This window comes from Ambystoma mexicanum, chromosome 8 (genome assembly GCF_040938575.1).
Source record: "Ambystoma mexicanum isolate Mex_15411 chromosome 8, UKY_AmexF1_1, whole genome shotgun sequence".
In the NCBI taxonomy this organism is placed as follows: domain Eukaryota; kingdom Metazoa; phylum Chordata; class Amphibia; order Caudata; family Ambystomatidae; genus Ambystoma; species Ambystoma mexicanum.
In genome coordinates this window covers 1,336,003,059-1,336,075,147 of record NC_090929.1, presented here as the reverse complement: position 1 = coordinate 1,336,075,147, position 72,089 = coordinate 1,336,003,059, and positions in this window count along the sequence as shown.

The following is a 72,089-nucleotide window of genomic DNA, read 5'->3' as shown; positions in this document are numbered from 1 at the left end:
TGGTCTCCTCTAACTCCAAAATATCTCTGTAGTGCTCTTGAACACAACTCCATGTGTTCATCTATACTAAGCATACACACAGACAGCACAATCAAGCGCCCATCAACTAGCATACACAAATCCCCTATGGATCATTGCAATAACAGAGTTCCATTAGATGCATATTCTGTAGAAATCATTTTTACATCTAAAATGTTCAGCAAACAAATAAGCATGTCCTACATTCCACATATTCTACTTCATAGCATAACCATGAATCAACATTGTAATGAACTATCAGCCATTAAATCATCCCAGCACCGCCAACCTGAAATAAACTGCTTCAAAGAAATGCTGGAGTGTTCGTCACTAGTTACCCAGCAATTGCGCCCTGGACCTCACGTGCTGTCCATAAACTCCAGACACATGGCTTCTAAATGTGTGTCACACATATCCTTAAAACCCTGCAGTCAGAAAAATTAAAATCACCAAATCATTATATATATATTTTTTTAGATCGCTTTCATAAACGTCACCTCATGTCCAAGTAACTTCTGTGCAAAACCTGGCCACTTGATATGATAGTCTTCCTGAGCTTTAATTTATTCGCCCACACATTCCAAAACTTCTGCTTAGCCATTGTCAGGGTAATTCATAGAATTTTGCACAAAAGTGGCGCACGCGGCTGGCGCACAGTGTGCGCGTGCGAATGTCTGCGCCAGCCACGTGCGCTAAAATCGATTTCCGCGCACAGCGTATTCATGGATTTTAGCCTCCAAAACCAGCCATGGCGCAGAGTGGCACAGCGACCCTGCAGCAGCGCCAGTGTCAGAATGTTCACCCTCACCACCCTTCTCCTCACCTGATGCTTCCTCTTGCTTGTCCTTGGAGTGTTTGGAGGATCTTCGGGGGGGTTCTAGTATCTTCCTTGGTAGACTTGTCTCTGGACCTCCTGTCATGCAAGTAGGGTCTGGCTCCCTCGGCGGCCACCTCGACAGGAGGTGGAACCTGTCTTGGGGGGCCCCGAGGAGCCAAAGCCCCACGACAGGGAAAAAACCGATGGGTGGTAAAAAAAAACCCTGTGTAGTCTTCCGGAGATGGTATGAAATGGGAGACTCCAATGGTGGATGTGGTAGCAAGAGATCCGGAGCGAAATCAGAGGATCCAGCGAGTTCGTTTGGTCCACCAATGTGATGATGACTCAGGGAAAAGAAGGCGGAGACCGATCCGAAGAGGCTTGGCCGAATAAAGGTAGCAGCTACGAGAAGCAATGAAGGAGGAAAGAAAAGAAGGAAACGGGGAAAACGGACCGAGCAGAGTGGAAAAGGAAGGGAAAGAGGAAGAAGCAGTAAAGTCCCTACTTACCAGAAACGGTTGGATCCACGAAAGGCACAGAGAGGAACACGAAGATACGTGAGGATGGCGGCGGACCGCTAGCGCGAGTGGCAAGATGCCTAAAGCAAAAGGAAAGTCTGAAAAGGAGTGATGGGCAAAGTGCCGAGAACGGACAAGGGAGCACGGAGAGGCAGAAGAAAAGACAGAGGTAAGACAAGCGGGAAGGAATAAGCACTACTGGAGGGGCACTGGAGGGGCACGGAAGGAGCTGAACAGAGTATAAAGCTGAGCGCTGGTATCAACTAGGAGTAACAACACAGATACAATGCGCCGGGAGGTGGGCGGGGCTTGCTTAAATAACAAAGGCCGCCATGTTGGATGAGGACTGGACTGCTAAGTGAAGGTTCTCCGCGGCGAAAACTTCCACTTCTGCCATAGTCTCCAAGGATGGATCCTGACAGTATAACCCTTCTCCCTCCAAAAGCCCCCTGGTTTTCCCGGGTATCTCTGGTGAAACTCTCTCAGCAATCTTGGAGTATGCAGATGTTGTCTGGGTTCCCAGGTCCTTTCTTCAGTGGAGAAACCCTTCCAATGGACAAGATATTGGAGACTGCCTCGATAATACCGAGAATCCACTAGGTATTCCACTTCATATTCTTGTGGTTCTACTGTGGACGGAGTCTTGGTTTTCTGAAACATTCGTGAGAAAGGATCCATCTTATATTCTTTAAGCAGTGATGTGTGGAAGACAGGATGTACTCTCTGGAGGTTCTTAGGCAGGCGGATTTCGTATGCAACTGGGTTTATTCGTTTCACTATAGGATAAGGACCCAGATATCGTGGAGCAAATTTGCCGGTGTGTATCCACTTGGGTAGATATCTTGTGGATAACCAGACCCTTTGTCCGGACTTCCAATCTGGGTTGGGTCTTCTGCTTCTATCGGCCCACTTCTTTTGTGCTAGTTGGCTGTCCTCTAATGCTTCTTTTGCCAACTTATGTACCTCTTTTAGTTCTGATAACCGGTCATCTATGGCAGGAGATTTAGTGGGTTGCATTCCGGACCAAGGCATCTGCTGAGGATGGTAACCATAAGTGCAATAGAAAGGACTCATCTTAGTCGAGGTGTGGTAGTTGTTGTTATAGGCGAACTCGGCCTGCGCGAGGTAGGAAGACCAGTTCTCCTGTCTGTTGCTGCAGAAACATCTTAAGTACTGCTCAAGTCCGGCATTAAGTCTCACTGTCTGACCGTTGCTCTGTGGGTGAAATCCTGACGATAGTGCTCTGTGAATACCCAACTGTTGACACAACGATGTCCAGAATCTAGAGGTAAATTGGGTACCTCTATCCGAAACTATGGTACGAGGCAGGCCATGCAAGCGTACTATATCCCGGAGGAAGACTGAAGCAGTCTTTGGGGCTGATGGAAGACCTTCCAATGCTGAGAAGTGGGCCAGTTTACTGTATGAATCAATAGTTACCATGATTGCGGTCATTCCTTCTGATTTTGGGAGATCGACAATAAAATCCGTAGACACGTGTTCCCAAGGCTGGGTGGGTAGGGTAGGTTGTTGTAGTTCGCCCAAAGGTTTGCCTGTTTGGTATTTGTTGGTAGCACAAATCGGGCAGGTCGAGACATATCTCTCTATATCCTTGTGGAGTTCTGGCCACCAAAACCTTCGGCTTATGAGATCTTGGGTCTTCTTGATACCGGGGTGTCCAGCGAGGGGGGTATCATGACACCAGGAGAGGATCTGCTCCTGAAGTTCTTTGGACGGGAGAAACAACCCAGTACCATGGTAGTACAAACCATCATCGGCCTGATTGACAGTGGTTGGTATGGTTGATAGCGAACCGTATTGGGAGGTAAGTTCTTGCAAAAAGAGAGAGACACCTGCCGTGATCTTAAGGTTGGGAAATAAGAGATCGTGATCTTGATTGAGGTCAGTTTCTTCTCCTGGACATCTGGAGAGGGCATCTGCCATCTTGTTCTCTGATCCTGGTAAATAGGTGATGTGAATATCATATTGGGAGAAGAAATATGCCCACCTAGCATGTCGGGCATTGGTACACTCCATCTGCTGTAACACTCTGAGGTTACGATGATCAGTTCGTACTAGAAACGGGTGTGCTGCTCCTTGTAATAAGTGTCTCCTCTCTTGGCATGCCAGTTTGATGGCCAGTAGTTCTCTCTCTAAAACAGAGTAATTTCGTTCGCTTTTGGTCAGGGTCTTGGAATAATACGCTACTGGATGCGTGAGACCGTCTTCTACCTCTTGCAACAGAATGGCTCCCACTGCTCCCCCCGAGGCATCAGTTTCCAATATAAATGGTCTTGTTTGATCTGGTTGCACCAGTATGGGAGCGGAGGTAAACAGCTCCTTGAGCTGTAAGAAGGCTCTTTCCTGTTCTGTTCCAAAGGCGTACTGAACCCCTTTTTTAAGGAGACCTGTAATGGGTAACATCAAGTTGGGGATAAATTGGCGATAGAAATTTGCCAAACCTAAGAAAGACTGGATCTCTTTGACACTTCTAGGCTCCTTCCAGTCCAGGATCGCCTTTATCTTCCCGGGTTCCATCCTGATCCCTTCCTTTGAGATGACATAACCTAGATAAGAGACCGAGGTTACTTCAAACTGGCACTTTTCTGGTTTGACCAGGAGGTGATTTGCTCGGAGTCGATGTAACACTCTTTTGACTTGTTCACGATGGTCCGGTAGTTCTTGAGAATAGATCAATATGTCGTCTAAATAAACGACCACCGAGACAAACAACATGTCGGAGAAAATCTTGTCGATAAACCTCTGAAAGACTGCAGGGGCATTTACCAGACCGAAGGGCATAACCCTGTATTCATACAATCCGAATGGGGTCCTAAATGCGGTCTTCCACTCGTCACCTCTCCTTACTCTGAGGAGATGGTAGGCTCCTCTGAGGTCCAATTTGGTGAAGTAAGAGGCCCCTCTCACAGCTTCAAGCATGTCCCTTATGAGTGGCATAGGGTAGCGGTCACGGATTGTGATCCGATTCAACCCTCTATAGTCTATGCAGGGACGTAGTTCGGTGTGTCCTTTTTTGGAATGAAAAACAATGAAGCCCCCCCTGAAGACCTTGATTCCTGTACTAGACCGTTCTGCAGGTTGTCATCCAGATATTTTCTTAAAGCCTGTTTTTTGGCTAGAGATAAGGGAAACATCCTGCCAAATGGGACAACAGACTCCGGGGTAAGTTCTATGGCACAATCCTCTGGCCGATGAGGTGGTAGGAGTTTGGGCGTAGTGTCTTCGAAGACCTCAGTATATTCTTGGTACTGACGGGGAACCGATGAGACCACCTTGAGTAGAGGGGATCCCTTGTTCCTGTCCTTTCCTTTGACCCAAAGGGCAGATTGACAATGCTGTTCACAGTAGGAATAATCAAAACGCACACAGTTGGTAGTCCAGTTTATTTGGGGATTATGTCTTCTTAGCCAGGGTATTCCTATCACCAAGGGAAAGTGGGCTGCTCTAATGAGATCGAATACCAGCAGTTCCTGATGCTCTCCCAAATCCAGACGTAAGGGTATTGTCTCGGATTGGTTCGGGCCTGAGGACAGGGGGGTACCATCCACTCCTTCTACTGGAATGGGCCTATCCTTCTGTTTAAAAGGGATCTGTTGTTCTCGAGCCCATCCTTCGGCCATAAAGTTCCCTGCGGCACCGCAGTCCAGCATGGCTAAGACTTCCACACATGAAGTTTTGGTTGTCCAAAGTTTAACTCGAAATACCATCAGGCTGTTATCCTCACTTAATTCTGTTGGTCTGGTAAGGTTGCAAGGACTGTATCTTGTCCCCCCGAGACCTCCCTTGCAAAGGACCGAGGGTGGAAGTTTCCCTTCCTTCTTGGAGGTACTTCTGGGCTATCCCTGAGAAAGTGCTTTGAAGAGCCGCAATACATACAGAGGCCGGAATCCCTGCGTCTCTTGCGTTCTGCAGGTGTGAGAGGGCCTCGGGCTGCTCCTATCTGCATAGGTTCCTCTCGGGTGGATGGTTCCCTCGAAGGGTGAGGAGCTGGGATGGATGAAGGCTGGCTAAGACGAGGTCTTCTCCTTTCCAGGCGGCGTTCGTTGAGAAGATACTCTAATTGGAGAGTGAGTGACATGAGATCTTGAAAGGACGGAGGTCGAGCTACTCGGGATAATTCATCCTTCAACTCATCCTTAAGTCCCCTCCGAAAGATCGTCTGTTTGGCAGATTCTGGCCAATCTGTTTTCGCCACCAGTCTCAGGAAGCGAGATATGTAGGTCTGTACATCCGTGTTTCCTTGTTCTACATCTAGTATTGCTTCGTAAGAGGTGTACAAAACCTCTGGACGATCAAATCTGGCTTTGAAAAGGTCCACAAAAGAGTCATAATTAGCCAGTGCAGGATCATTTATTGTTACCAAAGGGGTGGCCCAGGCTAAGGCATTTCCGGTGAGATTAGCTATGAGGAACCCCACTTTCGCTCTGGCTGTTTCAAAGGCGTGGGGACGAAAGGCAAAATATACGTGGCAGGCGTCTAGGTACTCCTTTAGACCACCTGGATAGCCATCATACTTTCCGAAGGATAAAGGCATGGGTGGTAGGTCTCCTTGGTCATCCCTATGTAGGACTACTTGTTGGCGTAGGGTGGCATTTTCGGTTTTCAGAGATTGGACTTCTAGGGTAAGTCCCTGCAATGCTGCCACCAGCTCCTGATATTGTTCAAGGGAAGCCATGATTCTGTCTGGGCGTTGTATTCTGTCAGAATGTTCACCCTCACCACCCTTCTCCTCACCTGATGCTTCCTCTTGCTTGTCCTTGGAGTGTTTGGAGGATCTTCGGGGGGTTCTAGTATCTTCCTTGGTAGACTTGTCTCTGGACGTCCTGTCATGCAAGTAGGGTCTGGCTCCCTCGGAGGCCACCTCGACAGGAGGTGGAACCTGTCTTGGGGGGCCCCGAGGAGCCAAAGCCCCGCGACAGGGAAAAAACCGATGGGCGGTAAAAAAAAACCCTGTGTAGTCTTCCGGAGATGGTATGAAATGGGAGACTCCAATGGTGGATGTGGTAGCAAGAGATCCGGAGTGAAATCAGGAACCCAGAGGATCCAGCGAGTTCGTTTGGTCCACCAATGTGATGATGACTCGGGGAAAAGAAGGCGGAGACCGATCCGAAGAGGCTTGGCCGAATACAAGGTAGCAGCTACGAGAAGCAATGAAGGAGGAAAGATAAGAAGGAAACGGGGAAAACGGACCGAGCAGAGTGGAAAAGGAAGGGAAAGAGCGAGAAGCAGTAAAGTCCCTACTTACCAGAAACGGTTGGATCCACGAAAGGCACAGAGAGGAACACGAAGATACGTGAGGATGGCGGCGGACCGCTAGCGCGAGTGGCAAGATGCCTAAAGCAAAAGGAAAGTCTGAAAAGGAGTGATGGGCAAAGTGCCGAGAACGGACAAGGGAGCACGGAGAGGCAGAAGAAAAGACAGAGGTAAGACAAGCGGGAAGGAATAAGCACTACTGGAGGGGCACTGGAGGGGCACAGAAGGAGCTGAACAGAGTATAAAGCTGAGCGCTGGTATCAACTAGGAGTAACAACACAGATACAACGCGCCGGGAGGTGGGCGGGGCTTGCTTAAATAACAAAGGCCGCCATGTTGGATGAGGACTGGACTGCTAAGTGAAGGTTCTCCGCGGCGAAAACTTCCACTTCTGCCATAGTCTCCAAGGATGGATCCTGACAGCCAGTTACGCCCCAGTGGAACACCCTCGTGCAAGGAAAATCCATCAAAATCCCCAATCCAGCGCAAAGGGCTGCGCTATCCCTGGACCAGTTTACAGGGCTGCCAAACAGCAAACACCAAGCGAGGAACGTGTATTACTGGGGTTTGCGTGAAGTTTAACACGCGAAAGTGCCTGTGCGAGTGGGGTACGTGTATAACTGGGGTTTGTGTGAAGTTTCACACGCGATTGGAGCAGGGTACGTGTATTACGGGGTTCACGGGAAGTTTCACACGTGAAAGGGCCTGTGCGAGTGGGGTACGTGCATCACTGGGGTTTGCGGGAAGTTTCACATGCGATTTCAGCAGGGTATGTGTATTACAGGGGTTCGCGGGAAGTCTCACATGCGATTGGATCCGGGTACGTGTATTTCGGGGGTGCGCGGGAAGTCTCACACGCAAAAGGGCCTGTGCGAGTGGGGTACGTGTATAACTGGGGTTTGCGGGAAGTTTCACACGTGATTTCAGCAGGGTACGTGTATTACGGGTGTTCGTGGGAAGTCTCACACACACGATTGGATCCGGGTACGTGTATTTCGGGGGTGCGCAGGAAGTTTCACACGCGAAAGGGCCTGTGCGAGTGGGGTACTTGTATTCCTGGGGTTCGCGTGAAGTTTTACACGCGAAAGGGCAATGCCCGTGTGCGATACGTCACAGACGCGCTTACGCGCTAAGGGCCTTTGGTCCAATGAAATCGCATATATGTGCTGACCCGCTTATGCGCTAACGGCCTTTCCTCGAATTACACGATGACATGCACATTTTCTTTCCACGTGCCAAATCACTCCGTATCAAGCTGGCCACGCATACACACACGGAAGACCACGCTCCTGCCCTGAAGGCCATTTTCCTGCCCCCCAGAGTACCGAGCACGCTCCCACCTGCCATCTGCTGCTGCCTGACTGTCTGCTGCCCACGTGCCCTGCTATTTGGTGCCTGCACATCAGCCATCTGCAGGGGTCCAGTTGCTGTGTCCACCCCTGCTGGAACAGAAGACTCCCGACTGGGATACCATCGCTCCACAGCCCAGCCCCAGGACCCGGTTGCACACCCACTCCTTCCTCTGGGGTTGCCATGTCAGGCACATCTCCATCTGGCACCACTGGCATCCCCCAGCCAGAGAGGCAGAGGGCCACCAGCTTCACTGCCACCAAAATTGGTGTCCTGGTGGAGCATGTCCTGGGGCATTATGATGCCCTCTTCGGAACATCACGTGCCAACAAGGAAGGACGGGAGAGGATCTGGGACGACATAGTGGTTGCCATCAACGCGGAGGGGGTGGCAACCCGCGACATCAAGCACGTCAAGAAGCGATGGGAGGACTTCAGGTCCAGGACCCTCCACAAGGCCCGGCGCCTCGCAGAGGGGGGCCGGGCACGCATGAGTAACATCCAGATGAGGGTCCTGGAATGCGTAGGCCCAGCGCTCCACGCCCAGATCCTTCGGAGGCAGACCCGTCTGGAGTTGAGCGGTAAGTGGCCAAGCATTGCTGTGTGAGACAGGGCATGTTGCAGTGTGCTGGTAGTCTGATGCTTTCCTGTATGTGTGACATAGGCCATGTATGGATGTGTGTGTGTGCAGGGACATCATGGTCATGCATGTGAGACCAGTTATGTGTGAACCACATGGTTGGTGCATGTATTTTAATGCAACATGGGGAGCTCTATGCGGAATGCACACATGAAAGCATGGCTGTCTCTGTTCCTGGACATGAAGGGGGGGGGTGAGGAATGGGTGCTGATGTCATGTACATGTATAGTGCACGTGTGTGTGTGTGACTTTGAAACACAATGGATGCATGTGACTTTGAAGGCAACATCTTGGTTTATAGGGGCCCTTCTACATGGATGTTGATGTTGATTGCAGGCGCCAGGACTGTTTCTGCATGTGTATTGTGTGCATTCACCCATGTGTTGTGGAATGACAGGATGGAAGTGACATTTGACAGTGCCACTCATGTGTTATTGCTTCCTGCCTAGGGTATTTTGTACTGTACCCTGATGCTTGTGTTCTATGTCTCCCTCTACGCAGTGTCAAGTGAAGAAGAGGGCGGAGACGGCACTGTGGAGCCAAGCGGCGGGGATGCCTCCACTGGGCGGCGACGCAAGGCCCAGCCACCCTCCCAGGAATTACCATCATCCGGGACCGAGGGGGCTGGTGCTGCATCTGCCACAACGGCTGTGGCGGAAGGGCCGGGTGAGCCCCCACAGGGGCTTCCAATGGCAGAAGACAGTGTGGAGACATCCAGGTTGGTGGTCTCCACAGAGGAGGAGGAGCCCGCTACTGAGCCACACATGTGGCCTGGTGGGGGTAGTACCACTGGTGCAAGTGGTGCAGTCCAGGGCCAGGGTCAGGAGGCAGCACAGGTCACCGCGGAGGGGCCTGTGCATGTCGCTGTCCTTGACCCTGTGACTGCACAACCATGCACCAGCAGGGAGGCCCCGTCCCAGGCCCGTCCGCAGGTAGGGGAGAGTGCAATGTCATCTGCCTCTCCACTACCTGCGGACGATGGGTCCCACAAATGTATGGGCTCCGTCCTGGTTGGTGTCGCGTTGCGCATGCGTGCCATTCATGATGACGTGCATTCTTCCTGGCCAGAGAACGCACGCCATCACGGAGAGCAGCGTCGTGACGTGGCACTGCTGGGAGGGGCCCTGGTTGGTGGGTTCCTGCATGTGTCGCGCACTCTGGCGGACTTCTCCTCCTCTGTGGAGACTATGCGCCAGTCATTCTCCACACCGTCTTCTGGCCCACATTCCACCAGGGCCCCGTGTGGACCTGGCCCGACCAACAAAGCCAGCTTGGTGAAGCTCACACCCCTGCCACAGTCGGGAGTCAGCGGCCCAGCAGGAGTGGACACCACAACTGGAGACCAGCTGATGGAGAATGTGCAGGCACCATCAGACACGGCACATGGACAGCAGGAGCAGGCTCTAGGTGGGAGCAATGATGGCTCAGGGACATCAACATCGGAGGGGCAGGCATCGGCCAGGAGGACCCAGGAATGGGAATGTCTTCAGTGTGGCACCGGTTGGGCCAGCAGGTAGGTGCGGAGCGGCGGCGGGCGGAAGAGGCGCGGCTCACCATGGTCAGGGTGGAGTTCTCCATGCGTCGGGCTTTGAGGCGGGCAGAGTGCCTCGAGGCAACTCACAGGGAGTTGGAACAGGCCATGAGTGCCTCCGTGCAATACCTCGGGGCCAGGACAGAGGCCTGCCTCTGGCAATTAGACATGGAGTTCCCCAGGAATACACATAGCCTACTCGATCAGGGCCAATATTCCTGGGGTTCGCGTGAAGTTTCACATGCGAAAGGGCCCTGTGCGAGCGGGGTACGTGTATTACTGGGGTTTGTCGGATGTCTCACATGCGATTTCAGCAGGGTATGTGTATTTCGGTGGTGCGCAGGAAGTTTCACACGCGAAAGGGCCTGTGTGAGTTGGGTACGTGTATTCCTGGGGTTCGCGGGAAGTCTCACACGCGATTTCAGCAGGGTACGTTTATTTTGGGGGTGCAGGGGAGTCCTACATGTGAATTGGCAGTGTGTGTCCTCCCAGGTGTTCCCTCTACACCCTCCATGGCCCCTGCAGGCAGCCCACACCACAGGGGACTACCCTGCACCCCTGTTCATGTCCCACAGGCAGCCCATCCACCATGGGCATGCCCCCCAGCCAAGCCACGTCACCTTGCACTACTGATCACCAATGCATGACCCCCTGCACCCCCACCCCCCAGCAGTGCAGGGCACCTGCCAGCAGGCCCCCCACTCATGTCCCACTCATGTCCCCTTGCACCCCCAGCAGTGCAGGGCACCTGCCAGCAGGCCCCCACTCATGTCCCCCTGCACCCCCACCCCCAGCAGTACAGGGCACCTGCCAGCAGGCCCCCACTCATGTCCCACTCATGTCCCCTTGCACCCCCACCACCCACCAGTGCAGGGCACCTTCCAGCAGGCCCCCACTCATGTCCCCTTGCACCCCCACCCCCAGCAGTGCAGGGCACCTGGCAGCAGGCCCCCACCCATGTCCCATTCATGTCCCCCTGCACCCCCACCCCCCAGCAGTGCAGGGCACCTGCCAGTAGGCCCCCACTCATGTCCCCCTGCACCCCCACCCCCCAGCAGTGCACCCCACTCATGTCCCCTTGTACCCCCAACCCTCAGCAGTGCAGGGCACTTGCCAGCAGGCCCTCACTCATGTCCCACTCCTGTCCCCTTCACCCCTACCCCCCTGCAGTGAAATGCTGAACTCATGACACAAACCAAAAGTCAACTATGTACATCAACACATGTCCGTCACACACATACACTAGTTGGCATTGCTTGTGTAAACCCACATTTTCACATGCATCAACCCAATGAGCGAATCCCACACATGGAACTAAAAAATGAAAATGTATTATGTACATGAAATCAAAAATGAAATGAAAGCATACCAAAATATGAAACATGAAATGAAAAGCATGTGAAAAAGATGATTGAATGAAAATGATAACCAATCCAAAACTAAACATTTGAAAGAAAAACAGTCAAAAGTCACCCTCCAACAACGCAAATCCAAAGGAAATATAAAAAAAAATCTCCATTGCTTCATGTTCATAATAAAAAAAAGAGAAATCAATCCATAGTCCAACTATTTACAATCCATTGTCCGGAAAAAATGAATCCATTGCTCCATGTCCATAATGCAAAAAAAACAAAAATGAATACATGATGAAACTATATACAATCCATTGTCCAAGGATGTAAAGGGTCCATGATCCCAACCAAACAAATTAAACCTACCTTACTAACTACCTAAAAATATAACTATATACAAATTTGTGTGGCATTGTCCATTGACCACAATTAAAAGGAAAACGAAAAGGAAACCCAACTCTAAAAACTATTTACAAGGGCAGCGGGCTAGTCCGACGGCTCACTTTTGGATGTCCCAGGCCAGGGCATCATCGAACTCCTGCTCAATGTCCTGTAAGCGGTCCTCTTCCATGGCCACGAGGGTTCGCAGGGATGACATGTTCTCCTCCAACTCCTTGCGAATTGCCTCGAGGCACTCGGCCCGCCTCAGTGCCCTCCGCATGGAGTTCTCCGCCCTGACCATCGTGAGCCATGCCTCTTCTGCCCGCTGCTGCTCTGCATCTATAGCATGGCCTAACCTCTGCCACACGGAAGACACTTCCAGTCCTGGGTCCTCCTGCCCTCTGGCCGATGCCTGCCCCTCTGATGTCGAAGGCCCCAAGCCATGATGGCTCCCACCTTGTTGCTGCTTCTGCTGTGCCTCTGCCTGTGCCCTGGCTCTTGCTGCCTGCATATCCTCCTCCGGCTGGGGTGCAGTTGTTGAGGTGGCCACCCCTGCTGGACGTCCGACTCCCGACTGTGGCAAGGATGTGTCCTCCACCAGCCTGGCCGCAGGGTCAGAGGCAGCTCCACAGGGTACCCAGGTGATACATGGGTGGGAAGATGGCATGGCGGATGACTGGCGCATAGGGGGTTCAGTTGAGGAGGGGGTCAGAACAAGGTCCGGAAAACTGAGGAATCCGGCCCTGGTGAGCTGTCCCAGTAAGTCAACGCGGTCAACGTGCCATTCAAGAAGACGTGCAGTCTCCTCATGAAAAGACTGCAGGTCACCTCACATGGCCCGTTGACGCAACGCCACCCCACCCAGGACAGGCTCAACCCGGTCCCGGACAGCCAGGTCTGCAGGGAGTGGAAGGCCAGTTGTTGTAAGCGGATCCCCTCCCTGAAAATGGGTCTGGACGTAGGCATCCCTGCTGGTGCGGGATGATGCAGTCAAAGGATCGGGGACAGGATTACACACAGGCACCACGGTGGTGGCCTGTGCTGCCTCCTGTCCCTGCCCCTGCACTGCACCACTAGCACCAGTGGAATCCCCACCTCCAGACCCTGTGTCTGTCCCTTGAACAGCCTCCTCCTCCACCAAACCCCCCACCAACCTGGATGACTCTGTGCCAACTTCCTCCGTCGCACCCTGTGGGGTCTCAGCTGCCCCTTCTGCTGCCGAGGAGTCCAACTCCGACCTCCGCCTCTTGGACCTTTCCTCGGCAGCTGCGGCCTGGGACGCGGCACCGGACTCCTCACTCCCCGACAAGATGACAATCTGGGAGGGGAGCCGGGCCTTACGTCTCCGGCTGGCGGGATGATCCCTGCCGCTGTGCTCAACAGCACCCTCTCCGCCCTCTTCTTCAGTTGACGCTGCAGACAGGGAGAGATAAAACACAGGCATCAGGACACTGTACAATGGACTGATACACACATGACAGTTGCACATGAGTGGCATTGTTTAACTACAGACACGGCATCACACTCCACGACACACATGTCATTTTAACTCACACACATGAACATTTCAACAGCAATATTGCACCAGGCAGCACCATCCATGCACATACAACAGCATGAACAGCCAAAGGTGAGCCTGACATCACATGAAACACAAGGAGTGCACTAGACATGCACACACGCCACCACACTTACATGCATGTCTACATCTCCTCCAACTGTTGCAGTGATGAGATCGCCTTACATGTCACATCTGCCATTCTTCCTTCTACATATCAGTGTGACATTTGCATCCATGTTGCATCACAGTTGCACACTTGTCAGATACACATACATGCACATGTACACAGTGCAGATACATGCATTATGAACCACCATCCATGCCAATGTACATACACAGAAATTCAGACATGTGTGCTCCCACACCTGCATTTGCCCAGCATGCTTACCAACACATAAACCATCAATGTGTCTCACAATTGAGAGGACTCACATGTGGCAGCCTCATGCCCATTTTCATACACAACCCTACATGGCCCTACATAAACACATGTGCAACCTGCAAACTATTGGCACACCACGACATGCACAGCGTACTATCAACATGCATGTACACTTACCGCTCGACTCCAGACGGGTCTGCCTCTCAATGATCTGGATGTAGAGCGCTGGGCATATGCGTTCCAGGACCCTCATTTGATGGTTCGACAGCTGGCCCCGACGCCCCTTGGCATCGGCTGCCTTAACGAGGCGCCGGGCCTTGTTGAGGGTCCTGGACCTGAAGTCCTCCCAGCGCTTCTTGACATGATGTAAGTCGCGGACTGCCACCCCATCCGCGTTGATGGCAGTCACGATGTCCATCCAGATCCTGGTCCATCCTTCATTGTCGGCGCGCAAACTTCCAAAGAGGGCATCATACTGCCCCAGGACTTGCTTCACCAGGACACCAACTTCGGTGACAGTGAAGCTGGTGGCCCTCTGCCTCTCTGGCTGGGGGTTGCCAGTGCTGCCAGATGGTGTTGTGCCGGACATGGCAACCCCAGAGGCAGGAGTGGGTGGGCAACTGGGTCCTGGGCCTGGGCTGTGGAGTGATGGAATCCCAGTCGGGAGTCTTCGGTTCCAGCAGGGGTGGTCACAGCAACTACACCCCTGGCTGACGTGCAGGCAGCAAATGGCAGGGCACGTGGGCAGCAGGCAGTCAGGCAGCAGCAGATGGCAGGTGGGAGCGTGCTCGGGGTTCTGGGGGGCAGTAATTCGGCCTTCTGGGCAGGAGCGTGGTCTTCTGTGTGTTTTCGCGTGGCCAGCTTGATACAGAGTGATTTGGCACGTGAAAAAATTGCACGTCAGCGTGTAATTCGAGGAAAGGGCCTTAGCACGTAAGTGCCTCAGCACACCCACACGATTCCATTGGACCAAAGGCCCTTAGCGAGTAAGCTCGTAAGTTACATTATGCGGGCGGGCGTTTCCCTCATAGCATGTGATGACAGAGCACACGTCGAAAAATTGCACGTCCGATTGTCATCGAGTGTAATTTGAGGAAAGCGCCCGTGTACACACGTATCTGACGTGTACATGTGGGCCGGTTAAAAGCTACGTGTAGGATGCCATTTCCTTGTACGTGCTTTTCGTGGAGAGCGAGTGGGTGAAATCTGTACTTCTTGTCGGTTCACACGCGATTACTTCACAGCGTTTCTAGTTCGTACTCCCTGTTACCTCTGACAGCTCTTGTCTGAATTTTTGTTGGGCCTGTTTCCTCAAACAGAGTTCACTTCTCCTTTGTCCTGTCTCCTCAGACAGCATACAATTCTTCTCTTGGCGGGGGTGTTGCCAACGCGCACACGTGCATATTTTTCACATTCTTTTTCCAGGCAGAGGGTGAGTTCCGCATGTACTTAGCAACTGTGCTTAGGTCGTGTGTTGCGTTCCCCTTCAGAGGTCATTGTAGGCTGCGTGTATTATGCGTATGCTTAGTTTTGTGTTTCTGGGTGCCACAGCGTAGTGCAGGTTAATTTTTTCACTCACGTGGTCTACGAGGGGTTACCTACATGTTAATTTTTGATTTTGTGCTGCCTGTGCATTGCATGATCCGTCATCTTCCCCCAGGGGTCACAGACAGCCTTGTTAGAGCACTAGGGTACAAATTCTATCTGGTATCCTACCCCTTTGACCCCCAATTGCCCAGGACAATAGTTTACTGCAACTCCCATATGCACAACAACATCAGTGCCATGGTTGGGAGGCGACCAAGCGGTAAGGGAGGCAAAGGTGGCCGACCTTCAAAAGGTGGGCGTGGTGGCTGTGGTAGGGGACGTGGCCGGGATTTGCAGGGTGCCCCTATACCCCCATGTGTGGAGGAACAATCAGGGACACCCATGCCCCCCCCCCCATGGTTGAGGGAAACGTGGCTGACACCATCCCAGCTCAGCCCCTGTTGGACCAGCCCATTGTGGCACCTGACCTGGCACAGGATGACTCCCTGGCTGACTTCCAGGTCAGCAAGTCTAGGCCACGTGTGGCGGTGCAAGTTGTTGTCACCAAGCCACGTGGATCTGGGGCAGCCATGTCATCTGCTGCCCCAAGTATGCAGTGTGGGGAGGCTGCAGGGGCAGCTGCAGCTCCATCCGCCCCAGCTCTGACTTTCCCAGCCAGGACAGTGTCAGTACAGGTCCATCAAACTGACGTTCCCCCTGCCAACATTACCCTGCAACCAATGCCTTCATCAAGACCTATGGTCATTGTGCATTCCGACACTCTTACTACCCAGTCCACCGGTGATTCTGCCCCTACTGACCAGAACGGTGTAAACCACTCTGTCTGTCCACCTTTAAAGAAGAGGAAGAAGGGTGCTCTGGCACGACAGGCTGAGACCCCAGACAGGGCTACACACTCAGGTACCTCAAGGAAGCCTTGCTTTAATGATCTGGAACTTGATGCACTTGTGGCCTATGTGTCGGCACATCGCCACGAAATGCTGGTGACTGCAGGGTCCAAGACCACAACTGGTCAACGTAAGGCACACTGGCAGATCATCGCCGACCACATAAGTGCCCTTGGATTTGTGAGGCGCACAGCTGATTGCTACAAGCGGTGGAATTACCTGAAATGCAGAGAAAAGAACAAGCTGGCCTCAAATCGTGCCGCTACTCTGGTGACTGGCGGTGGGTCTCCACAAGAGGATAACAAACTCACTGAACATGAGTCTGTTGCTGGGGCCTTCGTCACAGAGGAACAGATCCAAGGTGTGTGAGAACTACCTGATTATGATGCATTGTCCGGTGAGTGCCCATGCATGTGTGTGTAATGCATGTGTATGTTATTTGGGTGACAGGTTCTGATTGAGTGCCAGGTGAGGGTGTGTGTGCCTGAGTGGTATGGGTCACCCATGCGCTTCATCCAAAACATTCAGCGGCCTTGGATTTGGGTGTGACAGTATCCCTTCTGCCCACAGTAGTAATTTAGCGCAACATTACAGCAGTTGCCCTTGAAGTGGCATCTTGCAACAACATTGTTTGTATTTTTCAGTGTTCGTTCAGGATGATCGTTTCAATTCTCCCACTTTTGCTACACATTCCTCAGCCCTATTGTCACATTTGTGACATGCTTCTGTCATTGATGAACCCCACATTGGGCCACACGTGTTACCTTGTTAGGTGAATGATTTGACGAGTCAGGCTGATTGAGTATTGGCCTGATCACATACATTTTTGGGGCCTGTTTGAATGTGGAACATGATATTTGTTTCCTGTCATGTTGAAGTGCACAGCCATTGATGTGTACATCGGTGTGCAATCACTGTATTTTTGTACACTGGATGTGTTGCAGTGTGTGGCACATGCCTATTTTGTCACACTATGTAGCATTTTTCATCTCATCATATCCATCTCACATGGATGGCTGACAGTATTCATTCACTGAGATATGGATGTACTTGTGGAATGTACCATGGCTATGACATACATGACACGTGTGATGGCATGTGTCATGTATGTGTATTGGACATGCCACTCACAGGCCAATGTGTGATGGCAGTGCTACCCAGCATGCAGCAAATGTGTTGCTCTTCCATCTTGGTGTCATCAGCGTCTGCCTTTTGCCTCCCCTTCCAACTCAGTGACAGTGCATGCATGGGAGGGTTATAGTCATGTGGGACATGTGTAAATCATGTACTGGTTCTGTAGCTTGTCAGGCCTATTTGTGTGCTATGGTGCTAACGCCTGTTTCCATTTTTTGTCTTTCATGTTTTTGCAGGGGATGACACACTTGATGCTGTTGAGGTTGAGGAGATGGTGCACACCAGGGGGGATCTCAGGCACAACCGTGCACCAGTGGGGGACGTGGTGTGGTGGTGGGTGAGAACCAAATCTTGCTGCAGACCATTCTGTCCAGGGGTGCCTCTGGGTGCACCTCCCCAGACCTCTATTCAGGTCCTGATTCGGATGATGATACCCATGTGGCGTCGCAGGTAAGTGTTTCTGGCAGGGATTCTGTTCTGTCCAACCCACCTGTACCAGGGGTAGAACCGTCTATGGGGATGTCAGTGTTGGTATGTCCGCCTTTGGCGGTTACGGATGCAGGGTCACACTCACAACATCTGATCCTGTTCCTGGGCCAGCAGATCAGAGGGGGAATGCAGTCCTGCAGCCTCAGGCAGTGCCGGCACAGCAAGGCCCAGATCGCCTTGCCCCAAACAGGTGTGGTGCCCGCCGACGCAGTGGCCGTACGCCACCAGGCAATACCGCATGGGAACAATCCATGTACGGTATGGCAACCCAACAGGCAGCATCAGTTGAGATGATGGCCCAAGCAATGGAGAGGGTGGCCACTTCCATTGTCCCCCATGAAAGGCAGATGGAGCAACTACAGCAGGCAATAGACTCCATTTGCCAATCACACAGGGAGGACATGTTGGCGTCCAACAGGGACAGACGGGCGGCACTGGAGACTCTACGCCAATCGATATCAATAGAGTCCCAAGGCCACAGGGAAGCCCTGTGGGTAGAACTCCATCACCTCAGGGTGACTCTTGTTGACCTTGAGGCTTCCACTAACTTGAGGACAGAACAGCAGCTGGAGCGGCTCACACGTTCTCTCTCAGCTGAGATGCAGGCAACTCGGGAGGACATCGGGCATCACGCCAGGTGGTGCATGGGGATCTCCGCACTATAATCCTCCAGAAGGAGACCTTCCACACCCGCATGCTTGCTGCCATGGAGGACCATACCAGGGCTTTGCGTGGGCTGCCTCCCATAGCACCACCACCTCCTGTGGCAGCAGCAGAGGGTGATGAGAGCGACAGCAGCAGTTCTCCCACATTGGCATAGCCGGCAGGCCATGAGCCCATGGAGGTTTTTTTTTTTTCCCAACATCCACACAGGTGGCTGTTGGTGCACACCCTGTCCTCGGATCTCCTGGGTGGCCTCCCCCCTGGCCCCCACATGGCCATTTTTGATTTTTGATTTTTTTTTACAGTGTGTTGCCTTGTGTGGCTCCCGTGGGCATCCACTGGATTCTGGCTGGGCACATGCAGGCTTGTCCTGAGTTTGGGTTAGATGCTTGGGTTCGTGAGACACACACCCCTCCTGCTTCCCGTTTCCATGGGCTTGCAAATTGTGTGCCCAAATGACAGTGACTTACACAGTGACGTTGGACTCCCATGAGCTGTGTGGGCAGTCTGTAGTCAATACTGTGTATACATTCCAAGTGAATAGTGTTGTTGTATTGTACACTGCATGGTGTATTGATATGTGCTTGTGCATCCATGTCTTCCTCCTAATTTGCAGGTTCATTCCTCATGTCTTCACAAGCCCGTCTACTTTGGAGATGGATTTCATGTTGTAAGCAGTGCACTTACACATTTGTGTGACCGATCTCAGGCTGGTATGGTTGTGACAGTTGACTGTTCCTTATGTCATCATCATTGATTGTCAGATGGTATGTGCCAGGGCTGTGTGCACTCCACATCGGTGTGATTTTAGGTGAAGTAATTAGCCACCAGCTGCGTACGGGCTGCCTCACCCCGTGCCCTTTCCCCTCCTATGCGCAGCGGGCGTGCATGTGGTTGGGGATGTGGGGGCACCACCATGTCCACGGGCAGGCCCTGGCGTGTTGCAACGTTGTGCAGGACACATGCTGCCACTATGATCCTGCACACTACTGGGGGAGTGTATAACAGCTGCCCGCCAGAATGGACAAGGGAGCGAAAGCGTGACTTGAGCACTCCGAATGTGTGCTCCACTATGCCCCGGGTTGCAATGTGGGCTGTGTTGTTTCTTACCTCAGGTGGCGTGGTGGGGTTCCGAATTGGCATCATCATGTGGGTGCTCAGAGGGTAGGCACTGTCCCCTGGGGAGGTGGTAATGGGTATCATTAGTGGGGTTGTGACATTACTCAGTATCTGACATGCATGCATGTGCTGTGGCATTTATACTCATGAACAGCCATGTATCGTCATGCCGCCCAGCTTCTAGGTCCCGGTTTAGGGTTGATATTCTGTAAATAAAACTGTCGTGGGTGGACCCTGGATAGTTGGCATATACTGAGGTGATGATTCCCTTGGCATCACATACTACCTGGATGTAATGCCAGTGCTTGCGGTTTCAATAGATGTGCTCTGATGCCCTGGGGGACGTAGAGCCACATGGGTGCAATCAATGGCACCTAGGACTTTGGGGAATTGTGCCACCCCGTAGAAATCCTGGATGGCAGCCTGCCTTTCTGCAGGTGTTCTGGGCAGGTATATGTGCCTGCGGACAGATGGGCGTGCAGTCATGATGGTCAAGACCTGGTGTAGGGAGCGTGGCCTGTGACACCCCCCCACTATAGCACTTGTCCGCTGAAATGATCCAGTGGCCAAGAAGTGCAGTACATTGAGGACCTTCTCCAGGGGGCTGAGTGCTTGGGAGCACAGGGTGGGTGATGTAAGGTCATCCTCCCACTCACTGACCAGGTCGAGTATTATGTGAGGTGGAAACCTGTACCTCCCATACACCTGGTCATCAGGCACTCCAAAAAGGCTGGTTCTGGGTGTGAAAATCCTCCTCATCCTCATCCTCCTCATCCTCATCATCCTGGCGTCTGAGCTTGTTTGTTGTTTGCGCGCACATTTATGCTGCACGGGTCCATGTATGCCTGCTTCCTGCCGGCGTACGTGTTCCCGGTTTAGCGCATCTTTTTTGGCGCACGCGTTAGCTCCGTTCGAAACCATGAATACGTGTTTTGAACGTGCGTGTGGGCATTCCGCGCATTTGCCTCCTGTACTTCCCCTGTGACGCCCACATTTTCACAAGTTGTTCCCCATTCCACGTGTCACGCCCTCTGTTCCTCCTACTTTTGTTGTGTGCGCCACGCTATGCACGATTTTGCTGTGCGCGTATCGCACGCTGTTTGGAGACGTGTGTGCCAGCATGCGCCACACAGAATTTTGGATTTTGCAGATTCTATGGACGCTTTAACAGGTTTAAAGGTCTGTTCCTCTAATGTCCTTCTCCCTACACGGAGAGGAATTACATGTCGCTAGCCCCATTTACAGCGTTCCAGTCCAACCGGCAGGCAGGAACGCAAACAATGGAGTGCCTGATGGGCGCGCGCACCACCCTCAGCCCATGGGGACCCTCTTTACGGCTCCAAGTCCGTCCACCCATGATTCTTCTGCGCTTCATACCGCACAGTACCTTTGGTAACGTGAGCTGCCATGTACAAAATTCTGCCTTTTTTCATCATTTCCAGCGCCGCCACGCGCTCAGCACTACTTCTGCCTTTCTCAGGACCACGTACAGCAGCAGATATGGGCAATCTTGGGCTGCCTGTACACCTCATGGTATAGGTCTTGTACACTTCTTGGACTCTCATTTCTCACCAACAGCAATGACGTCCACTACTTCCGCCTCACTTTCAAAGACTCTGCTCCTTCAGTTCCATGGATGGGCCTCCATGGTTATTATCTGATGCCTGGTGCTGCAACAGTCTCCCTCCTAGGCATACACTGGATTTCTCCACTGCCAGCACCTCAGGAAAACTATTCTCCATGCTGGCGCTTCCTCTCCATTGCTTCTCCTTGTCTCCTACACCCAGTTTCCTTAGGGTTCAAATATCCTCGCCACCAAATGATGCATCCTGCCTCCTGCAGGATGTACCCTGGGCCAGTAACACCTGGGTCAGGCTGGTTCCTGCTCCTTGTGTAAGTGAGAAAGGAAACCTGCTTTATTTACTGCTTAAATAGTATAGGTCGTAAGTAGGAGAGATAGTCGTAGGCCTCCACCCTGGTTCCCTGCCCAGCTCCAAGTTCTCAACCATCAGTTGTGGAATCCCCAGGTGCCCCAACACTGTAAGCTCCACTAGCATTCCAACAAAGCCCTTGCACTCAAACAGACATCACTCATACATATAGGATACCACAGAATGTCAGGAGAGGGTTACAGCAAGGTACAGCTGTGTATTTGGTCTTTTAGCACATGGAGCATTATGAACGTGGGTTCCGATTAGCAGGTCTCATTTTCAGAAACAGAATTACCCACATCATTTTATAATTAAAAATTAGATCAGACTATCCCACCCTCTCCAGATGGCATTGTCTCACAGCGGTGTACATGAAACATCCTTTGGGTATCCCTAATGTTTCCAATGTTCTCAAAATAAATAACTAACCCTGCCTTTCTCCCAATTTTTCTCAAAGTCTCAAGGTTTGTAAATTCCATTAAAAGGACCCCCAGTGCCCTCTCCTTGAAATCCAAGTGGGGTTGCTTCAGGTCATATACATATTTAACCAAGTCCTGATGTGCACAAATGCTGTTATTTGTTTTATCAATGAGCTGGGACATCCATTGTAATAGGCACAGTAAATAATCAGCTACATCTATGACTGTATTCTGAAAATTCATTTTTGAGCCCTCCTTTACCAAGATGAGAGGCCCTCAAAGGGGAGGACACCTACTCTCTTTGCGGCACCACCATCTTTGTAAACAAGAGGTATGGCACCAGGAGATCCTTATTTCTGCCCCACAGTGTTTCAAATCCCAAGTCATGCACTTTGGAGATGTGTTAAAGTGCTCCGCTAGACGGTTGTTTGGCAGGTAGTATGAGGTGGTAAATGAATAGGTTAATACACACATAATCCACATTACTTCACTGTGTGACGACATTGCATTGGAGCCCCAGTCTGAGATTAACTTCTTGAGAAAATCAGCCCATTGTGAATATCCTGATGAATGCTTTTGCTACTGCAGAGGCAGTGACAGTCCCCAAGGGCACAACCTCCATGTACAGTGATACATGGTCTATTGCCAATAAGAACCGGTTTACTGTATATCTTGGTGGGTAAACGGGACCAACAGTTTTAATCCCCACCATTTCAAATGGTACCACCATCACTAGAAAAGCTACTGAGGAGCTGTTACCTTATCACCATGCTTGCCAGGCAGCTCAGCTATTGCACATGGCTTTGCCTTGTTTCTGGACTGCCATGCAAGTCGAGCAGAAATTAGTTGATAACCGTTCCTTCATTCCTACGCACCAAAGTCCTCTGCCATAGATATCTCAGAGAGTAAATGCATCAGGGACACAATTCAAGGGGCACCACCAGCCTCCAATATCCACCAAGCTCAAACTTTATGGACTCACTGTAAAGTAACCTACCATTCCAATAGAGGTTGTGCTTCACAGGGGTTTCCCCTGTAGACTGTTTCTGTGAGGGAAGTGCACAATCTTTGGTCTTTCAAGAAGTCTTCCCTTACAAGACTTTTCTCAGCTAGCAAACCTGCACTTAAGGCAAGCATCTTATTGTGGACATTGTAGTATCTTGAGGCTCTTCATCAACTGCTCTTGCAAGAGGAGGGCAGTGTTCTGAACATACCTTGAACTGTTTGATGGCAGGCAAACCTCAACTTCTCGGCCCTCAACCGCAGAAGGCTTACCCTTTCGGGAGAGTAATCTGTGGGTCACAATGTCCACCAGTTCTAAGTCTCTGACAACCATTCCCATTGCTTCCATCTCATTTCGAAGACAAGAAAAATAAAGGGATACTTTTCTTCACATTAACTGGATTAGTGGCAATCTTGACAATCTGAAAGGTCACTATGGCTCGAGGAAAAGGTTGTGGTGGTTCACTGGTTGCCTGAGTGGTCTTCCGAGAACTATTAACAGAACCTCTGGGATGAACAATGTCTGGTCTACCACTAAGATACTTGTTGTAACTCCCTTAATACAGAAGTTCCCTAACCATTAATGAAGACACTCCTCAGATAATGCTGAATGGGTCCAGGAACCTCTTCTTAGGTTACCTGGAGCAGTTCCCAGATTCACAGGGACACTAAACCTAACTCTGGAGGGATACATTTGGATTTTTGTTCAGCATAAAAAGTTACACTGGCTGCATGTACCCAATGAGGATTCTACCCTGCGATGTGTAGTCTGCCCACAATTCCAGAACCATTTGGAATAGTGTTGATGTTCAGTCCGACAACTTCCCATTGTCTGAGGTCATCTACTATACCAAGGAGCACTCAGAATTCTTTGTGAACCTGAGGAGGAGGGTTTTTATAAGGCTGTTGTATCCATATTCCTCATATTTCTGAAGAGCTCCTTGTCAATTCTAATTGTACATGAGAGTGCAAACCCATTTGCCACCAAAGCTAGCAGTTATGAGTAAAACACTTTGGTGTTAGTGTGGAGCCGATTCAACATTGAGGAAAACGCATCTAAAATGTGAACTATCATGATGTGGTTAAAACGGCCATTCTACAAGCACAATTTGCTCCATTTAATCGATCTATTGATTCACTTAATCTCCCCATCTTAAGTTACATTTCTTCCACTAGTCTCTGAAACATACATATCAGATAAAGAATTCCCCCAATCTACATACATGCGCTTTTCTCATGTATTTACACCCCTAATGGTCACTCTAGTTCATTTCCAGAATCATGTCACTTCTACTAGCTTGAGTGAGGCGGCTTTGTTCTCATCTTTCACTCAGTGGATACTACAATACTATATGTTGAAAGAATCGCTAAACAAGACAGCATATGCGAACCAAAAATGTATATTATTACCAAATCTTTCAAGAGATGAGAATGGGAATATATATTTGCTCCATTAACTGTTTTCATGGTAGCTCTGTTGTTCATTATCTTGGTTGCTTCCAGTTTCAGATTGTTCAGCCCCATTTACTGAGTTCTGTCTTTCTCTTTCTCTACAAGATTTGAGTCCCATTTATGTATGATATGATGTGGCATTTATAATGCGCCTGTACACAAGTGTTTCAAGGCATGACACTTTACACTTCGACAACTATACACATTCCTTTCAAGCTCTTAGACTTGCCTCTGCTCAGGCAGCTGCGTTCTTTGGATATTGATGTTGAATTATCTGAGGCATATTGTGTACCTCTCTGTGTAGCTGGTCACAGACACAGATGGAGTAATCAACGACATTTTAGCTTGTGTGATGGCTTCTCAATCCTCAGTTTCCACTTTTTTGTCAGCCTCAGACAGGAGCTGCAAAGATTTCCTTTGGAATTTGAAATGTCCACCAACTTTCCCACCTTGATCGCACAGCTGACCCTAAGCTTTCCTGCTTTACTTTAGCTAATCTGACTTCAAGCCAATTTAGATGCTTACAGCAATAACCGGAACATGCTCCGTCTTCCTTTGTTTTTTGTCAGTCCAACACTGGCAAGTGTGAAGTGTGAGAAACCAGAGGGTGTCTCATCCGCTAGTCCCTGGGGATCTCTCTCAGGTGGCAAGGGCACAGCCATCACCTTTGGATCCAGACCCTGGGGGTGGACCAGTGTGGGAGGATCACCTGGGTGAGGGCTCTTCGGGGAGTTGGGATGAGGCCACGATATTGAGACGCAGTAGTCAACCCTATTTCATTTATCCAACCCATCCTATGTTTTAGTATGCTCCGAGGAACCAACTGCCCCCCCCCCCTTTTTACACAAACACTGAGCCGAGAAAGAGGGTGACTGAGAGTAACAACATTAACTTTCACACATAGTGCTCGACTTGTCCCACTAATCAGCTCAAACAAAGTCAGGCACTTGACTCTAAGTGCATACACCCGATACCAATTAGCTCTCCTCACACGAATAAAAGGCAAAACCCAAAGACACACTCTGAGCAAGGTGGAACAAGAGTACAAGCAGGCTTTACAGGAAAAAGGCAAACCTACTGGAGCAGAGCGACGGTCCAAGGGATGAGATCAGCTGGTCGAAAACCCCAAGAGTTCCCTACTGGAGGTTGTTGCTCCGACAGGCCACGAAAGACACATTCAGAAGGCCAGATCCCACAAGTGAGGACTGCATTGTGTTTCAGGGACGCCCACAACCCTCCTGGTGAATGGCAGAGTTGGGGAGGTGAGGCCAAGCTTGTGGTTCTAACCTTGACTCGTGAATTGGGAATCACAAAACCAAGAAGAGATGCACACAGCTTGTGAGTTGGCAAGAGACCTGACAGACTGTTGTGTGTTGAAGTTTGAAGTAGCAACATTTTATCACAAGAGAAGATTGCACACGTGTGAATGAGATGCAAGGAAAGGCAGACTTGGGAATGAACTTTGAAGTAAAAGACAGCTGCAAAATCAGTGATACTAAGTAACAGAGTAGTCCAATGAAAGGAAGAAGTAGTCCACTGAAAGTCTCAGTGAAGAGTAAATCGTTTGAAGCGATAAAGCAAATGAACAGAAAAAGTGAAATAAAGAAGTTTAACTCCTAGAGAAGGGGAGAGTGAAAGTTGAACTGTACACTTTGAGTCGAAGTGGTCCTGCAGTGGTCTGTAAAGAAAGCCAGGCATATACAAAAGTCTTCAACCTCCAAAAGTGGTCCGAGCCCGACAGAGGGAGACCCAGAGTGAAATAAGCTTGGGGAAAGGAGCCCCCTTGCAAGTTTGTGTTGAAGTTTATTGTGAGAGGTCTGAGTCCGACAGATGGGGACCTGTGAAAACTGTATGGTAAGAGGTCTGAGCCCGACAAAGGGGGATTTACAAGAACTGTATGGTAAGAGGTCTGAGCCCGACAAAGGGGGATTTACAAGAACTGTATGGGGAGAGGTCTGAGTCCGACAGAGGGGGACCTAAGAGAACTGAGTAGTGAGGAAAGGTTAGAGCCTGACAGAGGGGGACCTTTGTGAACTTTTTGGTTGAAACATTATTTTGGAAGTCAAGGAAAGAGACTTTAACGTGGAAGGGCAGACAGGCTTCGATCCACATTTTAGAATTGTTTATTGTATTGGAAACTGAGCCAGAGTGTGTCATCCTGCCTACAGGGACATTCTTCCTCTGTGAGGTCTAATGTGGGGGAGGAGAACTGGTTCAACCACATATATTAATTTGCACACTGATTTTCCATTTTGCATACATTTCTCCTTTTTACACTTTTTTGTACAAGAGACGGGCAGGCGTTAGGATTTGTTAGCATAGGCCATTTTGATTTGATGGACTCCACTAGGACTGCGTTATTTATTATTTGATGGTCTAGACAACTCCCATCTTACTTATAGGGAAAAGCAGGAGTTTCTACAGCCCCAAGAATTTCAATAAAGGTTTTGAAAAATGTTACCCATTGTGTCAGTGTCATACTTGTAATACCATGCCTGCCCTACAGAAGAGATTATCAGCAGTTATTGATGTTTCCTGTTAGTGACAAGTTTAATGCCCAGAGATATCGCCTGAGCATCACCATCAGATGGTTCTTGATAAGTTACATCTGGAAGGCATGCCCAGCTTCAAAAACATTATTCTTGTGATTTGGGACTTGTCCCAAGACAAGGAAATGGAGTAATCTGACCAGTCGTAAAGGAATTTTGGAAGTTGAAGGCAAAACCATCTTTGTATCGGGAGGGTGCACCTATTCAAACATTTGGCAGCCATGCAATCATGGATGGGCCTACATTCAAAATGCACAGGGCTACTTCTAGATAAACACTAAGATGTGGTTTCTTAGGCATACCGCACATTATTCATGTTTGCAGGCAGATCTGGTTTTGGCTGTTCTGCCATTTGCTTTGGAGCTGGGACACAGGCATGAAGATAAATATCTAAATCTCACAAAGGGAACATGGTTTTGCTATGCATTGCTTGCAGGACTTTTAACACAGGAGTCCCCCTCAGGTTCTCCTTTGGATTCAACAGGTAGACCTCCACTATTGGCCGTGAATCGATGTACATGTCTACCAGCCACATGAGCTTCCCATGTGAGGAGACTTGCAAAAGGGACAGAATATCATGAGACAACCGAAACCTAAAAGGCAAAGGGGCTGTGAGAGGGCACATCAGGAGTGATATTTATGAAGAGGTCTCAGATTCGGACGCATCAGGCAAACAGGGCCATTCAATCAGTTAAGAAAAAAAGAAAATGTGGTGGGCCTCTCACCAGAGGAACATACCAGGAATTTCACACACCTGACCTTAGGTCTCATTTATGAATTAAGTTGTATGAGAGAACACAGAGCAATCTATCTGTATACTGCTACAAAGATAACTCTGTATCAGATATAAGTAATGGGATTCAATCATTAATAGATGATTTTGGAATCATTACATTTAAACATTGTGAATGGTATGGATAACATATGGCAAGGCAAAAGGGTGTTACATAATGAATGACAAACATAATTTCCAGCATGTATGAATTACAGTGTATTTAAATTATAACTTTGACTTGGTAATCAGCAGTATGTACAATGCACATTTCTTCTTCCATGCTAATTGGTAGTCATTAAGATTATTGCCAAATGTATGAGAGCCCCAGGACTGAAAACAAGCAGCCCAAATAACCTATTTATGCGACTGTCTCCTTGTGCCTAGAGATATGTTGCACTTCAGCCACAACTCACTGCTGGGAAAACCTGGTGTCTGTTATTGCTGTTGGCACTTTTTTTTCAGAGGAGAAATGTCTGGCATTTTGATGCTGACTGTCCTTGTAGGCAAGACCGGACTGATGCCTTGTCCTGTGAGGGCTTTGCCGCAGAGGGTCTGTACCTTGCTTCTTATAGGCACAGAAGTGTGGATGTAGCAAATCGTGCTGCGTATAATCGGGCAGTGCCTCCTGCACACCTGCATTTCTCAACACAGCGGCCTTGTCCTGCGAGGGCTTTGCTGCAGAAGATCCATACCTCGGTTCTTATAGTGACAGAAGCATGGATGTAGCAAATCGTGCCGCGTATAATCAGGCAGTGCCTCCTGCACACCTGTGTCGCTCAACTCCGCGGTCTTATCCTGCGAGGGCTTTGCTGCAGAGGGGCTGTACCTCAGTTCTTATAGGCACAGAAGCATGGACGTAGCAAAGCGTACGATGTGTAATCAGGCAGCGTCTCCTGTGCACCTGCATTGCTCAACACTGCAGCCTTGTCCTGCGAGGGCTTTGCCACAGAGGGTCTGTACCTTGGTTCTTATAGGCATGGAAGCATGGACGTAGCGAAGTGTGCTATGTATAATCGGGCAGCGTCACCTGCGCACCTGCGTCGGTCACCCCCGTGGCCTTGTCCTGCGAGGGCTTTGCCACAGAATGTCCATACCTCTGTTCTTATAGTATGGACACGTAGACGTATCAAAACATGCAACGTATAATCAGGCAGTGTCTCCTCCGCACCTGTATCACTAAACACTGCAGCCTTGTCCTGTAAGCGTTTTAGTGGTGAAACAATGTGAGGTCTCTGTAAAGTACAACATGGCTTGGTTGGAGACTAAGATGACAGATTAAATGGTGCCATTATTAACACCAGGGCCAGATGCCTCTAAAAAGGCTTTACAAGCTGAAACGAAAGTCGCAAAACATACCAATGCACCACTGTAAAATAATTTCTGTTCTCTGCAAGGAATCTGTTTGAATAACAATAGTTCACCTCTTATCCCTAATGCAAATAATGGTATCATCAATAGCAGTGTAATTTCAATAGAGGAAACTGCTCAGTTGTTTATGAGGACTGTTATTAAAGAAATATAAGTGCACGCAGTAGTTTCGATTTGGTTATTCCCAACTTCTCAATTGCGATTATGAATTCTATTGAATCTGGCTCTGAGAAGAATAGTAGTTTTGATATAGGGTCACAAGCCTGTATTAAAGAAGGGCTGTTGAACATCCTAACACAAGTTGGCAACAACATGAAGAATGGCATCATTACATTAGACGAGCTTAACAATAATGCCACTCACGTGTAATATCACTGTGATACCTGAGATTTTTTACCCACAGTTGCAGGCATTGGAGTATTTATTAACATCTCTTGTGAAATTGTGTGACCTACCATAACAAGAAACTGTTCATTACACAAATCACTCATGTACTGTCAAAGCACTTATGGAGGCCAAATAGTGATATTCAAATGCAAGATTATAAGTATTATGAACAATTGATTTTGAATAAAATAAAGTTTTCTGGAACAATTGAGCCTATTCCACATAATGAGTAATTGTAGATGAGGAACTCTTCATGTGTTTTTTTGTTTAATAATGTTATTGTATTAGTTTTCAGGTTGTAACAATTAAATATATTAGCATATCTATACAAATACAATATATTATAACATCCCAAGTATATTGTTGCATATGAGATAATGAATATAGTAACTCATTTTCTAGTTCAGGTACAATCCTAAAACTAAGATGACATTTTAAGACAAGACAAAACAAAGACATAGATAAACATGAGCAATGCCTCAACGAAAGCTAAGGATCATGAAACTAAGCATATAAAAAATCAAACTGCAATTATGAAAATAAATAAGAAGTAAAAGGTAATCATTTAGGTAGTTACCAATTAATAATATTTGTATAAAAGTACCGGCTTTAATTATGATGTATTTGATACATCGTTATTGATGGATACAAAATCAATACATATTTAACATTGATATTTAATCAAAAGTGCTGGGGTATTGGCAGTACACTTTTCCATTCTATGGATATTACAAACATTATTCCACCATCCATTCAATGTAATTTTTTGAAAATCCTTCCAAATAGTTGTAATCATTCTGATTGCTAATAAAATAAATGAATCAAAGATCCTTTAGGAGTAATTTATTTTCAATTAACTCATTGAAAGACTACCCAATACAATATTAGGCATGTTTTGAAGGGATGCTGACCTTATATATTTGTTGAATACTGTTCCATACTTGGGACCAGGAATTGTTAATAAATGAGCATTCAAAAAACATATGCTTAAATGAGCTATTTTCTGAATGACAACATCAGAAACTCACCATTAGATAATTTTGCATTAGCCAATTTTAACAGAGTTAAAAATGCTCTAGGAGTAAAGAAGTAAAGTGTGTGAGTTAAATCAGCTGATGGTGAAATTGATTTGACTTTAGACCAAATGAAGGACCATGTAAGTTCACCAAATGTCTTTCCACAATCAATTTCCCACTGCAGCTCCGAAGACCATTTCATATTAGAGGATCCATTGTTTGTAAACAACTTGTAAAAATGTGAAGCCTTCCATACAGATGAATAATCCATAAATTGTAGTCTGGATACATCTGGAGGTAATCTGTTTGCTGCAAAGGAATCCAGTTTATCAAGAAAAACATTAATTCACTTCATATATTGATATATACATTGAATTAGATGAAGAAAGTTTTGCTATGAAAACATCAAAGGTAAGAACATTAATACCTAAGATAAGTTGTGTAATAAACTTAATATCTTTACTTAACCACGGCTTCCACAAAATAGATTTACGAATCATAGCAATATTGTTATTACACCATAAAAATGGTCAGATGCACCTTAACGGTTTATCAATATGAAAAAATAAGAATTCTTTCAGAAGATATGTTGTAATACAAACTGATTTAGGATATTGATAGTGGGGATGTTTAAAAATAGACAGTAAACCGGGAAACCAGTTCCTTCTCAACCATTAACCACATTGGTATACAAATGGATTCCTCTTGCGAGATACTACCAATATATTTGTTTAATAATAAAGACCTTATGATAACATCTGAAATTCGGAAACCTAACTCCTCCAGAATCAGTAGAATGTTTTAATGTATTGAATTTATTGAAATGAAAGATACTACTTTTCTTTTATTTCCCTACAGAATATCTAAGATAATTGTATTAGTCATTTTAAAGAAACAGAATGGCAGAGGGTTTGGAAGCATTCATAGGAAATCATTTGTATAGATTCTAGTTGTTCCCATCACATTAAATATAGAGGAGACCATGGTGCTACAGATTCACAAAGTCTTGTTATTACAGCTTCAGAATTTAGTTTAATCATAAATGCATTTGAAGCTGCTATAGAAATTCCTAAATATTTCATTGATTCTTTACACCATTTCAAACCAAATAGTTTGAATTCATGTTTATTACAAAGAACGTTAAAAGGAAGTATTTCCGATTTGTCTTTATTTCATTTATAGCCTAAAACATCAGAGATTTTCTATATTATTTAATAATCTGTGAAGATTCACTGTCAGGTCTTTCATGAGTATTAAAATGTCATCTGCATATGCTGACATTTTTATTTCATATTTACCACAAATAATTCCAGGAATATCTTGGTTATTCAAATAGGTGCTAAGAGTGGTTCTCTTGGCTTGTTCTGATAATGTTTTATTAATGTTGAAACGGAAGGATACCATTTTTCTAAAATTACTATTTTCTGATTTTTGACTATCTTTTTTCAAGATGTATTAATTGATTAAATAAATTACCTTATTCCCTTTTTGTTTCTTTTTTACCGGCTACATAATAATATGGCCCGTCAGTGCTGCTTTATAACATCTCAGTTATTTATTGGAGATGTGCCAGTATCATTAATTTTAAAATATTGCTGATGAAACCTATGGAAAGACTCTTCAAATTGTTGGTCATTTGATAGAGCATCATTGTTCTTGTAATTACTGGATCATGGTCCAATATTACAGTGCTTTCTATCTTAGATTCAACTGTCATAATAGATAAGGATTTGGACATACATATTAAATCAATACGAGAGCGACTGTCATGTGGTATTGAATGAAACATACATTCAAGATCTATAGAATGAGCAAGATGCCAGAAATCTACCAAACTAAGTTCTGAAATACAACATAAGAATTCCTTATGAATTGTATTACTTTTAAACTGACATTTTGACATTCTGCCTAGAAATGGATCTCTTATATTGTTAAAATCTGCACATATAGTTAAATTAGGTAAAGCAGCTTCTAACAATGTTTTTTAAAACGTACCAAAATTTGGCTGGTCCATGTATGTTAACAATAGAGAAGATCTGAGAATTAATTTCAAATTTGACAAGGACCCATCTCCCCAAGTCATCTGCACCTTTGTGCGGTATTTTATAATGCATCCCTTTTGTGTTAATCAAAATAGCAACTCCATTCTGCTTCCTATCTGTGTCCCCAATATTTTTTTAATTTCAAGAAGTCTTATAGAGACAAGTGAGTTTCTTTTATATAAACAGCAGAAGGCTTGAATGTATTCAAATATGCTAGTACTTTTTGAATCTTTTTTTAGTTAAATATATTTTATTGAGTTGCATACAACACTAATGCATTGAAACAATATAATTAATTGAAACAATACAAGTCTTTGGAGCATAGATTGATGCTATATATTGAGGCTAGTTAATTGAAACTATACATATACATGGTGCAAGTGTAATGCAACTATGCTACAACTGTTTTATGATAACAAAAATAAAAATAACAACAATAAGGCAGAAGACCTCACCAGTGTGTTACCCACCAGGTAGACCTCCCCCTACCACACCCTGATCCAGAAAACAAAACTCTGACGAATGTAAGGAATAGTAAGGTCTAGGAGCATAGGCACCCTTGGCCAGTATAACGACTATTGCCCATGACTACCTGGTTGAGGCGCCGCCCCGGGATAGCATAACACCCGATTACATAAGGAGGGGGATTCATGTCAAGCCTAACTGAGCACATAGAGGGCTCTGGTTTAAATAGCACTGATTCTCCAACTCAGGGGATGATTAAATGATCTACCCCAGCATACATAATTGTGGGTTCCATACTGATATGACCGATATGACTTCCCCAACTTCAACCCTTCCCCACATAATCACTCCATGACTGCGCCACTAAATTCATTTGTACTTTTACCAATTTACCAACCATAAATCATCTTCCAATACCTTACTCCAACTACTTAACAGAATTTACTGCATCACAGCAGCATACATGTTTTGTTATTGACTAGAAACTTAAAATCAATAATCCTCAACATATCGTTAATCATCTAGAATATTTAAAGAAACAAAAACAAAAAACACACATACTGACAGAGAAGGAAAGTAAAATGGGGGAAGTGAAACATAAGGGACAGGATAGACATGGGATGGGTAAAAGGGGACCGATATGAGTAGTAAATACTTCTCTGCAGCGGTGCCGTCATCTTCAACAAAGTCACCTGTGAGCTTTCCCCTTACCAGTGGCCATGATCAATAGCCTGGAGTATAAAGAAAGTGCTCGAGTTACTCTGGGTAAATCATGCCGGCCCAAGGAAGTTTCACTTCCATGCCTTCCTTTATGCATCCCAATTCCATACCCCCCTCAAGCTCTCCCCCACATGCATCATTACTATTTCTCCCCCATCACTTGATTGTGGGATCCATTATGAATTTAGATACTCCTCTAGGTGCTTCCAATATGAGGTCCCCTTGCACAGTCCAGAGACTTCCTTATCCAAGTTTCCAATCAGTGCATATTTACCACCTGGTTCCACCAGACCCTTGCTGAGAGGGGGGGGGAAACGTGGCTTCCAGTTCACTGTTATGCCTTTAATTGTTATGGCTATTAGGGGTATTACCCAAATTGACCGAACACAATTGACCTTTTGACACGGAATTACAGTGGTACTAATTGACCTTCTGTACAATTGACCATTTGGTTATTATTATATATATAGTGGGTTGGTTTAGGTTTATAATAATATAAAGGGATTGGGTGGGGGGTTGCAAGGGAGTTTGTATTGGGTGGAGGGTTGTGGCGGGTTTCCCCCCGCCTATATAGCCCAATTAACCTTTTAAATGTAGTCAATTGTGCAGAAGGTCAATTGTGATTCGGTCAATTGTAATACGATCAATTCTAATACAACACTATTAGGGCATCATACAGCTTCCCTTGAGTGGTAGTCCAACTGAACTAGGGCGATACATTTCCCATGAATACAGCCCCTGGGGAGAACGGTACAATGGAGTCACAGATGCACATTATTCGAGGCCATACGCTCCCCCAAAAAGACCTGGAGAACTTGCACCGAAAAAGCATGTTTAGTTTATTCATTTGTATTGCGCACCGGACCCGAGGGTATGAGGGCGCATGAGCAGCAAGGTTATTCAAAGCTTGGTTACAGGTTGCTTATGCTTTACATTACATAATTACGGTCTGACAATGAAGGAACATGTGTACAGTTTGGCAGGAGATAATGCAGTAAATATATTTAAAGAGTTACAAATATTTACAGATTTAATATTACAGATTTACAGATTTACTTAAAGCATGCAATGCGGAGAGCAGCCGTGTGGTGTTAGAGGTGTTAATGGTTCGTGTTCTTTAACCAGTGGATGTAGTTGCATCTAAAAAGTGAGTAAGATTGGGGAGTTCTGAGCGATGGTGGTAAGGAGTTCCAGTGTTGAGGTGCTTTCACCTGGAAGCTGTTGCCACCCATTTTGGTGCGTTTAAACCTGGGGACAGTGAGCAGATTAGCATTGGAGGTTCTGGTGGGTCTGATGGGGGTGTGTTTGCATATTCTGTCTGCCAGATAGCGTGGGGCAGCGTTATTCAGGCATTTGTGGGTAAGCGATGCTACTTTAAGCAGGATTTTGTCTGTTGTGCTGAGCCAGTTATGGGATTTCCTGATATTGGAAATGTGTTCCCTCCTGGGAATGTTGAGCGCTGCCCTAAGAGCGTTGTTTTGTAACGTCTGAATTTTGTTGGTGATTTGCTTGGTGGCTCCTATGTAGAGGGCGTTACAATAGTCCAATTTGGATAATACCAATGCTCTGCCTAGTGTAGTGCAACTCTGGGTGGAGAGGAAGGGTTTGGCTGCTCTTATAAGCTTACATGTGTAGGCCGTGGAGGATGCCATCGAGCTAACCTGTTTGTGGAAGGTTAGGGAGGAGTCGAGGTATATTCCTAGAGCTTTTACTTCTTTGGAAACCTTGATTAGGTTCCCGTCTATGATGAAGTTGGCGTAGTTGTGGTCGAGTTTGGTTAGGTTGGAAGTGGAACCAAGGATGATGAGTTCAGTTTTGTCATCATTCAGGCATAGACTGTGCGAAGCCATCCATGCCTGGATGATGAGATACACCTTGTTCACCAAGGCCAAATCCTGGTTGTAATCTCCTGTCAACGGGATGAGGATCTGTGTATCATCGGCATAGTTAGTGTAGGTGATACCCAGGCCATCTAGATCATCAAACAGGGGCTTTGTGAACACGTTGTACAGAGTGGGGGAGACGCATGAGCCCTGTGGGACTCCACACGTGATGGGGATGGGCTCGGCGGCAGAGGAGGAGAAGACACGCATGGATCTGTTGTTAATGAATGACTCAATCCAACTGATGGCATCTTGTGAAAAGTGGGCAGCTGAGTCTAAGTGATTACATAGGATTTTATGGTCAACTAGGTCAAACGCTGCAGAGAGGTCTAGCAAGAGTAGTAATGCAGTTTTCCCGTTATCTCTAAGGACGTCTATTTGGGCTTTCAGGTCTATCAGGGTGGTTTCAGTTCCATGTTGGGGTCTGAAGCCGGATTGTCTTATTCCTAGAAGGTGGTTTGTTTCAAGATATTTTTGGATTTGTTGGTATGCTGTCTTGTCTAGTATCTTGAGCAGAAATGGGACGGTGGTAATTGGTCTGTAGTTGGTTGGGATGGACGGGTCGAGGGAGGGTTTTTTGAGAAGAGGGAGGACCCAAGACTGTGGTGAAAGAGGCATTGATGAGTCTGGTGATGAATGGCGAGAGGTCTCTTGCCGCGTCTTTAATGATTTGTAGGGGGCAGAGGTCGCCTTTGCAATTGGAGGGTTTAAGGCCAAGAATGTTTTTTCTACTTCGAGAGTAGAGACTTCCCGAGCAGTGTTGGGTGTGTGGTGTGAGGGTGGAGGGCTCGAGTGGGCGTTGATGGGGTTGGCGAGTTTGGTGAGGGAGTCTTTCTTGTTTTTAATTTTAGTTTGAAGGCCAGTGACTTTGTTATTTAGTGCATTTTGGACACTGGTGCACCATAGTTTGTTTTTAACGTAGGTATCTGGGATTGTTACCGGGGTTTCCAATTCTTTCAGGATAGTAAATAATTCTTTGGTGCTGGACTTGGATTGTGAGATTCTCTGGTAATAGGATTCTTGTTTGGCCGCTATGATTTCTTTTTTATAGTTGGCCGTTATTTTGTTAAGCAGTAGTTTGTTATGGTCTGTCTGAGACTGTCTCCAGACTTGTTCCAGTTTACGCTTTTCCAATCTAAGGGTTCTAAGATGGCTGGAGAACCATTGGTTGAGGTGCTTTTTTGGTTTGGATTTTCTAAGTTTCAATGGTGCAATGGCGTCTAAGGCTATGCGCATGGTGTTGTTGTAGCCTTCTACGAGGTTATAAGGATTGGAGTCTTGGAGTTGACTAAGCGTAGGAAGAATGAGCGGGATCAATTTTTCCGCTGTGATATTTTTTTTTGCTTCTCGTGCGGATGGCTGCGGCTAGTGCCATGTCGGTTGTAGGGCTTGAGGCCTCAAGTGAGAAGGAGAGGAGATGGTGGTCAGTCCAGGATTGGGGAGTGTTATTAGTGATCGATACGGCACAGTTGTAGTCTGCTATCCAGTCAAGGGTTCTCCCTTTGTTATGGGTGGGGATGGTTACTTTTTGTGTGAAGCCTAGTTCAGACAAGGTGTTACTGATGAGAGTGGCTTGATTGTCTTTAGGGTCTTTGTAGCCTAAATTGAAGTCTCCTAAGAGGAGGCATTGTGAGGAGTTTTTTAGGTTGTCGGTAAGGATGGCTTTGAGGTCTTCCTCGAAAGATCCCAAAGGTCCAGGCGGTCTGTATAGTAAGTGAATGGATATTGTTTGGGAGTTGGCAGTGGGTAGCTTGGCTGTAAGTGATTTGCATGATGGGAGGTGTGTAGTGGAGTTAAGTCTGATGTTAAGGTGGTTCTTGGCAATGATGGCCAAACCTCCACCTTTAGCTTCAGTTCTGTCCGCTCGGATGATGGTGTAGTCAGTGGGGATGGCTAGCGAAAGGGCTGGGCCTGCGGCTGCATGAAGCCAGGACTCTGTTATGGCTAAGAAGTCTAGATCTTCAGCTAAGATGAGATCAGCGATGTCCGTGGCATGGGCAATCATGGAGCGTGCGTTGATGGGGGCACCTTTTATAGGTAGGGTATTGGTTTTGGCAGGGGTGGGGGTGGTTGCTGTGATGAGTGCTCTGTTGTTAGTGGTAGTGGAGTTGACGGGTTTAGGTTTGGTTTTTTTTAGCGTGAGGTTAGCGCAGGTGCTAATGGATGTTCGGTTTGTGAGTTTGGATTGTGTCAAGTCCCTGGCTCTAGGCTCATGTATTTTGGGAAGTCTGGATCGTAATCTGGTCAGCCTGTCCGAAAGGCATGGGGGAGAGAGTGGGGTAAGCATGATTGTGGTGCTAGGCTCTGTGAGGGTGGGTGATGTGGTGGCTAGGCTGATCAAGTAAAGGGGGTGAGCTGGGCAGGCATGCGGAATTGATGATGTGGAGAATGATTCTCAGTAGTATAGAGTAAAGACCCGGGAGGTACATTGTGTGAGGTAGGTAAGATGCAATGTGTGTCCTGTCTAGGGTCAAAATCTAGCAGTAGGCAGGTAGGTAGGTGTAGTCAGTGCCGCTTGCCTGGAATAGCACTTAATCCAAGCAGCGCATGGTTGCAGATTGGCATCTGATTCAGATATAGGCATGCAGAGTGGCCCTTAAATTTAGAATAGCGCAGATGTGCAGATTAGCAATTTGAATCAAAAATAGCAAGCGTTTGTAAATTAGCACAGCATTAGGTTTAGAATGGCACCAGCGTACCAATTAACATCTTGGATCGGAGTAGTGCATGAGTTCAGAGAGGCACGTAAAATAACACCTAGGTTTAGAGAAACACTTGGTTCAGAATAACACCTAGATTCAAGATAACACCTAGATTCAGAGTAGCACTTAGTTCAAATTAACACCTAGATTCAGCCTAACACCTGGATTCAGAATAACACTTAGATTAAACGTGACATGAGTTTGCAGCTTAATCACAGCATTGAGTTTGAGTTTAACGGCAATTGGTGAGCAGATCAGCCGAACAAAGGCAGATGGTCACAGTACAGTCAAAAATGGCAACTAGAGTTGCATTAGGGTAACAAAGCAGCAATGAGGCACAGTGCAGTTATATTAACCACTAAATTCAGAAAAGCGATTGGGCTACAAGTCAGCAGTTGTAAAGGCCATTGGAGAACATAGCAGCAGAACAAGGGGCCGTTAGGCACAGTGTAGTTATAGCGATATCTAAATTAGAGATGTTGCATTGGGCTGCATCTAAGTAGTTCTATCGGCAATTGGACACAATGTGTTTATAGAAGCATCAAAGACCAACATATTGCGTGTGGGCTATAAATCAGCGAGTCACAGAGTAGTTAGGCACAGAGCATTGTCATAGCATCTAGATTCGAAATGTTATAGTTGGGCTGTGAACCAGTCAAAGTAGAATGCGGCCAGGCACAATGAAGGAAGGTTTAAATAGGAACACGCGAGTGACTTTTGAATGGATTTTGTGTCGCATTTAAGCACAGAGCGCTCAAGACACCCTGATGGGCATAGGGTGTCACGGATGGATGTTACCTTAGGAGACTGGTGTTGGGCGGCCAAAAGGACTGGCAGGTGGCAGGATCGGCAGAGAACAGACTCCAGCCTTGTTCCCGAGGGCCTTGGTGTGAGAGGGCCGGCTTTGCCAGCCGGCGGCCAATGGCTGCAGTCGTAGTTGCAGTGGCCAATCCGCAGGGTCGAGCTACTGCTGGGTGCCTGATGGTGCACACCATGAAACAGGCATGAACGCGGCGGCCATCTTTGAGAGGGCGCCTCGTGTAGGGTGCCTCGAATGCTAATGTGGGCACAGGAACGAGCTCTTTTGGCTGCGGGGCAGGTACAGGTTCTGAATCCTTACACATGCTTTTGGGGCAATTAGGTGTGAATGCACGGCAAAATTAAAAAAATGACCATGAAGGCGGGATGTAGTGCAATGTGGCCGCGCTTACCGGGGATGGTTTCCTGGGCCGGCCCGCTGCTCCTGCAGTGTCGGGGCCTCGAGGATGGAGCTCCTGCTCATCGGTTGAGTTCTGCAAATGCTCCCAGGCAGAGAACAGGCCCAATGTGCCTATTTCTACTTTGCACAACCAGCAGAGACGCCTCTCACTACCACTAGCCCCTTTTGTAAAATTGGATGGGGTGAAGAGTGCCCTATTATCATATACAGTGTCTAAGATGTAGAAACTGACCGTGAGGTATGCCTGATGTTTTCATATGCTTGCTCAAGTGCTATCTGACACTGTGATGCCACAATCATCATTCCACGCTAATTCCATTTTCCTATTGGGATTCATCTTAGCTGCCTGCATGAGGGTAGCATAAATGACTGATGACCTTCGGGGAGTTTTCTTCCATACCACTGATTCCTCACCAACCTCTGTTCCCCCCTTTGTTATAACCCTAACTAGCTGCATGTATCTTATCTGGTGCTGGTATAATATACCCCTCTTTATCCACAAGGTTCACAAGGAATATCGTGTACATGAAAAGGGTATGCTAGTGACTCACCCAGAACGAACTCTGACATCCAGCCCACTTCTTGACTGGCCTAAAACACTACCACATACCTTCCGAAGTTAGAGAATTTCACTGCAGTCTGGACGGGGGCAACTGAAGTCTTTTTAGAGTATCCTGGGTCTCTTCCCATACCATAAGTACTTAGACAGTTCTCGGTATATTCCTTCAAGGAAGGAGGACGGCCACCTAAGGGATAAGATTGCCAGACTATACATAATTATTGGGTAGATACACATTTTGATTGTTGTAAGTCTCCCCCACCAGGTTAAGAGAGCAGGGACCATTTGCTCATTAACCCTTCAATCTTGGTAATAATTCTCTTGCAGCTCATTTTTAGCGTGCCCTCCATTTGACCAGCAAACTCAATACCCAGGTATTTGATACTGTCGTTCTGCCACTTCAGTACCGGGCCCTCGATATAAGAACTGAAACATAAATGATTAAGGGTCATCACTTCCGTTTTACTTAAATTGAGCTTGTACCCAGAAACCCCAGAGTCCCACTCCATCTTCTGCAAGAAGGGGGAAAGGTATATTTCCGGATCTTCCAGATATGCCAATATATCATCAGCATATGCAGAGTTTTTGACTGTAAACCACCAGGAACCCACCCCTTTAACCGACTGATTCATGCAAATCCATTGTTGAAGGGGTTCTAATGAGAGTACGAAAAGCAATGGGGATAATGAACATCCCTGTTTTCTGTCCCTTAACAAGGAGAAGTACTGGGATAAAACACTGTTCACATAAACCATAGCCCTGGGGTACCTATATAACATCAGTATTGGTATTATTATATTTGGTTCGAATCCATGTCAATGTAAAGCTCTGAGCAGGAACTCCCAATTAACCTGGTCAAAAGCCTTCTCTGCATCTAATGTGACTGGTGCCCAGGGTCTGTCTACTTTTCCCCCCAATCCAAAACATCACAGAGAAAACGGACATTAACTGAGGATAGTATTCCCTTAACAAACCCTGTTTGATCCCTGTGCACTAACCTGGGAAGTATTGGATCCAACCTCTAGGCAGTTACCCTGGCATAGATTTTTGCCTCTGTATTAATCAATGAGATGGGCCTATAATTTTATACTTCCAGACTATCTTTCCTAGGCTTAGGTATCACATGGATCATGGTGCCCTAGAATGTTCCACCAGGGCTCCCCTCAGCACCATATCATGTTAATAATGGTTGTAATCTGGGGGTTGTGTTGATATATAAAAGGGATCATTATACTATATCCCATTTTGCTGATCTAAGTACATATATGGAAGTGTGTGCCCCACATTCATAAAACCTGCGGTCTTGAAAAAATAGACTCAGTGTTAGTTATTTCTAAAAAATACTTTCAATTTTTAATCATTATTTCATCATTAGTTCAAAAATATATAAAAACACTTATAAAAGTGTTTGGTATGAGTAAAACCCAACCTCACACAGCATGGTACTAAACAACAATACAAATATACAAATACACATACATACAACCACATAGAACAATAAAAAACTTTTACAAAACAGCAGTGGATGAATTTAACAATTTTCCAAATACTGAGTATAATAACTCAGATACTAATAGCTCCCGACATGTTTCAGTTCTTGGTTTGCTCAAATGCATGAACTTTCTTCAGGGGAATAAAGATTTCTGAATTTCCACCATGCAATCCAAGGAAAGGGTTCTGGGTTCTCACAAATTTCCTCTTGACTTGGTACCAGTAGTGCCAGTGTAGCCCCACCACAAATTAGCCATAAACTCCAAAATCGAGTCTTTGTTTATTTGATAGCTCCTGGTAGCTAAGGGCTCACTTTCCAAGCTTGTAATTCGCTTGATGCAGAGAGCGAATACTCATAGACCGGCCAAAAAGTGCCGGTCTATGAGTATTCGCTCTCTGCATCAAGCGAATTACAAGCTTGGAAAGTGAGCCCTTAGCTACCAGGAGCTATCAAATAAACAAAGACTCGATTTTGGAGTTTATGGCTAATTTGTGGTGGGGCTACACTGGCACTACTGGTACCAAGTCAAGAGGAAATTTGTGAGAACCCAGAACCCTTTCCTTGGATTGCATGGTGGAAATTCAGAAATCTTTATTCCCCTGAAGAAAGTTCATGCATTTGAGCAAACCAAGAACTGAAACATGTCGGGAGCTATTAGTATCTGAGTTATTATACTCAGTATTTGGAAAATTGTTAAATTCATCCACTGCTGTTTTGTAAAAGTTTTTTATTGTTCTATGTGGTTGTATGTATGTGTATTTGTATATTTGTATTGTTGTTTAGTACCATGCTGTGTGAGGTTGGGTTTTACTCATACCAAACACTTTTATAAGTGTTTTTATATATTTTTGAACTAATGATGAAATAATGATTAAAAATTGAAAGTATTTTTTAGAAATAACTAACACTGAGTCTATTTTTTCAAGACCGCAGGTTTTATGAATGTGGGGCACACACTTCCATATATGTACTTAGATCAGCAAAATGGGATATAGTATAATGATCCCTTTTATATATCAACATATTTAGGTCACTCCCTGACCGTGTGGGAACATTTTTTGTAATAGGGTGTTTTGCCTTTTATGAAGTACTGTAATCTGGGGGTTAGCATCTCCCTAAACATGGAGTAAACATCAATAGCAACCCATCCGGTCCTCATGCCTTACCCTTATTCAGCTTACAGAAGGCATCCAACATTTTTGACTTGGATATGTCTTGTTCGAATGACCCATAAACCTCTTGAGGAATCTGTGGACGTCTTGGGTGGGGAGTACCACCTAGATTTTCATTGATGCGAGGGCCATCCACGTTAGATTCTGGGGGATAAAGAGCTCCATAGAACTTAGCAAATTCCCTCACAATATCATTATTTCCAGAGAGCATGCCACCCTCCACCACCAGGGCTGCAACTCATTGTTCTGGCTTTGGCTTCAAGATAATTTGCCAGCATGTATTTCGCTTTATTGGCACCTCCAGAAATCATGGAATTGCACTTCAGGAGTACTCCATAGGCCCTGACTGTACTTGCTTTATTGTACTCACATTTTGCTATAATCAGCTTTCGCAAAGTGTCTTCCAAAGGTTCCCTTGTGTATACAATTTTGGATGCTTTTATCTCCCCACATTTCTCTCGAGCCACCCATTTTGCCTTCTTGCTTTTCCCAGCTACATACTCTATAATATAATCCCAAAGCATTGTTTATAGGCATCCCATACTACACTAGGGCTTTTTCCTCTTTCACCATTGAACAGGAGAAACTCCCTTGTGAACTTACGTATTGAATCCCTGAATTCAGGGGAACGCAGTAAGTCAGTATTTAGCCTACACTTACCACGTCTATAAGAGCTACCCCACAGTCCAATGCCATAACTACAGGGGCATGGTCCTATACAACTATGGGAGAAATGTCAGCTCCAAACACTCTCTTAACTAGTCCTCTACTCACAAAAAGATAGTCAATCCATGAACGAGAAAAGTGTGCAGGCGGGTAAATGTGCACTCGAGCACTAAGGGATTACAGAGTCTCCATACATCCTCACGATTATTACCCTAGATACACTGTTGGAATGCCATGTACATTTTAGAAGGCTTGTACCCACATTGAGATTTCCCATTCATAATGGGATCAAACGGGAGATTACAGTCCCCCTATCCAATATCACATTCAATGCATTTAACCTTTGGGCCACCCCTTTGACATAAAGCCAAAATTCAGGATCTGCCTGGTTTGGGCCATAAATGTTAATCATGGTTACAGGAATTTTATTTGGCAAGCACTCAACCACTACCCATCTACCATGGTCATCTACTGTAATATTTCACATGCATACAAATAGCTTCTTATGGAAAAGTATGGCGACTCCCCCCTTCTGGCCTACAGTCGGCTCCATGCCCATGTGACCCACCCATTGTTCCTGTAACTTCACTGTCTTTTTTGTCAGGAGATGTGTTCCTTGAATTTTATTTATTTATTTATTTTATTTGTTACACGCCCAGAACCTCGGGTATCACGGCGTGGTTACAAGACAGCTTAAAGATTGGTCATACATTGCTACAGAGTCAAATTAAAGCACAGGTGGCGAGCTAGTACAACAAGATAGACAATATTTACAGTTTACAGATTTCACTGGCATGTTACACTTTGGCGGCCACATGTCCCTTAGTGCTAATATTGGTTAAAAACCAGGTTTTTAGCAACTTCTTGTAGCCAGAGAAGGAAGATTCTTTTTTTTATGTTAATGGGGAGGGTGTTCCAGTGTTTAGGGGCTAAAACAGGGAAGCTGCTGCCCCCCACTCTGGTAGTTTTGAAACAAGGGGGTGCCAATAGGAGGTTGTCATTGGATCTTAGTGATCTAGTGTATTCTTTTGGGTATAGAGTATTGTTAAGGTAAGTTGGGCCTTTTTTGGTCAGACATTTATGTGCAATGCAAAGTGTTTTAAAGATGATTCTTGCTTTGATGGGAAGCCAGTGAGCGTCCTTCCTTGTCTTGGAAATGTGGTCTGATTTTTTTATTCCCAAGACTGCTCTTAGGACTTTATTTTGCAGTAGTTGCATTTTGGAGAGGTTGGAATTGGATGTGCCTAGTAGTAATACATTGCAGTAATCCAATTTTGATAATACTAAGGCCCTGGCCAAGGTAAGGCAGTGAGGGCTACGTGTGCTTCCAGCCTCCACAGGTGGGTAAGCATGTGCTGGATTTTAATGGGGGCCCGGAAGACCTTAACATTATCTCCACCTACTGGCCGCACTTTATTTTATTGTTTATTTATTATTCTTATCCCATGTACTTCACTTTCCTCTTCCACCTTCCTCCCGCACTTCTCCTCCTTCCCCTTCCCTTGTACTTGCACGATCTGAATGACCCCCTGGCCTAGTAGGATCGTTGTCTGTCTTCCCCTGTTCCCCCTCCCTTGCCTCGTCACGCCTTTCTACAAGAAAACACTTGCCCCAGTGCTCCGGCACCTGCCGTCCAGCCAGGCAACTCACCAGGGGGGAATTGATACCTACTCCCACATCCCAACTACCAAAGTACTCCACTACCGCTAGCAAATCCCTACCCGAGGGAATAGGACACATGAAGACATGTGAGAGAAAAAACACTGAGTAATTGTATAAGAGCAACCATTAATTGTAGATGCGATCCCTCCACCCACTTCCAACTACCCCCTCAAAAGCCTCTTGACAACCCCACCACCCACCACTGCATGAGGCAAGTTGCAGCTACAAAAAAGTAAAACAACCCCATAACGCTGAGGACAGTTCACTCCCCAGCAAATCAGGGTAACCGGGGAAGGGGGTTAAACCACAAGAGCCACTATGGCCCCACATCTGTTCATAAGAGTTATAGTTCCCATTAATAGAGTGCGGGTTATAATTCATTACGTTATCACCCTCCAGCCAACATCTGCCAAGTTGCAAGAAGCCTGTCTTATTGCAGGGCCGGGACTGAATCTGACTTCTTGTTAGACTTCAGAGGAGATTTTGACTTTTCCCAAACCTCTCGGTTGACAGGTGATTCTGTTGCAGAGTCGAGTGCCCCACTACCTGGTCTGCCGATGGAGCCTTTCTGGTATCTGTAGTGGGATAGTGTAGCTTCCACTTCCCGTTGATGCCTGGTACATGAGTGTATTCTCGGCAGCTTGGTCCACGCAACAAGGAGGTGTCGGGCCCAGGGGCAGACAGATGTCACCTCCAGATAACACCATAAATCTTGTAGGTCATCAACAAAGTAGAGGCACCTTGCTCAGTATTGATGACTGTTCTAGCTGGAGCCAAGAGGCCATATCTCAATTCTCTATGGCAAAGCTTGGGGCGGATAGCAAGGATGTTTCCTTAGGACCCTTGTGCGCTTTGGAAAATCCTGGGTTATGCAGACTTGATACGCCTCATATGTCAACTGGTTAGGATTCTCCCTTGTTACCTTGAGAATCTGGACCACCTGGTTGTGATGGAGTAGAAATGCTATTAAAGGTCTTGGCCTCTTATCCGGGATGTGTGCTAACGTGCACACACTATGGACCATTTGCATCTCAAGGCTAGGTGCAAAATTCAGCCGGAGAGCCTGTGGAAGCCACTGCTCTATCCATCAAATACTGTCTGCACCTTCTGCTTTTTCCGGAATCCTAAAAATCAATCCTAATATTATTCTGATGATTCCTATCCTCTAGTTGAGTGATGCTCAACTATGGATATGCTCGAGGCCTTCCAAGCTATCATCCACTGCAGAGATCCTTTACTCTGCATGCTCCAGGCACCCCATGACTGCCCCCATGCCCTTCCTGTCTTCATCTTATCCTGTACATCCTGGGTCCTTCTGTCTATTGAGGACATTGTTATCTGAATGCTCAATGATTCCACCATTCTAGTTGTCAGGTAAACCCAAAACCAGATCGATAAAACATCACTTTACAATGGGTCAAAAATACATGCACAGTTTGCAAGGAAAAACAAGGTTTAATTACATGCAAATACAGCTGGGAGTGTCAGTCAATCCCATAGAACTGAAAACTGAAACCACACTCAATACACACATTTCAAGTTAAATATTTTATAGCCGAAAGCTGCACATTAGCATAAGCAAAACATATCAGATAAAGCATAATCCCACGTTCCTCATTGGCAAACACATATATAAAAATCTAAACATCATCTATATTTTACTTCCCCATTGGTCCGGCATATCTAAATACAACCCCTTACAAAACTCATTGTGTGGTCAGCGGAAAACACAGAGATGTCATTGGTCCACTACATTCAGGTACTTGTCGCACGTATGGACTCTCCTTATTGGTTAAGGTAAGTTTTGGCCAATTCGTGATGTGCATACCACAGAGAGGACCCAATTAGGGAGCTACAGTAAATAATGCGGTCAACCCTGCCTGGTATTACAATGGCTTCCTCATAAGACCAGACAATGTTGCGCTCTTGAATGGCTTCTTCAACCTCTTGCAGCTACCACCTGAGAACATGTTGCTCCCCTAGCAAGCCTCCTATTCTATGCTCTACATAGTTCTCTGGGTCAGGTGGGCCGTAAGAAAGAGTCCCTGGGGGACCAACTGGCTGTGATATCCTTACCATCCTGTGCTCCATTTCACCATTACACTTGTTTGTCTTTGTGTGCACATGTTTTAAGGCAGGAGTGGACTTTACTGTGAGGCTGAGAGTAATCATCATTGCTCCTTTGGGGAATGTCTTGAAGCAGCATTGTATGACAAGCTGACAGGAAGTGAACGCAACAAGTAAGATGACAGATGAGAACTAGCACTTTTATGGCTAGGCCCTACCAGGAAGGAGCCCATGAAAACAATGTATCCAGCCAGTCGTCTTCTCTCACTCCTCCTTCCTTTTCCATGGAAATATGCAATTCTGCAGTGTCATCAGCCAAATGGCCCGCAGCTCCTCTTTGATTGAGTTGAGACCATGCTCTGTCTCATTCGCTATCTGCAACATCTCCCATCTGGTGATTTGTAACCATTTGGAGTTTGCTGCAGCTTGGATTCCATGAGCGAGTAAGGACGTCAAAAAAAAAAGGTCTCAGTCCGAGTGATTTTGTGAAATTGGTCCGGTATTGCCTTAAGCTTGTCAGAAGATTCTTGAGAGAGATAATTGGAATGTTTAAAGTGAGGGGAGTTCATTGATCGAAGGACATGCCGGTGGGGAGGGGGCAGAGTTGTAACTGGGGGCGGCTGAGGAATATTTATGAAAGTGAGCGGAGCATCAGGCATGATAAGGACAACGGAATGTAATGTTGACAGGGATCACACACCCTTCGAAGATGGCTGAAGGTGGAGAAAGGCAAAGCCCCCCAAAAGCAAAACAGAGATATGAGTGTTTCGGTCCCTCTAGTTAAGTCTGGTATATATATGTAATGTCCTGTTGCAGCACTCATTAGTGCCGACCGGTACGCTGCCATTGCCTCTGATAAACAAGTAAAAACATGTAAGATCTGTACTTTAGCATGTCGTTCGTTCATGTGTATCTACATCAGCTTTGCTATATGTTTATTCCATGCATCATACCAGCTCTCATTTATGTGCGTCACTATGTCCTCCGAATATCCCTGTAGTCCCATTGCTCTGCAGCTCACCAGCCCCTCCTGCCATCTGTTGTTCAAAAACATTAATACTTCTAATTTTCATTGCGGTCTGAGTTGACACTGCACTTGCTCCTTATTCTCAGAACACTCACTGGTGTCTGGTCGTAACACAGTCGCTGAACTTTGTATTCTTGGAACAATCCTCCTACCCTACATAGGGCTATGTGCACTAAACATTCTGCTATCAGAGGCTACATTTCTTTAGGAATAAACAATCTTATCTGGGATTGCCAGTTGTGTGTGAAATTAGTAAGCACATATGAAGGGAATTATTTGACTTTGCTACTCCCACCTCACTCATATGATTATACCAAATGTTACTCATTTCGTGGTGATGCACATCTGCAACAGTGTCCAAAAGAACCCTTAATATTCAATTTCTCCATATTCAGTTTCTCTATGTACAATTTCCATTTTGCTCCTGAGCACTGATACACTTTTATTTGCTACCACACATACTACTTCAGTATCATTATACCCCCATTTATATACCCCCACCATATGGCCCTTGTCAAAAGAAAGGAAATAAAAAGAAAGAGAGAGAGAAAGACACAATACACAACATCCTATTGGAAATGTGATGTCCTGCTCCTGGTGGCTGTGAAGAATAATCAATACTTCGCAGAAAAGTTCAAAATGTTCACATAACACTCATATTTGTAGGGCTGTCCCTAATGTGTGTGCTGGGGAGGATGGCTGGTACTAGTGTATTTTATGATATCTGTGAGATGAATTAAAATATTTGAGTCCTTCAACTTTCACGGCAGATGGCGTGCATTAGACAACCTTGTGGGGTCCATGGAAGTGTGTGCTATTCCATTTCCTGATGAACAAGTGAACATGCACAAAGTTCCCCGGGAAGAGCTATAGTTTCTGCGGAGATACCGAGTTAATGGAATCTATTGCAGCCAGCTGTTGTGGATGTGGTGCAAGCTGTCGAGAGATCATTCTTACACATCTGGTTAAATCCCTAAAGTAGCCCTGAAACTCATCCCCTAAAACATCCCTGTTCTGTGGGCATCAGAGGCTGTGCATGCAGGTGGAGTGGTGTGTGCTGCCTCCTGTCCATCACTATTTCATGAGGGGTCATGTGGCGATCTTTCCCTGGCTAATTCCTGAGACTAAACTAAGTGAGAGGGAGACAGAGGAGCCAATTCTTACCCAGAGTGGCACATCTTTGACAATCACTGTTTCACTAAGCCATTAAGATGCTTCACAAACCCGTTGACCTTTGGGTGGTAAACTAAGCAGTGTGTATGGTTTATTCCCACTGGGGAAGTCATTTCTTTGAACAGCTCGTTCAAAAAGTGTGTCCCATTGTCTGATTTCAGAACCTCACATGTTCCCCATTGAGGAAATGCCTTGCGTACCAGAAATGTTTCTGCCAATTTGGTGTCAGGTTGAGAACAGGGTCCTACTTCAAGCCAATGAAAGAATGGGCATACTACAACAATCAGTTACTGCACCTTTTACCCATGTCGACATAATCGATGTGAAGCCCTCGAAAGGTCCATGAGGGAAGAGGTAATGTTCCTTTTGATGTCCTAAGACTATGGCCAGTAATATAAAGGTGACAGGTAGTACAATTAGCTACGCAGTGCTCTACATGTTCGTGAATATTGGGGACAAACTGGTACACCTGAATGGCTGCAGTGACATAGTGCTTAGATATATGTGTAGGATAGAGTACTTGCCCAAAGGCAACTTTAAGCAGCTCTTGAGGCATTACTACTTAACCTGTAATGTTTTGTCTCCAGATTAAGTCAGTTGGCAAAAGAGAGCATCATCTTTTATCCACAAATCCATCTCCTATTTAGCTGGTCCCTGAATTTCAAATATTTGTGTTAAGGGGGTTGAATTGTATGGTGCTGGCAGTTGTACTTGCTATAATGCTACCTCAGGGTATGTGGTGACCTCTGATATTTTTATGTAGGCTACTTCTTTCACCACTTTGTCTGCTGTGTCATTACCATAAGAGATTGGATCTGCATTATGCATATGGTCTGCTCATTTTACCACAGAAACTACTGAGGAACCAGGTAACACATCAATTAATTTCCCTAACAATGATGCATGCTGCAAAGGTGTACCATCAGATTTTTTAAACCTTCTCCTGCACCATCTTGACAGTCCAGAATGCACAGTGTAAGTGACATGTGCGTAGTCCAAATAAATGGTAACTAGGGTACCTTTTGATATTTCCACTGCTTCTATTAGTGCTATGGGTTCTGCTGATTGTGCAGAATAATGTGCTGGCAATCTCTTTTTTTATCAAAATCTTGTACTCCTCGTCTACAAGGCTCACCACCATTGTACCAGTATGTCTCTGTCCTGTCTTCCGATGGATCGTCGATGAACCATCAAAGAAAATCACTTGGCCCTCCTCAAGTGCATCTTCCCTGACCGTTGTCTTGTCATCACCAGGGCCATTGTATGCTACTCAATCGTGCACTTCCTCACCTGGTTGTACTAGTTCTGCAATAAATGTTGCTGGGTTCACTGTGTGACGCCTGACGATTTTAAATGGAAGAATTTGACAAAATAACCTCATAGGTAGATGCTCTCTGTGTGGTGCAGGTTGATTTGGATCTCTCTAGAATAGAAATAAGTATGACCGGGTATCCCATGGTAATTGTCAAACCTTTTCTATTGCAAAGGTTGCTGCTGCTAAAGCCTGTTTGCAAAGGAAATAATACTGCATTACTGGATCCAAAAAGTCCACTGTAGTTGGCCTGGGGCTTGTGTCTCAAGGATGAGTGTTGTGTGAGGGCAGCTGTCATCACTTCACCATTAGAATGCGAGAACAGAAACATTCCTTTACATATTCTGGTGTTGCTAATACTGGGCCATTGCTGATTGTAATTTTAAAATCCTGGAAGCATGTGATCATATTCTCTAGCCAGGTGATGAAACCCTTAACCGTCTGTGATTCCTCCTGGCCTTGTAACAAAGGCGTGGTGTAACTGGATTAATCAAAAATCCATGACCTACAATAATTACATAGCCCTAGAAACTGTTGCATTTGTTTAACAGTGGTTGACTGTGGTATATTCTGCACTGCTGTCGCTCTCTCTGGTGTTACTGTCTGTCCGGATGAGGATATTATTTGCCCTAGGCATACTATCTCTTTCTGGCTGTACTGCAATTTTTCTTTATCTACTTTGTATAACTTGTGATGAATCCCAAGGTTTTGTCACCATTTCCATGGGGGAGGTGCCTTTTCATGAGGCCAGGGAGGTGAGGCCATTACCCGATATTCCCCAGGGGGGTGGTTCTCAGTGGATAGATCTCATGGGGAGGGAAGTCCTTCGTGGAACCAGTGACAATGGCACTAGGAGAACACAGTATTCATTTACATCTTTGGTGTCCCCACTATCCTTCTTCCACACTCAGGTCCCTCTGGTCCCTCATACCTCTATATGTTTAAGTAGAGTAGAAAGTGTAATTGACAAGGCTGGGACAAGGAAGAGGGAGACTTACCCAAGCTTAATGCAGAAGAATACTGAGATGAAGAAGATGGAACAAGGAGGCACAGGCCCACCATGGAACCAACACACGCAGCACAGTTGTCAAGAGGCAGCCCCAATCCTAAAAAGGGAAGGACTCAATGCTCCATCGAGCCAGCCCTGGAGGAGCAAAGAATGAGATGCTTGCTCTGTGACAGGGGACACAAAGTCTGAGAGACGGGACACAGAGAGTCGTGACTACCAGAGAGGACCAGGCGAGGTTGACCTGACTGGTGGCAGAGAGGAAGGAAGCCAGACCGGCAAAAGCAGACCGAGATCAAAGGTGTGGGCAGTCAGCAACATTAGGGAGAATCCGGAGCTTAAAATCCATGAGGAGAAGGAGAACGCAGAGCGCAAAAACAGGACAGAAGCTGTGCTTTACCACCCGAAGAGACCGGAGACCGCCCAAGGCTTCCCAAAGGTAGGAAAAGGGTCAGACTGGAGGTTGGGGCACTGAGGGAGCTGGAGAAGATGAAAAACCAAATAAATATATCCCGAAGAGCACAAGGGGATACAAGAGACATTACACAATCTAAATGTGAATATTTTAAACTATGCAAAGATATCTCAAAGAGCAAAAGGGGATACAAGAGGCATTATACAATCTAATGCAAACTTTGTAAACCATGAAAATCTATCCCAAAGAGCACAAGGGGATACAACAAACAATATACAATTTGAAACAAACATTGTAAACCACGCAAATTAATCTCAAAGAACACAAGGGGATACAAGAGACATTATACAATTTGATACACATTTTGTAAACCACACAACTACATTCCAAAGAGCAGAAGGGGATGCAAGAGGCATTGTACAATTTGATATGAACTTTGTAAACTACTCAAATACATCCCAAAGAGCACACAGGGATACACAAGGCATGTTGCAATTTGATACCAACTGTGTAAACCCCGCAAATACATCCCAAAGAGCACAAGGAGATGCAAAAGACATTATACAATTTGATGCAAACTATTTAAACCACGTAAATACATCCTGAAGAGCACAAGTGGATGAAAGCGGCATTATACAAGGCATTACACAATTTGATAAGAACTTTGTAAACCAGATAAACACACCCTGAAGATCACAAAGAGATAACAGCAGAATTATACAAGCTGATACACACATTAGGAATACACCTATGTGGGATGTTACTTCGCAGGAGAGTGTACCAGTTCTGTCCAAGTGGACACTAGCTAAAGCATGGAAAGGGATCCCCCAGAAGCAGAGAAACAGGGTCTGGGACGCAAATGAAAGTGGGGATGCCCCATCAGTGTGCAACAGGGTTTGGGACCTAAATGGAGTCAAATGTATAAGAGTTGAAGACCCTCATCAGTGTAGAGATACCCACACCCAGTGGGGTAGGGCCCATAAGCAGTCAGGAAGACCCTGAGAAAGGAAGAAAAACCAGCAATAAAGCAAACTTGTTTGGGACTAAAAAGTTGTGAAATCAAGTCTGGCAGGTTAGTAAACCAGACTTGATATACAATTGAGAAAGTCTACGGTCAGCTGTAGCAGATTAGTGAACCGGAACAAACACAGAGACCAGTGACTCTAAACTCCTTCCTTTTAACAGTGTATTCATTCGTAAGAGAGCAAGTTTACATCTAGCAGATGAGCAAATTAATAATCTCATTGAACACACGGAGGATCACACACACCGGACCAGAGCAGTTACGGTCACACATGAGTTCGGGAGGAGCACCAAAACATTCAATGAGTCGGAAAGTAACGGGACACTGACTGTTCCACCGCAGTATTCCCGGAGAGCTATGCACTGCGGACTACGTTTACTATCATAAGCGTTACTTCTTTGCTTACACTGCCCATGAACAGGCATTCAGATCAACACTGCTCACAGAACCCCGACTGGAGCTTTTATTCATCTTGTGTACCTAATATGAGGAACTGTGCTTCCAACTAAGGAGTGGATGAAGATTTCCTTTACTATCCAGACCATGCACCCATTGAAAGTCAAGAATGGGAGAGCGGATTAACAACGCTTTTGATCTATCCACCGAGTCATAATACTAATTCGGAGATCCACTACAGGAAGAGAGATCTTCTATCTTTTATTAAAAGGAATCAATCATCCTTGTGACACAGCTACCCTAGACTTTTATCATCCGTGAAGAATTTTCCCTGAATATATTGAATTCACTATCTTGTATGGGAAATAAACATGTCAGGTTTATTTTAATATTGACAAGCAAACAGGTCTTAATTAATGTGACTTTGAATTCGAAGTAGTATTAACTTAGTGTTTATAGTGTTTACAAACGTTTGTTTTTCGTAATTGTTTTCGGTATGTAGTGTTTCACACTGTTTAGGTTTAGTGTTTATTCAGCCGTCTGAACTGTATGTATTAGTTATATGTATGAGGTGTCTTCTTGGGTTTAGTTGCAATTAATTTTTAATTATCTGTTGATAGAAACTGATGAGAAAAACATAAAATGACATGAAACTTTGTAAGAAAAATATTTCAGTAGTAGATTTTCATAATAAACAAATGTGCAATGATAAATGATGTTCAATGAGATCATTCAATTGCTAATCTCCTAGACGTAAACTTGCTCTCTTACGAGTGCTACTATGTTGAAAGGAAGGAGTTAGAGTCACTGGTCTCTGGGTTTGTTGTGGTATTTTGAATCTAGGGATGACCATTTGACTTTAGCTAATCTTGGTGTTCCCCATTAGTTTATCAGGGTTACTGAACCAGACCTGATAAAAGACAGGAAAGGTTCATTTTTGTTTTACAGGCAGAGAAAAAGGATTTCTCCAGAAGACTGGGAAACTGTATATTGTTTTGGACTAACGCATTGATAATGAAAAAAGGTTCCCTCCAGGAGAAGGGAGAATTGTGTTTTCTTTAACGATTCAAAGACTCCAATGATGGAAGAGGTTCCCTCTACAGGAGGGGAGAGCTGTGTTTGTTTAAAAGTGAGAGCAAGAACCAAGGAAAAGATTCCTCCCAGGAGATTGAGGAACAGTGTTTTGTTGTTAAGTTGGTCCGAACATTTAAGCAGTGAACATTTTTAACTATATATTCTTCGCACAAGAACTGCGCTTTGGAGTCTACATCCAAAGTGAGAGGGGCCTCTTTCTGGATGAATAAGCCATACAATTTTCATTAGTTAGTTTGAAAGTGTAAGGGATGGAAATAAGTTTAGACACAGGACGGTGGACATTTGACTTTACGGACATCCTGACTTGGTCCTTAATATTATGTTAAGGTAATGCAAGCCCTCATAGTAAAAGTGCAAGATAGGCTTTTCTTTCACTTTTATTGTTGTAAATAAAAGTCTATGCCAACCACTTTACCACAACTGTCTAAAGCCTCGTACTTCTGCACTCATATCCCCGTATGTGCAAATAATGTCAAAAGTGTCACTAAATCTTCTCTGTATTGGTCCTCTGTAGGGCTGCCTCTACAATATTGTTAAATGTGCGAAAGTACTGCACCATCAGCCAGGAGGAACCCTTTGCTTTTTTCACAGGACATATGGCCATGTTGGATGGGGACTCTGATGGCTGTATTAGGCCTGCTGCCCAATGCTACAATGGTGTCATAGATGCCTTCATCGGCTTCTCTTGACATGGGGTATTGTCTTACTCTAGGAAATACTGCACCTTGCTTAGGTCTGATGCAAACTGCCCCTATACTCTTCAATAATCCCACATCATGGGTTGCTAGTCCACAAGGTGCTAAGTACTTTCTCCATATCCTCCTGTAAAAGTGATGGCGATGTTTTAGCAATGAGCGTAGTGTGTGACACTTCTCTGTGTTGTATCATAATCTGGCTGGGTAAGCAGATCTCAAACATCATTTCTTCCCTGTCTTTGCTGTCCTCGAACAGCTGTTCATCAGACGCCTCTCTTTGTACCTGTGCTGAGTCAATACACAAAACTGTGCACACCTCTCCCCTTCCTCGTCTGTTCCCATCAGAATTACTTTATCTGTTTTTAATTATTACTACTTCCAAATCAAATGTAATTATTGCCCCTGGGTTGTGTTGTTGTGGGGCAGGCACACATAATGTCCTACCCTTTATTCAAGGCACTCATCCCAATAACACTGTCACCTCATATAGAAACAAATATGGATGTAAGGGCACTACTCTTGTGGTGCTCTTATAATTGCCGCAGCACTAGGATGGTATATGCCTGGTGTGAAGCATACCACCCATTCCTTGATAAATGAAATGGTCATGTTTAATTTATTCAGGAGGTCCCTGCCTAAAAGGTTTACTGGGGTTACTGGGTTTTCCTTGGAATACAATAAGGGAGCTGAGACCTCCTGTGTACCTACTATTATGGGTTGATCTTCGGGGAACGGAACCAACATGATTTCCCCTGATAATCCCTGCATGTCCATTTTCTTGCCTGATATGGGAAACCTTCCTTCCCTAATATAGGACTTTGTAACTCCTGCGTCAACCATAAATGTGAATGTTTTATTTCCTATCCTTACTCCTACTTGGGTTCCTCTTCCTGGTTGGTATTTGTTAGGGAGAATTCTCAAGAATGGCCAATTTCCCTTACCTACTGAGTCCCTCAGGAGCTCTGCTGGATTTCTAGGATTTATTTCTTCACCTGGTAAGAGTGTGAGCCTTTTCCCCACTCTTTCATGTGTTTTGCTGTGTGTTTTATATGTTTGTGTTCATAGACTGTGGAGCCTCACCTACTCCATAGGCATCATCTTTTTACTGTGTGTCACTTTTTCAGACTTCCCACTTTGAACTCCATTTTCTGGGACTTACTGTCTCCCAGACCATGTAAAGTTGCCATTGACGTTATTAGTCTTTTTAAATTCACAGACCCAGTACAAACTATCTTCCATAGAGAATGGGACCTTTGCAGTCTACAAAAACAGTACATAGCGAATTGGTCTTTAGTTGAACTTGTTTAGTGTTGATAAAGATATTGGGGTGCTGCTTGGTGGTGACCAGTAACACTCAGACTGCCGAGTGTGATACAATGATTTGAAACAACAGAAGTTTCTGGTCACCTTATAGCGCACCTGCAGCTGAAAGTGGCTACAGGTTGAAAGATATTCCAAAAGTCATTTTTATTTTAACATGAGGTGTTTTTTTAATTCAAAGTGATCCTCTAAACGTTATTGATATGTTATAGTGCCCTCAACACGTGTTTCACCAAATCCATTGGCTCATCAGGAGGGATTTGTAACAAAACCAATTAAATTCAAATTCATTGATCAAAATACAAAGATGCCTATGAAATAATCAAGAAAATAATAATTAATTTATGTGCATGTCTCAAAAAGCATAGCAAAGGAACTGTTATTGTATTCCAAAAATGTTCTTTAGCTCAAAGCTAGATTACCAAACTTGCAAGAACCAGGCAGTAAGATCACTTAAAAATAAGACAATTTTTTAAAAGTAACCTATTGTTGGCATGATCATTAGTTGTAAATATCATATGGAGTCTTACCTAGTAGTCAAATTTTCACATTCATTACAAATAGTTGATACTTGGATTGTTGGCTTCCAATTTACTTTGAAAATACATTAGTATCGGTAACATATGTTGGTTGGGTTTCCCCTGTGTTGTGTTAACCCAATTGGCATTTCTAAGAAGAGAGAAAAGGATATGGTGTTATTAGGGTGGATGTCAACTATGTTTAAATATTCTAAATGTCCAAGTCAATATTGGAATGCGTCCGCAATTGGATTGACGAGAAATTAATGAAAAAAGTAAGTTAATAGCGTTCTTCTTACCTCTTTAAAACCTTACGATTGAGACTTGTGTGCATCTATTTGTCGTCCTCTCTGCTTGTTTTTAGAGTCGGTTGTGCATGTTTTTCATTATATAGCCAGTGCGACGTAATCACGTTTGTTTCAGCGTTAACAATGGCCTTTTTGAGATCGTCATAATGAATGGGTCAAAGAGGTAGATTTGTGATCGTCCTCTTGATTTATTTCTACAGTCGATTGGGCATATTCTGCATGCATATCATCTATGATGTGATATCGTGTGCGGATTGATCAAAGAATACCATTTATCAAAAGGTCAATAAGAGACAAAGTGAAAGAGAGAAGAAGGAAATTTGTTTGTGGAAAGAAAAAGTCATAAACATCAAATTGTATGATGGAAGATAGTATAATGCATGTGCGGACGTGATCACTTATGTGATAGTGTATCCAATATCATTATTATAAGTAGGTCAAAAAGAAAGGCTATTGATCGTCCTCTTGATTTGTTTCTACAGTCATTTCGGCTTATTTTGCATTGTTTAACATGTAGAGCATGAAGGCTAGTGTAGATTGAGGGATTGCGCAAAAATTGTAACGTTCTGAAATAAGGTCATGAGTGTTGTGGATCATTCCTATGTGAACACAATGTACCAATCTAATATCTACATGATGTTAAGGTAGTATAGGAATATTCTGATGGGAGTACGGTAAAAAAAAAGGCCACAGTGTATTGGGCAGTGGTGTACTATATGTGCCTGAATTATGGCCAAGCCCTTCTCCTCAATACCAACCCCCTTATCCAAATCATTTTGCACTTCCTTGGGGAGACATTTACGTAACTGTCATGATCACTCACCCAAACACTCAAACCCTGCACCCCCAGGTGATGGAGGCAATGAGAAATGCCATACTTAATTGTCGCTTTTGGACAATCAAGCATCGGGGACCCAGCGGGACTCATGAACAAATATGACCAGAGACATTGTTTTGGTATTTAAAAAAGTACTTTATTACATTGACAGGAACTATTCACATGCATTCAGTCTGGGCGTGTCTGCTGAAGAACTGAGTGGCACGTGAAGCATCATTTGGGAGTGGCAGGGTGTGGCCAGAAAGCCAGTGCTAAGGGGGCGTGGCTGGGGCTAGGCTATATAAACCCGCCTAGCATTCATGCAAGTGCTTCACGTTATTCTGCTTAAGGCAGTGTAAAGCTCACCATCGCTTGGGTGCAGATTCACCTTGGAATCCAGGTCCAGTGATTCAACTTACCTGGAATCTGTTTGGGACCAGTTCTCGCCTGCAAACACCTCCGTAGTGCCTGACACTCACCTTGCGTCTCCGGACTTCCTGGAAAGCGAATCCTGGCCACGAACTGCAGCTTGCCGCTTCATCCGTGGATGACACCTGCAAGGAGAAACAACAGACAAAGGTTAGACTTTACCAAAAGACCTTCAGTTTATGGTCACACTCATTGCAAACCTCGTGCTTACCCTTAAACCAGCTCTCACCTGTGGTCGGAATGTCACATATCCTTTTTTCTTCATTCTGGCCGCATATCAAGCTCCAAAATCATTGCTGGGCTGCACTTTTAACTGTGGAGAAAGCAGAGAGGACACATGGTTAAAACTTGCATTCATAATGTGTTGAGGACAATACTACAATATTTTAAAGCGAGAAAAGACTTTACAAAAACAAAAGACACTTACCATTACCAAGTGGCATTGTTGCAGCTGGACTGCACTATCACTTCAGAGGCCAGTGAAGTAACTCGGCCCCATATAAAATGCGCCCCTGCTGGAAGAAGCAGGATGGAGAGCTCATCATCCATTAATAACAGGTGAGCCTATGGGACAGTGCATGCTCACCACGCTGTGGGAAGAAGGGTTTGAGGGACACCACAGCAATAGACAGGCATACTCACGTTCTCTCATACCCATGCAGGAACAGTTCTACCGATCACCGGAGACAGCAGCATATCTGCAGGAGGGGAGGCCTGACCAGGGTGATCCTAATCCAGGGAGGGCTGCAACCGTGCCCCAATGACCCCCGCAGAGACCAGGTGAGCGTAACATATGATAAAAAATAGCTATATTCTTGTCCCATGCTTCCACTGTGTTCGCTTGCCACATCTCCAGAATCTGATTAACATACAGTGCAGGGTCCTCATCTACCTTCATTTTACAGGCCCTGATCACATTTATATCAGGTGTATCTGGTTATGCTACCCTCAATGTATTCCATACATGTGCCCAACAGTTGTTAAATGGTGCTCCATGGTGATGTGATCGTCACTGTTCATCTGTACCCCTATATACCCCATCTTTTTCCATATTTCATCCACCTGCTCCCCCAATAGTGCAGCGAACCAACACTTCATGTCCCCTACAGCTAAATTTATTCCTGCCGTCTGCTTTTCTAATGCATATATCCACTTACCCACTCCCGCTGTGAGTGAGGGTAATGCCTTCATAAAATGTCTCAAATCCATATGAGGCCCTAGTCCCTTAATAAACAACAGGAACTGTGCTCCCATCTTCTAACCTGTAACGTTCTTCCTCCCCTTCTCGCTTTTGCCATATCCATTCAGCTCTGACGCATTCTAATCCTCGGTCTACATGGTATTTCTGACCTCTGTCCTTCCCCTCATCCTCCTCGTGTTCCTCATCCATCGCCCACCACTCTTCTGCGACATCCACTTCCCTGTCCGTGCCTACCGAGTCATAATCTACACTATTGGAATGGGTTTTTGCCTGTGGCAAAATCCCTGGGTCTCCTCCTAAATTGGGGCATTTCTCACCTGCAGCCATCTGAATATCCTTGATGGTCCTGCTATTAATTCTAAAAAGAATTTCTCCCACCCTCCATTTATCTGTGCCTATAGCCACACTCTGCCCCTCCTTTTGTCCCTGTGTCACTCACGCTAGCTCCTCCTCTGTTTTCTTCGAGCTGTTTCTAATTCCCTCTATGCCCTATCCTCAACTTCCATTATCAATGGGTTCCATGTTGTATCATTGCGCCCTGTTGGGTGTTTCCTGCCTGGGCACGGTATGGGGTGCATATTGGCGTATCCCACGGGGGGGCTGTAAAAGAAAGCACCCATAAGAAAGTGCCGCTGTGGGGTTGACGACGTGTGTTTGTGCTGGTTCTATTCTATCCTTGCTGTCATCAGGGGCATTCTGTAAATCCTTGAACATCTTCCATAGTTTGAGTATGTCCTGCCTATTATTTTATTTTTTCCCTTCATATTTTGATGCCAAATAAGTGTACATATGTTTGAGAACTGCTTTGTCGTTAGTGCCCTCCTCAGGCCATGATTTAAACATTTTCCCTTCAGTCCCCTGGAGCCACTCATGATGAAAGTTCAAAATGTTCTCCTTCTACTGTGGCAGCGCCGCACACATATGATCCAATGGAGTACTCATACACTTTGTCAAATCCAACCTTATCTAAACCCTGGAATATACTGATCACCAGTCCAGCAACCAATGCCCCAACAAAACCCCTCTTATCCCCACACACCAAAATCCAAACATCTCCCCCCTTAAAGCCAATTACATACACACACTCACCACGCCCCAACCCCTATCAACACCACAAAATAACCATCATCCCACACCAAAACACTTTAATATACATTACTATATAACAAAAACACCAAATAAAAACACAATTGTTTACATTGGTGTAGACCCTTCCTCTGTCTCATTCCTCTCAAGACAAGAAAACTCAACCCTACTCACGCCCCTTTCACTATAGAGTGGAGGGCTCCCAGGTCCTCTATATACAGGACTGTTACCTAAATTACAGCACTGTCTTTCCTGTTCATATCCCATATCAATTCTTCTCTTTTACCACTACCATACTACTATGACATCATCTTTCCCTACAACAGGTGAAATCCACCTTCATTCTATTCGAAAACACCCACACTACTACTGTCACTGCCCTTTTTTCCGCAAGAGGGCACTCGCATACTAAGCTTTCTTCCGGACTCCTGCGATGCAGCGTCCCCCTTCAATTGCCTGGACAGCTGGGTCCAGTGCCCCGCACCAAGGATCAGGCAGGCATTCTGGTACACAGCGCTTGCTGACCTCTTCAGGGTGTGCACATGCACTGGTCAATGCAGATCAGCACCATGACCTAGGATGCGCGGTAGGAAGCCCCCTGCCTCACAGAGGATATGGAATCACATCAGCATCACCAAATTCAACATGGCAGACCCAAAACCCTATTGATAAAAAAATCACTCCACAAGGGGTACAAAATAAGTGCACAGTTTGCAAGGAAAGACGGCCGGGAGTGTTAGTCTGGTAGAACTGAAAACTAAAACCATGCTCAATACACCCATTTCAAGTTACATCTTTTATTGCAGAACAACGCACAAAAACATAGGCAACACGTGTCAGATACAACATAATTCCACGTTCCCCATTGGCTAACACCTATACAAAAATCTAAATATCACCTATGTTTTCTTAGCCCATTGGTCAGGCATATATAATTAGAATCGCTTACAAAATGACCTAATTGTGCAGTCAACGGAAAACACTAATTCATGTACTTTGTAGCAACAATGGATTCTCTTTATTTGTTAAGGTAAGTTTTGTCCAACCTATGATGTGCATACCACCAGAAGGACCCACTCAGGAAGCTAGTGTGAATTATGAGGTCAGCCCTGCCTGGTAATGCAATGATGTCCTCATAAGACCAGACACTTTTTCACACCCTAATGGTATCTTTGACCTTGCAGCTGTACTCTTTTGACATCACCTCTTGTGACTCCCATCTGAGCCGGCCTCCTACTCTATCTCTCTGGGGGACTCAATGCTTTATAAAAAAACACAGTTGAGACACCGTTCTTGAGAAATCATTTCTCATATTTATTTACTCTATTTGCTTGAACACCTGTAGTTCAAATGGACTTGCCACTTGGCTGTATGATCATTTGCTGTGGGGATGGATGCATAAACTCTAATTAAATGAACAGAGCAAAAGCTCCAATGGCTGACCTAATTTTCTAACTACCAAAAAAGCTGCTTTTGCCAACAATGCCTAATACGAAATGGCAGAACTCTTGCTCATGCGGTACACAGCCCTCGTGTTTCTACAACACAACCTGTATCACTTCATTTACCACTACTACTATCTACAAACTAATACACATGCCCTACCTCTAACCTCTAAATATATAAGCAACATTATTACTTTTGGTGCTCCTTCTATCATTGTGTAAGGCTGAGTGATGTTCTCTAAAAGTATGTCAACGCTAACTACAAACAACATGTTTGCAGAACTGCCAAACCAAACAGCAAAATGCTGACACTAAACTACTGGCTCTCTTTGCTAATACAATTCACAAAGCCTAAACCATTTAGCATGATTAGGGCATTGCACCTTTACTGTGTGAATCCACAAGAGGTGTGCTTGGTGGAGATTTTTTCATGTCTCAAATTCCAGAGCCTTCTTAGTTGACATGACTCTTGTAGAACCCTGTTGCCACAAAGATTTGGTATTCATCCCTCGTAGGCCCTCCTTGACCACCCGGTTGTCAGATAAGGGATAGGCTAGTACCATGGATGAATGAAGACGCAGAAAAAAAACACTACTGGCCTCAGTTAATACCTAAGGCTCATATCTTCCAAGATGGCCACCAGCAATGTTCTAATCCCCTTGTGGCATGATCACTGAAGAAGTACTAGAGAGCGGCCCTTCTTCAACAGCACTCCCCACTCCCAGCATAGTCCCCAGCAGGGCAATGACCTCACCAGAGCTCTGTAGTGCCTCTGCAGTGCTCACTTCTCTCGAGCCATAACTCAGTGGCAGCGGTTCTCTTCCCAGCAGCACAACTTCCTTCCATCATGCACCCGCCTCAGACCGGGTGCGAGGCATGCAGCGCTGGGGCCTCTCATGGCCCGATGTACCAGCAGCACTCAGTATGTTCTGCTCTGAGCATAGCCCCCAGCCATGTGGTCACCTCATCGGAGCTCCAGCTCTGTTCCACTGCTGTGTGCACGTCTTCACGCCTTCACCGAGCCACGCCCCAGTGGCAGCAGCTCTCCTCCTAGCGGCGGAGTGCGGCACAACTTTCATTCAGCAAATGCCTGTCTCGGGCAAGACTCAAGGCTTGCAATGTTGGGACCCCAGGATCCTCCCCAATTTCCTTTGAATCATCAACGGCACCACTGCACTCATGCGGATCTCTGCAACAGATTGCCATCTGCCAGTTAGGCCATCATGCATAAAACCTGCATTATTATTTCATTTACTTGGACCCGGGGTCTGAGATTAAGAGTGGCCATCTTGCAGTAATCTTAACCGGATCGTTAAAATAATATTTCAAGTAATAAACTTGCATACCATTAACTTGACTTAATACAGTAATACTTCATATTTTCTATTACAATTAACCTCTTACTAGATATATGTCAATAGGACAGTTTCTGCCTAAATAACAGTAAGAACAAGGGAATGGCACCGAAGGGACATTCAGGGAAACACAAAATTGCTGTACTGAAAACCGTGGTAGCATAATGATTATACTCTTAGAATTACAAACCAAAACTAAGAAAAAAGGAAATGAGAAGAATCCAAGGATTATTCATCTGTAACATCCTAACCATCAAGTATACAGAAAGAGGGTAACGTCTGAGAATGGACACCGCTAACAACTAAACCAAGAAAGCAGGCTTTGTCCTCTCTTATCATGGCATCTTCATTTTGAGATAGAAGAGCTATCATCATTCAATATATCAGTTTGAATGAACCATATAAAATTAAATATTATCTTTGGAGATGGAAGGTTGTAGACCAGAAGCTGCCTCTGAGGTATCCATGCCATCCCTTTTGCAGGATCTAATATAGTTCTTAAGGACCACAGTATCATCAAAAACCAATGTCTTATCATGAATTTTAACCTTGATTGAAGAATGATGAACCAGACCATATTGGGCATTGAGTAGTTTCAGGGACAGTCTGAATTAAAGAAGTTCTTTCCTTTTTTGCGCAGTAGCGTTGGATATATCTTGGGAAATGAATATTATGTTGCCATTCGCGGTAAATTGATGAGCTTCAGTCTATTCCAGAAGTAGAAAGATCATAATGCACAGAGTAGATTTCTTTAAAGTAGTGTGATCCTTCACACCAATCATGTGAGCCCTCTGAATATTTAAGGCCACAGAAGAGTGAAGCTTGAGAATGACAGGGAGCATTGTTTTAAGAAAGAAGCTGGATCATCTCCTTCAACTCCCTTGGGAAGATCAAATACACTAACATCATTTCTGCGACTTCTGTTTTCCAAATTTTCAATGTATTTTTGAAGGGCTAAGAATGTCTTTTCCAGGTATACAACCCATTGAGCAACATCCTCTGCTTTTCAGATTCTTTTTTTAATCTCTCCTATTCTGGTCTCGAAGTGTACCATCTATCATCCAGTTGTTGAAGTCTACAATTTGTTATTTCCATGAAGGGTCCCAGGCCCTTAACTCTGTTCAAATGGTTTTCATGTTAGCACATACAGGGGCCTGATTAGGAGGAGGAGAGTCACATTGTGGACTTTTTAAATGCTGTGGAGGGAGATGCTTCTTTATTGTCATATTGTTTTGTGATAAGCCATTTTTAAAATATTCAGACTCACAAAGCTGCTGAAAGACTTAAGTTCATGCTTTCAGAAATATAAAAGTCAATTCTGCTATTTGTTAAAAGTTGAATAAGTTAAACCACCCAGTAATCTCATGCCAGAGTATCCACCTAGGTCATTTTAATTAATTAAACAATGCTATAACATTGAATTCATAACGTTAAAGTCATACTATTTTCTTCTTTTCAAATATACCTTCTTGAGTATTCCACTAGATGGTGCTTGGGTTCTCACTGTGTTGTGAAGAAAATTACATCCATTGGGATTAATGCAGCGGTGTACTGTGCCGTCGCTTTAGGCCTCAGGCAATGGAGCTAATTTCATGCCATAACTCCGCTCAGATGTCACAGAGTGCAAAAGGAACAAAAGGAAAACTGTTTTCAAATGGAAAACAGACTCATTGGGCCTCATTACGACCCAGGCGGTAAGTTACCGCCTGGGTCGTACCTTTACCACCATGGCGTAAACTATGTTTACGCCATGGTGGTTGGCGGACTTACCACCCCATTCCGAGGTTGGCGGGGCGGTAAGTCCCCATTAACCCATTTACCCTTCCCCATTCCCATTTTTGCCCCATAGGGCATAATGGGAGTGGGGAAGGCGTTAATTACGCCACCGTAAATTACGGTGGCGTAATTAACAACAAGGTCCCTTAGCGCCATGGATTTTAACGCCTGCTAAAAGCAGGTGTTAAATCCGCTATGGCGCTAAGGGACTTCGGAATCAGGCGGTAAGGGTCGGCGCTGTTTACGCCGCCGTAAACCCCTTACCGCCTGGGTCCTAATGAGGCCCATTCTCCTATCTACTTCTCGTTCATCAGCTGCCACCAATTTACAACAACAAAAACACATTACGTTTTGGAGAATTAACCTTCTCTTGAGGTGGGAGAGGAACGCTTAGCCCTCCAACTTGCAAAGTGCTAAGCCATGCCCCCTCTTCATTGAATTTACTTAACCTTATGCAAGTTAATATCTATAAAGGCTAAAACTCTCAGGCTAGGGATAGTAATACTCTTTACATGAACATAGAAGAAATACGCTCTCTAAAAAAGGTATACAAAAGAAGTCTGTAGTGAGACCACTAAAAGTAATAGTTGATTCCAGATCTGATCAAATTGAGTTAACTGCAAATAAAGACAGGCTATATGACATCACTAATACACAGCAATATAAAGTAAATACGAAAGTAGTTGCAACAAGAAAATGAAAACCTAAAACAAAGGACGTATGATCTTTCTTACTGGTGCTTGAAAATAAGGAAAATACGGTAAGAAATGTTAATACTATTGCCATTGAAAAAGCAAATAATTAGGCTGCTGCCCACTTTGATGATACTTTAGTACATGAAGGCCTGCAAGAAATATTTACAATCATGCAGGAGTTGGGGCATAGAGTGAAACACAAAAGTATATTTCACTGTAACGCCAAGGCAGCAAGAAATGGTGACAAAGGATTTGGAATGAGTTGATCAGACCTGTGCCTTGGATAGGGAGCAGATATTTGTTAAGCTTAAGATTAACAATAATTCTCAGAGTCTGAGTGGATATTGTAACCATGACTTTAAAGGGACTGTGTATCATGAATTTAATAATACAGCCTTTAAAGGATATGTATATAGGGGGAACACATTTTGTTCTGTTCTCCTCCTTAACTGAAATAGTTCCTGCCTGCTGACTCCGATGTTTGCATATTCTACAGGCTTGGCTAATAAGCACAGAGGATATTGCCATTGTTGAACTTCTTAAAAAGCGTGGAATTTAGTCCTTCTACTATTAATTTCACTACAAAGTCCACAAAGCATTACATGATGTCACAATTTGATGTGTTACAGTTTGATGAAAGCAAGCACAAACCTTTGGCTATAACAGTAAATCCATCTGGCAAAATTATCCAAAAAAATCTATTTTGAATGGTAAATCCACCTGATTTCGGCAGAATTACTGTTATTGCCCCCCAAAAAATTGAGGAATTACTGAACAGTAATTCCGCTGGCAGAATTACTGGTGAGTGGAAATAACATAATTCTGCAAAAGGGAAGCTCAGCAGCGGCCATCTTTAAAAACACAAACCATCTTCAATCCACCATATCCCTTAGCCATTCAGCTGCCAAACTCTGTGGAACCATCCCAGGAGACAAGGGCAAGACTAAGGTGCCAGAATTGAGGGTCAGCAAATCCTAATTCAGTGAGGCTGAGCATTAGCCGATAAGGTGGTGGCCAATGCTGATGACCCTTTTGGGACAAATCAATGGAAAACATCTGTCTGCCGCAAGAGCACTATATGGACTGATATAAGGGACAAGGTAGTGGCATTAGCCACTGTGCATCAAGACGTGGAAGACTACAGGAAGAGGTGGAATGACCTCAAGGTGCAAGTCTGCAGTCTTCTTGCCTCTCACTGCCATGAGACCACTGCCACTGGAGAAAGCACAAAGGAGCCACTCCACCTCACCCCCTCGTAGAAGAGTGTGCAAACATCCTTCACATGTAAGGGTTGATGCTGATGTTAAATCCCTTGCTGGCTCACCATCAACAATACCACAGGAATACGTATGATGACCCATTCAATGTGTACACCCAGAAGTTGCAACATGTGGTAAAGAATGAACATAAATGTGATGACTGTAGACATCAACAGACCAGTCTCCTCATTCGCCCTTGATAGGCTGTCATCACCAGCAATGCAGAAATACCCCTGATTATGCCATATGCACCATGTCAAATTATAGTAAATTACCAGGCCCCCACACATGAGCCAACACATGTACCATACAGCATCAAAAAATGCATCCACCCAATGGGTCAGAGTGCTATCACAAGCATGGCATGTCGCAAAGGACTGGACAGACAACCTCTGTAAAAGTAGTCATAGGACTGTAGCCACCTGCACCAAAATGCAGGGGGCACACCCTAGTCCTCACATCAGGACAATGACACACATGCACTCTGTATCAGTCATAGACCAGCTAAGTAATATTGAAGATTCATGGGTAAACCACACCTCAGTGCAATGTGCACAGGACAGACATGCAACCTACATACAGATGGACACAAACTCCTGACCATTCCCTGTGTTCTATTGATGTAGCTGCACCACTAAACAAGACAACTGAATCTAGGTCTTTCCTGTCATAATAAGCACACAAGGCAGCCAGGGTGAATGTACCAGTGGCAGTGCTGTAGTGCCTCCACATGCCAAGCCCATCAATGCAGCTGAAGATGCTGCAACTCCAAGCACCTCTTCTGCCACCCCTGCACTCCAGACATCAGGCAGTAGCTGCAAGACCCAGTCACAAAAGGAGGAACAAAGGTGCAATCGGACGAAGCTGCCATCTCTACCAGCATTGTCGCCACTGCAGTCACCTCTGCACCAGCCATTACCATCAAGCTGCCTGCCCCCACATCTGCCTGCACCCATCACCACCTCATCTGAATATATTTCAGTTACCTTTCTGGTTGTATCATCCCTCATGGTTGGTGTTGCGGAATGAAGGAGGTGGGAGGGCATGGGATTTGGAGAATGAGAGACGTTGGTGGCCATGGGTCTTGGGGATTGAGAGAGGTGGAAGAGCATGGGTGTTTTGCACTGTACACAAATCACATTTTAACATGTACAGATGTAAAGACAATGCTTTTTGACTGATAGTGAATGATTTAATATTTGGCTAAAGAAGTGATGTTGATGCAAACACATGTGCCTAAAAGACATTTCCAGATGGCTGTCGCTGCTTTCATCATGCTCACTGCATGGCAGAACATCATCAGTAGCATGTGTGTCATTGCTCTCTGAGGGAGGCATGGCAGGCGGACATGTTGCCTGATGCACATGTTGTGCAGCATGGCACAGACTACAAAGAATCCCCCCCCTTCTCTAAGCTATACTTCAGGACCCCTCCGGTCAGATGGAGACACCAGAAATGTCCCTTCGGTAGGCCGAAGGTCCATCGATGCACAGCCTTGTCCTGATGTGTGCCTCATTGTAGGCCACCTCCAGTGATGTACGTGGATTGCGCACAGTTGTGGGTATCCAGAGTCACCTGCAAGGGCAAGGTCACAGATAACAGTAACAGAAACACGAGGAAGTGTTTTTTCATTCCATGTTGATGAACACTCTTGTGATAAAGTTAGGGCATATTGGTGAATGGCATGGTTTTACATCCCTACATTAATTGATGCGTCATGGACTACGGGGGTACATATGCAATGTCACTATGGGATTCCCCATTCACACATCTCTTGACCACCAGTTGTATCATTCATGCCATGTGACAGGGTTAGCAATGTACATGTTGTCTGTGGTGTCCCTCTGCTGTTATGCATGTGCCCTGAGGGTATTGTGGATTTTCATGGTTCCACCATTCTTGCTCTCGTGAAATGACATTCATGGATTTCAGCGTACATGCAATCACTGTCTGGCGGTGTTGTGTTACCATTGTGCAGTGATAAGCAGTGCTACTGACTGTATATCAATGCTTTCCCTGTGCTTTGTGACACATGTAGTCCTCTCTTAGTGGATTACTTACTTGCTAGAGCAATATGCATTGCTGTCATGCTACTCCATTTTCCTGCAGGGCTCAGTCCTGTGGGTTGGTGGCTGTAATATGTGGGGTGAGAGGGCAGGTCCTGCCTGCACATTGCTATTACAGGGCAGGCATTGATTATTCATTGTAATGGGTTCCCCCCCTTCAGGAAACATTACACTTGTGATGTAAGTTTGTAATCTGTGATGGCACTTGTATTTACCCAGTATCATATATGTTTCCCTCTTTGGCTCTCTATTTAGGCAGGCAGTGTGCAGTTCCACACGACCATGGCGTTGTGCGTGGAACCAGGAAAGTGGGTGCAGCATTTGATGATGGTGAGTCCACATCACAGGTCACCTGTGCATTCAGTGAATGGTACTGCTTCCTGTTGTGGTATACCTCTTCTGCTGCCTAGGAGGGTGGACACCAAGGTCACATGGGTGCAATCTAGGGCTGTTTTTAAGTTGGCCAGTACGGCTGCTGTTTAAAATCATGCCTTTGTGCAATTTATCTGTGCCAGAGTGCTGGGCAGGGAGATCTGCTGGGGTGCATGCAGTAAGAGTGCATCCAGCACCTGCCCAAGCACGATTGAAAATGTGGCCTGCGACATTCCATGCAGAATGTGCACAGTGTGCTGATAGTTGCCTGTGTCTAGGAAATGCAGCACTGACATGAGCTTAACCAGCAATGATAAAGTTGTTAGGATTCGGATCCCGCTCTGGATGTCATTCTGGATCAGGGAGAGTAGTTCTGCAATGGGCTCCCTGTTGAGCCTGTACAGAGATATGAGCTGCCCTTCTGTTCATGCCCAGGGTGATGGCCTGACCCCGGGTAAGGGTACTCGCCAAGCATGGCATCTCCTTTGTCTCTCTCCACCATGTGTTCTATGCTGCTGTTCCTGCCTCTGCACCTCAATGTAAATCGGTGGTGTTTGATTTCCAGGTTAGCAACTGCTGGTGGCAGCAAGGGGTTGGAAAGTGTGTTTTGGGAATGTGTGGGCTTTAAGTACCCTTTCTGAGTCCATTGGGTGCACCTGTAGCTGCATTTCTATCTCCTGTATGCATTTACCTCCACATCTGTTTCACTACACAAAGTGACGCACCAACATGTTGGAAGGTGAGTCATCTATTGCTACCCCATCATCATTTTCACCTACAATTCCTACTAGGACAGACGTCAGACATGATGGCTTACAATTACAAACTCTACATTCATTTGATGTAACTGATTTAAGCAACTTGGGGCCAAGATGTGCTAGGTGGCTCAAAGACTTCTAAATTTACCTGGATGCAATGGGCATACGTGAAGACAGATGAATAAGGAACATTCTGATGCACTCCATAGGACCTACAGTACGATATAGTGTGTATGAAATACCAGAAGAAACCACAAACTCGTTCACAGGAGTAATTGACTGCCTAAGTACATACTTTGCACCACAAAGGAACATTGATTATGAAAGGCATGTTTTTCACATAACCACCCAAACGAAGGGCGAGGCACTAGACTTATTCGGCATGTGACTGCGGAAAAGAAGCAAATATTGTGACGTCGATAACGACGTCACAGAAAAAGCCCTTCATCACAGATAATTGCGGGATAATTGCGGGATGTGAGTCACCTGTATTCCAAAAGAAACTACTAAAAAAAATAAGATCACTAGAAAAAATCCTGATGCTGGCTCGCGCAGACATGCATGTGGAAGTCATGGATAAAATAAAGCTATCACAGATGACGTCGTTATCAGTGTGTCAAATCAGGAAAACAGTCAAACATGGAGCAATGTAACTGTTATAGATGCAGATATGAATTCCCCCATGAATGGACTGTAAGGATATTTGGCGTGTTACAGCACAGAGTACAGCACTACTGCGCAGGTAGCAATTTTTTTTATGCAGCACCACCACAAGGGTGCGGTGCATTGCTATATGTGTTACCAGATTAACAAGGAAAGACAGGCTATTCAGTCAAAAACGATTTTAACATATAAGATGCAAATCTATTTTTACAGTTAAAAGCACACGTGCACATTCAAAAATGCACACTATTTTTCACCTGAAATGCCTATGGTGCAAGAGACACATTTGAAAATTAATAACTAACATTACTCATAACTAACCTGACTAATGAAACTGAAGTTAACATAATCCACTAATAAAAATGTGTCTCCACTGCAGAAATAGGCCTACTCTGAAAGTGAACTTTTAAACGCACATTCATTTTTTTTTCGTTTTCTCTGCTGCTCTGTCCACATAACTACAGGAAGCAAAAGGGCTCGAAAGAACAGGAAATCAGTTGGTTACAAAGTATTACTATAAAAATGAGCCATTGTGTAGAGAGGGAGGAGATGGCATGATTGATTCTGATTGGAGCAGCGTCTTAGCAAGTATCATGCTAGAGGCAGTGATTAGGGTTTTGCTGGGCGGAGTTTAAGGAGAGAGGGAGAACAGTGGAGATTTGGAGAG